The sequence below is a fragment of the Spinacia oleracea genome, chromosome 4 (assembly GCF_020520425.1).
Source record: "Spinacia oleracea cultivar Varoflay chromosome 4, BTI_SOV_V1, whole genome shotgun sequence".
NCBI lineage: Eukaryota > Viridiplantae > Streptophyta > Magnoliopsida > Caryophyllales > Amaranthaceae > Spinacia > Spinacia oleracea.
The window spans coordinates 104,333,658-104,405,746 of record NC_079490.1 but is presented as its reverse complement, the minus strand read 5'-3'; the positions used below and the strand labels follow the sequence as shown (position 1 = coordinate 104,405,746).

General features: G+C 35.4%; 2 protein-coding genes and 1 long non-coding RNA gene across 24 annotated transcripts; 1 reads left to right on the top strand and 2 right to left on the bottom strand.

Annotated features, from left to right (window-relative positions):
- Nucleotides 1-8,359: 8,359 nt before the first annotated feature.
- LOC130471762 (uncharacterized) lies at nucleotides 8,360-9,724 on the bottom strand. Its single transcript, XM_056842055.1, has one exon. The coding sequence runs from the start codon at nucleotides 9,722-9,724 to the stop codon at nucleotides 8,360-8,362; it is 1,365 nt and encodes a 454-aa protein (XP_056698033.1).
- Nucleotides 9,725-19,297: 9,573 nt separating this feature from the next.
- Nucleotides 19,298-58,757, bottom strand: LOC110791801 (sterol 3-beta-glucosyltransferase UGT80A2). 22 transcript variants are annotated; one of them, XM_056827622.1, is made up of 11 exons: nucleotides 58,717-58,757; nucleotides 58,213-58,270; nucleotides 57,921-58,098; nucleotides 56,857-56,987; nucleotides 56,502-56,604; nucleotides 28,489-28,619; nucleotides 28,134-28,236; nucleotides 27,688-27,818; nucleotides 19,889-19,933; nucleotides 19,683-19,756; nucleotides 19,298-19,550 (listed from the first exon to the last, which is right to left on the bottom strand). In XM_056827622.1, exons 1-10 carry the CDS (start codon nucleotides 58,725-58,727, stop codon nucleotides 19,727-19,729), a joined length of 921 nt encoding a protein of 306 aa, XP_056683600.1. In that variant the 5' UTR covers nucleotides 58,728-58,757; the 3' UTR covers nucleotides 19,298-19,550; nucleotides 19,683-19,726. The 22 variants fall into 22 exon arrangements, 1 of the variants encoding a protein (XP_056683600.1); XR_008919760.1 differs by lacking the exons at nucleotides 19,298-19,550; nucleotides 19,683-19,756; nucleotides 19,889-19,933; ... (5 more) ...; nucleotides 58,213-58,270; nucleotides 58,717-58,757 and adding exons at nucleotides 28,797-28,871; nucleotides 29,206-30,008; nucleotides 35,995-36,192; ... (2 more) ...; nucleotides 44,440-44,497; nucleotides 45,576-45,926 and having other exon boundaries at nucleotides 27,804-27,818; XR_008919770.1 differs by lacking the exons at nucleotides 19,298-19,550; nucleotides 19,683-19,756; nucleotides 19,889-19,933; ... (5 more) ...; nucleotides 58,213-58,270; nucleotides 58,717-58,757 and adding exons at nucleotides 28,797-28,871; nucleotides 29,916-30,008; nucleotides 35,995-36,192; ... (2 more) ...; nucleotides 44,440-44,497; nucleotides 45,576-45,926 and having other exon boundaries at nucleotides 27,804-27,818.
- LOC130459981 (uncharacterized) lies at nucleotides 35,066-42,824 on the top strand. The gene is made up of 3 exons (XR_008919772.1): nucleotides 35,066-35,417; nucleotides 40,541-40,658; nucleotides 42,689-42,824. It is a non-coding gene; the product is annotated as an uncharacterized lncRNA (long non-coding RNA).
- Nucleotides 58,758-72,089: the final 13,332 nt, after the last annotated feature.

Here is a 72,089-nt window from a genome sequence, read left to right as displayed (position 1 = left end):
TTGGTGGTTCAGGTTTGGAGTTATTGCAGGATTTTGTTAGCAGCTACTTGTTGTATGTGTGTTCTTGCAGTATTGGTTATTTTGTTGCTGTAGTTGTCAGTTTAAACATTAAAGTCAACTGACCAATGTTGACTTTTGGAGGGTGTTAGTGTTGCTTCACTTGCTTGTGTAATACTGTTATCTTATTTTGGTTGTTTTGATTTCAAATTGTAATGCATTATACTCAGTTTTTTTAGTGATTTAGAACTTCTATGTTTCTATACTAAATAACAAGTTCCGTCCATCCACCATTTGGTTTCCTTTAGTTCCTATTTCTATACTAAATAACAAGTTCCTGTTTCTATACTAAATAACAAGCTAGTTCCTGTTAGTTCTGCCAGAACGCGTACTACTCTGCTGCTGTAAACTAGCTGCTGTAAAATCAGTTTGAAAGTGTGTGGCCGCCCATTCTTCCCCCATTCTCTGTTCTTCTTCAGTTTCCTACGGTATTTGGATAGAAGTAAAGGGGAGGTAGCAGTATCAGAAGCCAAATCAGCCTAACATTTACACTCCCATAAACCTAACCAGCCTAACATTTAGACTCCCATAAGCCAAACTAGCCTAACCAGCCAAACCAGCCTAACATCTACTCCAGAATCAGCAGCAATCAGGTCTTTGTTACCAAATGCAGAAATATATTTCTTTAACTCACTCTTATTCCTGTATTCTGCACACTAAGCTTTCATGGTAAAAAAATCTACAGAAACTAACCATACATTGTTAAAGGCTTATAGCCTGTGTAATGTGTATTTCGTGTAGTGTGTAACCAATATCAGTTTCGTTTAGGTTCTGTTATGTGTCTTATTCTAGTATTTCAACAACATGAAAGAACTATATGTTGCTAAATTAGGGAAAATATCAGAAAATGCTTTGTGCAACAATTAACTTAGTACAGGGAGGCGGTTTAAGTTCACTGGTTTGAAAAGACGGATACACTGTCACAAATTTTCAGGCTATGGAACTTAGGCAAATGGAGGCACGAACCATAACTGTCACAAGTACATGTTTTAGGCTATGAAACTTAGGCAAATGGAGGCACGAACCATATCACTCATAAGCTAGATTAAACAAACCAATGTCATTGAACATGCAGAAAATCAAACATGACTGACAAAGAACTCAGATAAAATTATGGTGATCAAAATCCATTTGAGAGAAAACTGACCAATCATCACAAATCAAGCATGCAGCAGCAGAAGAAATACAACCAGCAGCTCAAAGACACAATCATGCAGCGGAAGAAATACCTTGTCAGGAATGATCATATGTCTCGACTCTATTGTCTCGATCATGCAGCGGCATACATAATATCCACTATCCTTGGAGCCTAGAGGTTGACGAGGGCACTATTACGCAAGAAAGATTAAATCAATTAAGCACCTAATAACACAAATTATTAACGAACTATGTATAGTGTTACAAAATTGTAAATACCTCTATTTGTTTCCACATAATGAAAGGATTCGTCTTTATTTTCGTGATGTCCTTTCGGTGTACCTTGCTAAATTTGATGATTGCCCTAAGTAATTGTAAAAGGTTTAGTTAAGTAAATAAAAATACGATAGGAAGAATATATGACAAAGTAAGTAATTTAGCACATACCTGTTGATTATTGTTTTAGAAAATCTAGGAGGTTCAGTTTGTGCTCCAGACGGATCTAGCCATTGCACCAATGCAACCCATGGACAAATAACAACTAACATCCAATGATGACTACACATATAAAACATAAGTAATTTCATATACTTTGGATTTTAGAGGTTGCTTTTGCACAATATTGATTTAAAAGTTAGTACAAGTATTTAAACAAATGACTTACTCTTCAATATAAGGCACGAAGAATATTTGTTTTATGTTTTTTCCATCATTGCACGCAAAGACCCTAGCCAAATAGTCACATCGATCATCCTCTTTTTCCACATCTGTTAGCTGGGATAGATAAGTGCAGTCACAGAATCCATATAGCCCGGAGATACCTTGTGTTTGAACCATCTCACTCAGATGCCTTGCAAATTAAAAAACAATTAACATCATTTTTCAAAAAGCAAAATATACATTTACTTGAAATGCTAAAGGGTACAACACACTTACATAATTAAAATAGAAAAATGAGATGATCTTATCTCTCTTTGGAAGCACCAATCAAGCATGTCTTCATAATCAAGGTTAATACTTTGCTCATTTTGAAACACTCTAGCCGGGATTGTGAACGATTTGACTTCTCCGCTCTTTTTCATTCTAATAGCCACATCCTTGAAAACTTTAACCAAACTAGACGTCAACTTTAACCTATCTTCAGGAGTGATCGTATACCTCCGACTGGATGATGATTGTGATGATGGCGAGTGTGGAGATGGTGACGTGAATTCCTTTGTGACTTTCTTATAAGCCTTGTTATACAATAACACAAAACATATATGAAAGAGTATGTAAAATTATGGGCCGAATAAAATAAATATATATAGATAATTGTAAGATAAAACTCATAAAGTTTCAGTGATATACCTTCGTTATCGGAAAAACCAAATGTGCAGGCCAAATTAAAAATCCATTCCGGCCTTGACAAACGTATTTTGTTACCCCTTCGGGACATGGAAAAGGTGCGCTTGAGTTGATATCTTCCTTAATACAAACTCGATAATGACCACTAGGCACGGGTTTAAAATGATTCATGACCACTTCCCCTTCCTTCCCAACATACACTGTTCCAATTGCAACTATTTCGACGCCTTGGCCATTCTCAATCGCCAAGGAACAAACACTGTCAACACCCTAGTCATGGAGGCGGTCAATATTAATCAACACTTTAGAAGGAAAATATATCTTGAATTAACGAGAATAAACCAGATAAAAGTATTAACGACAATAAACCAGAGAAAATCTTGAATTAGGGAGTTTCTGTCTACATAATCAAGATTGGAGTGGGGGCTGTCCATTTTGGTTCTAGTTCAGTTATATATGCCAGTATCTCTATGTGAATTACTTTTGGTTCTTTGTTTTCATATCCGGCCTTCTGCTTTTAGTGGTAAATGGAGATTCAATAGAACAGTGATAGTGTTGGGCCGACTAGGGAGTTACTGATATTTGCTTGTGGAGAATATTAGTTGGCATTCTTAGAAGTTGTATCAAGATCAACCTGCTTTGAATCTATTGAAGTATTGAAATAAGAAAAGTATATGTATAGTTTTACTGATCTGATTTTCTACTCTTTTCTCTAATACTTAATCATTTACTTCGTCTCTAATACTTAATCATTTACTTCTCAAACAAAAATTCACCCAGACTCCCCTGTCAACTGTAAGACTTTCTATTATGTTGGATTTGTTTCTGAGCTTGAAGTTCTCTAATATTATCACAGTAATAGTTCAGACTTGAAGAGGTTTGAGCATATGTTGAAGGGCCTAATCACCATCTATTTTCTGAAGTAAAGGATGTTATTATACAGATTACCAGATTGGACTTGGTTTCTGATTACCAAGAAAGTTAATGAGCAGACCAGAGAAAGTTAATGAGTAGACCAGAGAAAGCGAATGAGCAGGTTCTGGTCTGGTCTATTACTGACAAACAAAAAAAAAGGAAATACCTGGGGAAATGGTTGATCATGCTTGACTTGTTCATTACAAAATATATACTCATCTTCAGCCACATTTCCTTCCTCAGGTTCAGGCCAAGCAACATGGTACGGCTCAACTTGAATCTCTCGCTCTTGAACTTTTTTCTGTTTTGAGGCAAGCTGGAAGTGGGCACCTTGAATTCCTTGATCAGTTGTGTTTACTTGGTTGGGATCATGCACATATTCTTTCACAGGCTCATGGTACGTCTCAGTTTGAACTTCTAATTGTTGAGACTTATTTTGTTTCGAGGCAAGTTGGAAATGGGCACCTTGAAGTCCTTGTTCACTTGTACCTTCTTTATCAGAACGATGGCTAACTTGGTTGTGATTTGAAACACCAAATTGTTCCAATTGTTCTTGGTTGATCTGACCAACAGACATCAAGTAATTCAACAATAAAGTCTGAGTGTTTTTCAGAGTTACTACCTCTGATCTGACACCATTGAGTTCGGAACGCAATTGACTTGGTGGTGTTGGTTTGTTGTACCCAAAGTACTGCTTATTTGTAACACCCGATCCTACGCCCCTAACACTACCACCATGTTCAGGAGTCTTTAATGCTCTTGATAGGATATCATTTCGACCCGTGGCATCAATTTCTCCTTGGATTTGTTGAGCCTCTAATGCTTTCTGACATTAACAATAAGAAACCAAATAAAGTTAGCATTATTGTTATAAGAAAATGAGTTATTTAATTTAAATATAAACATATTCTCACAATTGCTTGAGCTATTTCCAAATCAATGGGATTGTCAAAGGTTGTCACACCATCTTCTTGTGTAGAGTGAGCTCTTATCCAAACCAAATGTCGAGGTATATCTTTGACTTGGACTCCTCGTTTATGAAGTTCATCAGCCTACCAATACATGATTATTAATGATAAAAATAAACATAATATAAGAGTCATTTATTGTTAGGTTATTTGTGATCGATCGTTCTAAACTTACAATCTCTTCTTCGAAGTACACGTATCCCTTTCGACCTCCTCGATAGGTTGTAATTATCTTTTTTGCTCTCTCTCGATTCAAGTCACTTAGTTCCTTTTAAAATGATGTACATAAAAGTTAGTACACAAAATTTTTCTGTTACGGTTGTTCAATAACTATGCTTAGTGATATGGATTATTAAAAGATTACCTTGAACTTAGGATCAGTGGATGTTGTAATGAATTTGTCCCAATCATTTTGTGTAATCCATCCATACAACAAAGGTGGACTCCTTATAATCACATTCTTAGAGTCATACAGAAAATCACTCCTTAATCTAGCCTTGAAACATCTCCACCGAATCGAAGCTCGCCTTAACACATAAGATCTACGTTCTTCGGGCACAATGAAACCCTTCTGCATGATTCAAGAAAATGTTATCAGCAGGACATATGTTATAAGCATGAATAGACAGAAAACAGACAGCAAAATAGACTGCAGGTTGGTTCACAGATCGGAAGCAGATACATGAACAAAAACCTGAACAACAACCTGTTTTTTCATTTTTTTTACTCAAGGGGAAGAAAAGAGATACATAATTTAGCCATAATACAGAATGATCATTAAGCATTAAAATGCAGATTCAAAATCCCTTGTGAACCTCAAGGGTACAGTAAAGTAGATAGTTATTACAGACCGGGGGGTTTGCAAAATACATACTCTGTAGTTAATTAGTTATATATAACAACAAGTCTGTTCACCAAAGAGGGCACAAACTGATGCAGAGTATTTAACAGGGACGAGGGGAGTAACTACTTTCATTCACCACAGGGACGAAGGTTATATGTCTCGTGATACAGACAAAACAAAGAACAGCAAATGCACATCTAAAAGCACCACAAAGAAGCACAAACGTCCAAATATATCACCCTAGAATTAAATTGAAATAAGAACAAATCAGATGAATTCCATTACAGTTTCTTCAATTGTTCATGGTTTTTATAAAGTTTACTAATGAACTTATGCAACTTCTTGATCATTCTGTTTAAATGCATATAAGGCATTTGAGTTTTCTAGAAATTAGTTGCTTGATTATTCTGTTTAATGCATATAAGGCAGATTAAACATTCATTAGGAAGGAGATTAAACATTCATTAGGCAGAATAAACACTTGAGCAGATTTACACCTGAATCACAAATACTCCTCTTATGCACAAATACCGGAACAGCAGCAATAGCCGGCCTGTCTATGGCTCTATCCTATGCCTTTGATAACAGACCATTGAGCCCAAAAGGCACTCATATGCGTTCTGCTAGCTGTGCACTATCCTAATTTCAAACCTGAAATCTCACATGACTACACAAGAACATGAAAAGAGAAAAAAAAAACAGGTATGTTCTTGCCAAGCAATCACAATATTTCAGATACAACGACCTTCCAGGTGATTTCCAGTTTGCAAAACCACCAAAAAAAAGATAACTAGAGGGCCTTCGGCAGGTTCCATGCATAAGTATGTGTATCTACAAACTGAAAGGAAATCTACATAAACAAGCTAAAAGAATAAAAATTAACTTCAATGCAGGCACACAAATTAACTTACTGTGATGTTCTCATAAACTTCATCAAGGACTTCTTTAGGAACTTCTTCCCAATCACTGTAATTGATATTCACCCGTTCACGAGCGACTACACCAATATAAGAGGAAAAATAGTCCTTGTTATCCCCAACAGGTATTTTATTGTGATTCCATTCTAAGGAGAGTTTTTCTCCCCTGCGAATTGCTTTTCCAACTATTCCAACTACTGTACGACCCCTTGCTTTCTTTGTGTTTCTTGCCATCAACCTACAAACATACAAATTTCATTAAACAACATAACTAAATCATTATATTAAGATAAATATAACCATTTTATACTAAAATTAGGTTTATTAAGTTAGTCAATTCAACCTCTACGACGACGCTTTTTAGGTCGATTTCCACCACTATTTTCATCCTCACACCAAATCTCTTCTTCGTGGTCACTACGTACATATGCCGATATATCATCGATACTATCATTCACATTTTGTATCTCAATGGGAGGAGACCTTTCCTCGGAAACAATATTGTCATCATGGTCATCAAAAAAATATCGAGGTTTCGATGTTAGAACAACTGACCTTGTTTTATCAAGTGGGTCAGTCATATAAAACACTTGTTTAGCTTGACTAGCCAAAATATAAGGATCTTCTTTGCTACCAAGTTTGTTAAGATTCATTGAAGTATGCCCTAAGCTATCAGATATAACGTTGTTGTTATTGTCAGCCCATTTACAACCAAATACAGGTATTGAAAACCCCAATTAATGCAACTCACAGATCTCATCAATTACTCCATAATATTGCATTTTACTATAGATAGGACGGTTGTCTTTAGCACTTGAAAAATGCATTGCTTCGGCTTCAAGAGATACCCCACTGTTTTGCATGGTACTTTTATCATCTTGGTCCCTTGTGTAGAATGTACAACCATTAATAACATATGCAGAATAATAAGAGACAGATAAATCTGGACCATAGCTTAAACTCTTAAGTCGATCAGAAACGGGTTGTAAAGAATTTTGGCGCTCTTTCATTACTTGATCTTTGAACCAAAAACGAAATGATTTACTATGCTCAATAGCTAATGCTTTTGGGTTAGACCTTCGATTTTGTGTCCTTAAGAAAGACATGTGCCGGTTTACATACGGTGCAACTTCATCTTCATTAAAAAGAACATATGTGTGGGCCATGTGCCACTTGTCAAGAGGCATGTCATGTTCTCTATGACCTATGGTTCCCATACCATCAAATCGGTCACTGTGTCGAGATGTAGGAAGCCCTATTGTCTTCACATTTTCTATATCTTCAAGACAATATTCCATAGCTAACTCATACAACATTCTCTCTGCAATACAAGCCTCGGGTCGAAAAGTATTCTTAACATATCCTTTATATGTTTTCATTTGCCTTTCAAAGGCCCATTGAGCTCTCATGTGCACGGGACCACAAAATCTGATCTATCTTACCAAGGGAATAGGCAAATGTATCATGATATCAAAAAAAGCTGGGGGAAAATACATCTCCAATTGGCACAAAATAACAGCAATTTCAATCTCCAAAGAATCCAAATCTTTAGGATTAATGACTTTACTGTGTATTGCCTTAAAGAAAAAACATAACCTAATAATGGCATATCGTACATTTTTAGGCAAAATTGAACGAATAGCAACAGGTAAGAAATCTTCCATCAGAACATGGCAATCATGAGACTTCAGCCTCAGGAGTTTCAAATTCTCCATTGAAACAAGAGAAGAAATGCTTGAAGAATAACCCTCGGGCACTTTAACTCCAGCTAAGGAAGAACAAAGATCGACTTTCTCCTTTTTGGACAATGTATAGGCAGCAGGGGGTAAATACTTTCGTTTTCCAGTCTCCTCAACAACATGTAGCTCTTTTCTAATATTCAATTCCTTTAAGTCAGCCCGAGCCTTAGGACCGTCTTTTGTCTTCTTAGGAATATTCAATAATGTGCTAATCAGACTATCAAATACATTCTTCTCGATATGCATCACATCTAAAGAATGCCTAACAAATAGAAATCTCCAATAAGGAAGATACCAAAAACCGGGACACTTCTTGTATCCCTGTGTAGAAAGGGAAACTTTATTTTTCTTCAACTTGCCAAATGTAATTTTAATGTCTTTTACTTTTTCAAACACTTCTTGGCTAGTAAAGACTTTTGGAGGACTTTCAAAATTTTATTCCCCATTAAAAGCTTTTTTCAGTTTGCGGTACGGATGATCATGAGGAAGAAATGGACGATGATCAAAGTAGATATGCTTTCCCGATGCTTTTACCCATCTTCCCTTCCAACCATCTTCACATATAGGACACGCACATTCTCCTTTCACGGTATAACCAGAAAGATTACCATATGCTGGATAATCTTGCATAGTGCAGAATAACATGGCTCTTAAATTGAACATTTCATTCCGACTGCCATCGAACACTTCAACCCCTTTTTCCCACAATAACTTTAAATCGTCAATAAGAGGTGCCAAGTACACATCAATGTCATTTCCTGGCTGTTTTGGCCCAGATATAAGCATTGACAGGATAATATACTTTCTTTTCATACATAAGGAATGAGGTAAGTTGTAAGTCACCAACATGACCGGCCAAGTACTATAGGTGCTACTAAGGGAACTATATGGATTCATACCATCAGTAGACAATCCAAGGCGTAGATTTCTTTCTTCTTTACCAAAATCATCGAACTTTCCATCAATAAATTTCCATTGCGGAGAATCAGCTGGATGTCTTAGTAACCCATCATTTTTTTTCTGACCAAATTTATGCCATGTCAACTTCTCTGCATCTCCTGCATCTGCATACATTCGTTTGAACCTTTGTATTATTGGAAAGTACCACAGAACCTTAGCCGGAACTCCTTCCTTTTTCTTGTACCTCGAGACATTGCACTCAGGGCATTTCTTTAAAGCTTCAAATTCATCTCGATACAGTATGCAATCGTTAGGACAAGCATGAATTTTTTCGTAATTCAAGTCCGTTGTGCACAACATATTTTTTGCCTTATAAGTGCGGCTAGGCAAAACATTTTCGGGTGGAAGTATGTCTTTAAACACCTTAAGGAACGCCGTAAAACACTGATCCGTCACATTATGACCCACCTTCACATTGTAAAGCTTAACTATAGCCGATAGTTTTGTGTACTTACTCTCTTTGTATAAGGGCAGTTCAGAATCAGTCAACAATTCCTCTATCACCTGAGGATCATTATCAACTATTTCATGAAGTTGATCCATCATTTCCTCCAAGGTACCACCTTCATCAGTATTATCGCCTTGATGGGCAGAAGTTTCTTCCCTTTTTTCACCATGACGATACCAATGAGTATATGTTATATCAAATTCCCATTTACTCAAATGGTTGAGTATTTCGTCAACTTTATGATGCATAAGATTGTGATACATATAACAAGGACAAGGCAACCTATCACGACCTTCACTATTATTATCCAAAGCAAATTTGAGAAATTCCATAACTCCAGCTTTGTATTTTGGGTCCCCCAATTTTGTTGTTGTTATCCAACTTCGATCCATTTCTACAAACTAGTAAGTTCCGAAAAAATAAAACACATAATTGTAAATACCATATAAAATGCAATTAAGGGCATTAGGTCCTCATCGAACATGAACCCCCTTTATAATAAGTCCAGACATACTCAAATGTTAAAAAAAAAGTTCAAATAGTTTAAGGTATGAATCAAGGTACGATAATTTAAGGTATGAATCAAGCCATAATTATACCAAATCTTTCAGAATTTGTTTAAATGCGTATAAGGCAGATTAAACATTCATTAGGAAGGAGATTAAACATTTATTAGGCAGATTAAACACTTGAGCAACATAATTTAGGAAGGAGATTAAACACTCATTAGGAAGGAGATTAAAATAAGAAAAAATAACTTAATGCCAGAACTCCAGCACTATCAGTCTGTCACCAACCCAGCATAATGACAGTAACAGAATTTGTTTCTTTTAATTTTTTCTTTCAACGTAATATCAATTTTTTATTATTTCTTTCAACGTAAAATTAATTTGTTTCTTTCAATTTTTTCTTTCAACGTAATAACATTTTTTTTCTTATTTCTTTCAACGTAATATCAATTTTTTTCTTCCCCCTCTTAGTTTCTCTAGCTAGGAATTTCAACTTAATTCATCTTAAATTCTATTTACCAAAAAAATCAGTTTAATTAGACTAAGTTCATTAGATTTTTCGCCAATAATTCTAATGTATTAACTGTAATTATATTTAATTACTACTCTCTTCTTTTTTATTCATCAAGTGGTAATTATTAGACCTAAAATTCATTGAAATTCTATTCTAATACGAATTACATCAAGAATTTCATAGTTAGGTATTACAATCTGATAATTAATAATATTGAAAGGAAAAATTGTAGAACAAGATGCTAACCTCGAAATTCAAAGGGGTAGAACGTTTCTTGCGGTTGGCGCACGATCTCGACGGCAGTGGTGGTGGCGCAGTTTGGGGTCGGCGCAGCTTGGGGTCGGCGGTGGTGGTGAATTAACGGTGATTGCAGTTTGTGAGTGATAAGACTAATTAATTAGGTTTTGCAAAGTTTTGCGCGAGACAGAGTTCTCAATTTTGAGTTTTTTGGATATGCCGCCAAACTTCCCAAATTTTGGTTAATTACTTTTTTTTTTAATTGGTATATATTACACACTAGCACGTGACTGCTTTATATGTTGTTACTTTATTTTTTATTTTTTCTTTTATTTTTTTTTAAATTGGTATATACTACACGGTAGCACGTGACTTCTCTATATGTTATTAGGTTTTTTTTATTTATTTTTAGGATAAAAATATATATAACAGTTAAGTCTCCTAGGCGCTCTATATTTTTTTTCACATGAAACTGTCAACACAAATAACCGCTCTATATAATCCTGTGAAACGCTTATCACACTTGACCGCTTTATATTCAACGTTTCTTATTCCTATTTTTGTACTAGTGATAATAAAACGTGTACATTAGTATTCTATGCTTAAGTATCCAATCTTATGAAATAACCCAAAATGCTATTAAGTCCAAAAACAAAACCCTCATCCTCTAGCTTCCTCCCCCTTCTCCAACGTGTATGTGTTGAAAAATGGTCAAAATTTACTTGTTTATTTGACTCCTCTTTACCCCTAATTCAGTCCAAGTTTATTTTCTTGACCCCCAAGTACCTCTCCTTCTTCCTTACTCTACTTCCATGGTAAGGTCATGGGTGATGTCGATTCAGTTTCAATTACTCTATAAGTAGAAGAGAATTATGCTCCCCGTTTCCACAACAATTAAGTGAAGTTATCCAACAAAAACCTCAAGTCCTCTACCTCTTTCTCTGTTTCGAGTAACAAACCACCAACGCCACCTCTCGTGGCCGCCATAAACACCACGACTCCGCTGTTGCTGCTACCTACTGCCACCACCGTAGTGGCCTTCTCTCACTCACAACACCCTGTACTCCCACTAAACTAAAACATCAAGTTCTCATCATAGCCCTTCTTTGTCGAAACACAAAACCCGAACTCACATTGTTCCTTCCACATTTGGCGGACCGCCACTATCAGCACCGTGGCACTGCCTCCAGTACCGAACCCCCACCTCACCTCCAAGTGTTGACCAGCAAATCTCCGACCGCCTAAACATCGCCTGACGCAAGACCCATCCTTCCTTTGCTCTTCGTGCGCCTCTGCTTCATCTTCTATCTATTGAAATACTGAAAGTCTGGTGTACAGTTCTAAATAAGTCAACTCCACTATCCAACGTAAAGTAATTTGAGTAAGAATATTTAAATAAATTTCATTCCTTTTTACTCCTTCCGTCCCTTAATACACGCACCGGTTTGACCGGTGCGGAGTTTAAAACACTTGAATTGACTTATTAATTTAATGGGTGTTAGTTGATATTGGGGTATTTTTGTAATATAGTTAGTGGGAAATGTGTAAGGGGTGGGGAGTGGTGAGTGGGGGATGTGGGTTTTTAAATGATTTTTTGTAGGGAGTAGGGATGTAAGTGGATTAGTAGGTAAGTGGGAGAAATAATATAATATTGGTAAAATTTTCCATTTATAGGAGCGGTTCAAGTATTAAGGGACGGCCCGAAAAGGAAAGCGGTGCGAGTATTAAGGGACGGAGGGAGTAATTGGTTTCATACGCATGCCTATTTTAAAATAGGTAGGAAATAATTTTATATGATATGTATTTTCTATCTTTACTAATTAATAAAATTTGCGTCCAAATGATAAGTATAAAAAGTACAAATAGTGCTTGGAGCTCGGGAAGAATGGTCCATTATACAGGAAGTGTAAATAACGATTGAGGTAACATCTATTACTAATACCCACAATCCCCTTATGAAATGTGTTTTATAAATGTTGTGAAATATGTTTATAATGGTATAATTTTTATTGGATAGTGGGATACGAAATGTGTTTATAAGTGTGTTTTATAATTAGTGACATTCAAACGTGTTTAAGAATGATTTTAGAAGAATGATGTTTTATGAGTAAACATCATTCTTCTAAACTAAACTTTACTTATTTTTTTATTATCTCTTACAATATTTCTTATATATATATATATATATATATATATATATATATATATATATATATATATATATATATATATATATTTATTTATTTATTTATTTTTCTCTTATCTTACTTTCATTAATTCCACCCTCTCTTCGGTGCTTTTTCTTTTTACTTCCTGCTCCTTTCTGGTTTTATTGGTGACAATGACGATCTCCTACGACGATTCATGTTAGCCGACCCCAAATCATTTTGGGACTAAGGCTTCGTTGTTGTTGTTGATGATGTTTTATGAGTAAGAGACAAAACATGATAAATAAAAGTGTTACAGCTCCTGACAGTTAGAGGGGTTACTATTTCTAGGTCGTGCACGTACCATCGTACCGCGGGACACCCAACAAGGGAAAGTGTTACCGCAAGCTAAAAATAAATAAATAAACTACATGGGTACAAGCGTATGTCCAATAAGGGAGGGTTCTCCTTGAGGACTATCGCAAGGTGGGAGACGTCCCACAAGGCTAACTCGTCATTTACCAAGTAAAATGAAAATTTTATGAAAGATAATGGCCTACATCATACATTCTTTTGAAGGAATCCAAACCCAAGTACCTAACATGATGTTTATATGATGGGTCCAAATTGTCAATGAACTTTTGAACTAGCTCAGCTTTAGGGGGCCTATTAATTAGCTGGGCTGCCTGGTCCCTCCATCTAGCAAAGTAGATTATGGAACCTCCGTTCTTCTTTTGAGAAAGATCTTCAAGTTCGTGCATGGTTACTTGGAAGTCCATGATAGACGAGTATTGATGGATGAAGATGTTAAAAAAATCTTCCCAGGTGAGGAAGTTTTGGGGTCCTGGTAATAAAACCACTGAAGTGGAGTTGGTCCCAAGGACATAGGGAAGGTGGGTAAGCATATTAATTTGATCAGACCTTTGAGGTTTATGGCATTCACAAAGCTCAAAAGGTGGTTACGAGGTTATCCGTCACCTTAAACTTAGCTAACTCCGATCAATTGAACTTTTCTGGTAGTTTTCCAGAAAAGGGTTTTTGATAGAGCGAGAAGTACTTGCTTCCCATGGTCTGTTGAAGAACCATTTTCTCAATCTTTTTTTTTAATCGCGCTCATTTTGGACTTGTTGGGCCGCTAAGGACTGGTTTTCCAAGCATAGATGTTCCATAGTGGCAGTCATTTTTTCCATTTGTGCTAGCATATCTTCAAGCGACATGATTCCAGTAGGTGTAGAGTCGAATTGAGGTTTGAAGATAAGAAACCTTGCAAAAGGAGAACGGTGAACTGAGATGAGTGTTATTGGCTCTTGCACTGGGTGTAAGATTCAAGATGCGTTAGTCGTTGATTTTCAGAATGATGCTAAGTAGCAGAACCGACCCTATGTATAAAACAAAATACATTTAGGATTTCAGATTTTATTTGGACGTAGCTTAGTCTAGACTCGGACTTATTTATTTTGGAAAATGGTTTTCGAATTTTTTTTCTTTGTGAACGTTAAAATTATTTTACAAGCATGAGCGGCATTAGGCCGACATTAGTGTCATTAGGAAGCTAGTAACGACTTACGAATAGATTTTAATGATTAATGTGTTTTAAGAAGTCTATTGCACAAAAGTAGCTTTGAGGCGTGATAATTTTCTGGCGCCAGGGGTGTGCGCTAGAATTTTTTGCGCAGGCATGTGGGCGTGAGTAAACTCTTGCGCCTACATACTCCTTTTTTTGCTTATCCGTGTAGTCTATTTGCTGGTCATTCCATGTTTTGGTAGTTCATTTTTACTGAATTAAACCCTTTGTTTGAGCGTGCGTGCCCTCAAATATTCAGTGTTTCGGCACATAAGTATAATTTATGCGCGTACTGGCCTTTGGGGTAATTTGTAAACACTACATGGATTAGTTTCATGACTTGTTCGATTAACATAATCCCATAAAAATACCTTCGGCGCAATTTTGAATTTGTACTTTTAAGGTGGGTATTATTAACTAGACCAACGTATCGTTTTAAGTACGAATTTGTTTTTTGTCGTTTGAATTATTTGCACAAACGTTAGTTTTTTTATGTACAATAATTTTCTGGAAAACTGTCAAATGGGAGTGAAATAATTCATGCGCACACATTGGTGCGCAAGATATATGTTGCGTCCGGTCCTGTGCGCGAGTGAATTCTCGCGCCAAGGGCCAATTCTCACTTGCATGCATATGCATGCGTGAAAGGTTTCTTGCGCTGGAAATCTTTCGCGCTAAAAGGCGTGTGTGACTTTGTTCTTGAGCACAACCTAGCTAGTTCGCAGAATACTCACAGTTTATTTTATTTGACACGCAGCTAATTAATTATTTTATAACGTCTTAGGCATTTTTATTAACTTTTATAATATCGTTGACTTTAAACTTAGCATTTGATTAGTTAATTTTGCACATAACACATAATCTCTACACGAAACTAACAATTAGCATGATTTTAAGCATAAATATGCACAGTTAGTTATGTAAGTCTTTATGGTATAATAAGCTTGGGTTCCAAAAGGTACCAAACGTATTGTCAATTCCCCAACAAGCCCCTATCGAAGTACCCGAGTTCGTGAACGAAATTTTCAAGGCCTATCCGGTAAACGATGGAGTGGCGCGTACCGAGAATGAACCTATGAGATAAGAAAATTGATTTGGGTGGATGTTCTTGATGGAAATATGTCCTTCACCCAAGGTGCATTAAGTCCAATACCAAGGTTCAGATTAATTGCGAACAATTAATTCAGTGATATCAAGTGATTGGAACAGCTAGCTGGAGCAATGCTTCCGATCAGTGAGTTCTAATGAATATTAAACTCATAGCTTACTCTTGACTGAACCTACAAGGACACACCAATGACACGTAACAGATCACCAGATTAAATGAATCGGAAATTCATTTAATAGCTTTTCGGGAATTAGTTGGAAAACGTATTATACGATACGACCTTGCATCGGAATCGTATATCGTATCGCGAATATTCGTAAGCTAGGCGAAACAAATAAATCGTATCGTACGACGGTAATTCGTCGTATACGAAACGTTAAATAATATCCGGAACGATATTAAGTCGCGACTACGAAGAGCGGCCCACGAGCCGAGTGCACGAGGCACTCAAGGCCCATGGGCGCGCTGGGCATGCAAGCAAAGCCGCAAAAACACGACAGCGCTGGCCCATGGCCGAGCGAGTTGCGCGTGTGTGCGCGCGGGCCGAAGCAGTGACACAGCAACAGCAGCGCGGCCCATGGCCCAGCTAGCCGTGCTCGTCTTGCGTGGGCTTGCTGGCCGGCCTTGCCCCTTGTGGCTTTGTCGGTTGGTAAGGTTATGTTAATAACCTTCTAACCCTTTTTCCAACACATTCATTTCAGTCATACTCAAACCCTAGAGTCACAGAGAACCCTAATTCTCTCTGTGCGTCCAAAGTGAGTTCTTCCCAAAAAGCAAAGTATCTGGATCGATTGTCTAAGCTACGATAATCAAGACGGATCTGATCGTGTCGGTGAACCAAGTAGAGGAACGATAAATGGAGTTCTAAGTTCGTGTTCGTTGAAAATTTGTGGAAAACACGCTTCAAACGTAAGTATGCTTAATATGTGCTTTATACATGCTTCCTGGCTTTGGGGATTGTTTCCGCACATGTTTTTATGTTTAAATGTATTCCCCTACAGTGGTATCATGAGCCTTATGTATTCAAAGCTTATTTTAGCATGATTTATTTGTTTTTGCATCTGTCGAAAATTTGGGATTTTTTGTTGAATTTTCGGAATTATTATGAATTATTGGATGAATTGCGTAATAAGCTGTTCCGAAATCAAAAAGATTCGTTTTTTCGATTTTTAAAACCCTAATCTAATTGAAAATGATTTTCTAAGATCAACTCATGGGAACGAAATTGCAAAAAAAGGCCTCGAAGTGTCGTGCGGGCTGCTCGGACCGTAATTCAATTAAAAGGTCGACCTAAACTACTCGGAATTGCTTGAAATTTTGATACAATGTTTCTGGTTATATTCTGGATTTATGGTAAAATGTTCAGATTTTTCCGATAAGTATAAGCCCTAATTTTTCCTTTCCCCAATTCGTAAAATTTAGAACCCTAATTTATTTTTAAATAATTTTGGTTTAATAATTCGGTTAATTGGGAAAGGGAATATAATTTCATGGGTCAGTGGAAAATTTTAAAAATTATTGGATTAAAATTTTGAATGATTTCGTCAATTTTAATCGCACTTAAACCTAATTATTAAAATCTGAAATTTAAATGTTAAAGAACGATTTAAAGTTTTGGATTTTATTATTTAAAAGTTCGAATTTTTCAAGTTGATTCGTTCGTTCTTAAAAATTTGAATAATGATAGCCTTGATTTAATAATTACACGAAATTGGATTGTCGTTAAAGTTTATTAAATCGTTAAAAGTCGTTGTTTTTCGAAAATAAAAATCGTAACCTTTTGAAAAATAATATTAATGCAAGTTCGTGAAATTAAATTTATTTTTAATTGAGTTGGTCCGTAGGCACGAACCAAAGGCATGAACACGATGTATGGTGGACGTATGGCTCGACGAGCCATGCGGGCTGCTGTACGAGAGCCGAGCCGCAGCGACACGGGCAACAGCAAGCGAGCTGCGTGCCTCGTGCGCGCTGGGCGAGGAAAGGGCAAGCAATGCTTGCGGGTGCTGCGACGAAGAAAGGCGCAAGGCCTGCGACGTCCAGGGCAGCGATGGCACAACGACGAGCGCGCAGGGCAGCGACGAGCTGTGGGCACGCGCGCGCTAGGCTGTGGGGTGTGCGAGCTTGCTCGTGCGCCTCGTAGGCCACACGCAAGGGCAATGGGTTGGGCGCAAGCCTAGCCCAACTATGCACTTGGACTTTTTTCGTTGAAAAGTGTTTATTTCGTTGGGCTTCGAATATTTGCATTAATTTGGGCTAACGGGATTTTTAATTTAATATTTTATTTGCTTGGGCCGGGCCGCGAGTTTTAATTTATTATTTCATAATTAATTATCCGGAATAATTATTGGTTTGAGTGGGAGCCACTAAATGAAATTAAAATGAAATAATTATTTTTTAATTATTTTCTTAGGTCGCATTATTTTAATTCAATTCAATTTTAATTAGAATAAAGTCAAAGGATTAATAATTGGGAAATTGATTAATCTTTTAGGACGCGTTTATGTGAACGTGAATTTTAATTAATTCACGTAAATACTTGCACATTTACATGGGCCATTCGTTTTAGCACACGAATGGGTGAATGCATAAAATATGTATATTTTATGTAATGCAGGTACTCCAAGTGACTAGTATGGCCATTTAGGATAGTTAAATACGGTATGCGTACCGTTCTATCTTTGAATGTAAAGGTTTAAATATGGTCTGCGTACCATGGAAATTTTGATGTAATTTATTATTTTCAAGTATTTCTAAGTTTAGAACTTTAAGTTAGCATTTGAACGAAGATTCAAGACGATGCCAACCTAACAAGGAGGTGATGAAGATTAGATGCTTCAAGACAAGATGTTTTGGGCCATACTAGATCACCATTTATTTATGCACTTTGATATATATATTATGCTTGAATGTATGAATGTATGTATGCTTTGCATGAATAGGTTGTTTCGCGTGACTCGAGTAGATTAAGTTCACTAAATAATCGAACCAAAATAGAAACAACTAGGTCAAAAGTAATATTGAGTTTAAAGATTGCCTTCCAAATCAAGCACTTACAAAAGTCTAAGGATCTAAAATAGTAGGTTTACGCCAAAGCGAGGTGCTATTTTAGTTGGCTTAGGTGGTAAGGCGCCCCAAAGGAGCACGTTGATTGTGGTTTCAACTCAAACAACAATGGGATTATGTTGTGGCAATGGGATAAATTATGGTATTAATTTATTAACCAAGAGTAACTTGGAGGTTACTAGAAATAGGTTTTGCTTACCTAGAATCTTAAAATACTTAAGACATGCCCAAGCTGCTTAAGGATTTATGACTTTTAGGGTGTTGGAATCGTTTCATTCATTTTTGGACCATGTTTTATTTTTTGCATGAATGAAATGTTTAATAGCTTTGATGATTGCGTGAATGCTTTTATTTCAAGTTACACTACTACATTTCTTATCAGATGCAACGCCTAAGTTGCATTAGGCATCAAAATCCGTCGCATTAGACCTAATGCGACGAAAAATGACCCTTGCATTAGGCCTAATGCGACGATCTGTGACCTAATGCAACGGGAAATTAATACCGTCGCATTAGATAAACATCTAATGCGACGGTCCTTAGATGGGGTGTCGCATTAGATCTTTAGCTAATGCGACGGTTATTTAAGCTAATGCGACGGTTATTTTAGCTAATGCGATGGTTATTTTAGCTAATGCGGCGGATATCTATGTTGGCTTAAAGAAATAATGCAACGCGTTTTAGCCTAATGCAACGGTAATTTATTATCAAAATAAATCTGTTGAGCACCTAATGCAACGGGTTCATTTATTCATAATAATAATAAAAAATAATAATTAAAATTAAAATTAAAATTAGTTTTCTAAATTAAGAAAGGATGTCAATAATAAAAGATTTTCATTGACTTAAAGAGTAATACTACAATATTAGTGCCCATAGGACACATGCATTACAAAACAGTCGTTCACTAATTAATTTAGTGTTTTTAATAACAAAAATGCATAAAATTAAAAGCCACATAAACAAATTCAACATTACTAGAAATCACAAAATCACTCAAAAACAAACAAGAGCCTCCACCGTGTCATTGCTAGATCTACATTAATTTCTTCTCCATTTAGCTCACCATGCTTCTGCAAGTTTATATCACGAATGGGCACAAGTTAGAGATGATGCACTAGCTAAAACACGATAAATTAAATAATTTTATAAACTACATGTTTATTCAAATAAAGCATGAAATTTCACAAAAAAGTAAGCAATACCTAGATACAACTATGTGGTTGATCTGCCTTTCCTTTTATTCAATTCATCCTGCAAAATTTAAGCCTGCCACTAACTAGTACCAAACAAGTTATTAAATCGTTAGTAATCTTTGATAACAATATGATAAGAGATCATTAGATTGAACCAAAAACTCAAAAATTATGAAACCAAACACAAAAGAAATTAGCTAACAATCAAAACCTACCTTTAACTTGCTCCAAAAAACATGTGGTTGGCATATCAATGGATTCTAATTAACATAGCAGAAGAATCAAAGTAAAACACTAGTAGAAAAATATTGATTTGCTGCCATGACTTAGCGGCGTTAATTTGAGAACGCCTCTAACTAAATGACAAAATAGATGAATTAGGTGAAAAATTCTTCCTTTGCGGCGTTATCTTGAATTATGACGCCTCAAACCATTTTAATTTGCGGCGTCATCACGTTTAACGCCGCAAAGTGTTGTCGTACAGAAATATATTCACCCGCGTTTAGGTTCTTTCTTTTGCTTCTCGTCCTTTCACATACCCACATTCTTCTTCCTTCAACCTCATCTCCACCATCGCCGTCTGTCCTTCGCCTCATCTCCACCACCGAATTCACCGGGAAAGTGAAGCTTCAGATTCATCTCCACCGTCACTGTTTGTCCTTCTACCTCATCTCCACTACTTTCGTTCTTACTTAAGGTAAATTGTGCTTCCACTGACTCCTCCTCATCCTTGCCGTTTTTCGGTTCAATTCCCCTTGTTTCAGTCTCTCAATTAACATGAATTGTGTATGAGTCATCGAATCTCTCTTGCTCTCTCCTCTCCTCTCCTCTCTCCACCGAAAATATAAACCCTAATTATCAAATTCAAATTTTGGCTTAGAAGAACCTTAAAATAGCTTCGAAGTTGAGGTAAGGTAATTTCGTATGTCTAATTTCTTTTGCAAATTTTATATTTAGGTGAGGTGCTTCGAAGAAAGAATATCACAAATTTGAGAAAAACACAAGTTTTATTCTAGTAAGACATATTTTTTCTTGCTAAAATTCTACTTAATTTTGTGAGTTTTACTTTAATTGTTGAATTGTTTATTTATATTTTCTGGGTTTGATTTGAAATGAGTGCAGAAATGATGGAGGATGTTGCAACCTCAAGATCTAGAAGATAATTCAGAAGGTGAATTTTTTAATTAAATTTATTGATTTGTTGTGGCCTGAAAAAACATGGAGGTTGTTGCAACCTCATATTCTTTCTGTTTGATATGTTCTTCTATCTTTAGTCCCATTTTCAGAAACAATATTGCTTCTAAAATTCCAACAACAAAACAAATACTCTGCCTATTACTCTATATAAACTACCATTAAGCAATAAAAGACTGAAAGAATCATGTTAGAATAAATTGAAGAGTATCCGGTGCAGCTGGTCTTTCCAACTAATTAATGGATTGGTGAAAATCGTATATGTATAATCCAGACATACCAATTTTTTACCTATATCTCATTGTACAGCAAAATATCACAGTTCTGTACTGTTCTAAATTTATCACAGTATTTGCGTCGTCTTGATGTGTATGAGTAGATGGCTGATGCTGCTGCCCTTCTCAGAGTTATCTGTTGAGCTAGTTTTTCTGATTTATTTTCAACATGGATGTCGTTGGAGAAGGCTATTCGAGGTTTCGTTTATTTTTCTTCTCCAATCGCTTAATTTAGGAGATTGGTAACACCTCTATGGAACAGACAAATCTTTTATACACTTATTAGGTAACCCGAAATTAGCTACTGGTTAACTTTTATCCGGCTTTGGTTTCTGATGCAGTGTTTCAATATAGGCTAAACATTGTCTTTTAAAGGGATTGTTTTGATGTTTTCTATTTTCGGATGGTGAAAGTGGTTTTAGTGGCGGTGATGCTACTGCAGGAGGTGGAGCAGGGGAAGGGAGGAGTGTTTGAGTTTGAGTTTCCAATATGGGAGGAGAGAGAAAGAAAAGATAAAAATGCTCTTCCAACGATGTTAAGCGACAACTTCTCGAATAATCAGTCTTAATTTTTATCATTCCTATGCTCTCTGCGAATGATTGCTTCATTTAGACCCATTAGTTTCTGAAATGGAAACTATTTTTTGTTATGATCATCTTTTTTTTGATAAACTTGTTATGATCATCTATAGGGTTTTTGTGTTGTTACTTTGGCATTCAAAAGACTAGGGAATCAATTTAAGTAAGTAAAAATTAGTTTTAGTCAGTAAAAATAATTTCATTTTAGGTGAAGAGAACAGTGACTTAATACTCATACAACACGAGAAAACTAAGGGTCTGAGTTCTATGACTCGGTGACCATGTTTGAGCTACTCTTATTTCATTATGTCCGTGTTTTATACTTTTTAACTCATCATGTGTATGTGTGTTCTTATTTTCTACCTAAACAATCTAATATCTGAGAATGAACACGAATATTTGCAGTTGAGAACTAAGGTAAATAAGGTACTGGAATTTGCACGAACTGAGAAGTTAATTGGGCCGAGCTTAGAAGCAAAGGTTTATATTCACACCCCAGATGCAAGCCTTTCCAACAGATTACATGAGATGTGTGAAACAGAGATCGATGCTGATTCACTTCATCATCTCTTTATTACCTCTCAGGTAATTTTCACATCTTTATAGGGTAGATATTCTTTTCTCTTGTTTTGTTGTGTAATTTAAAGTTTCAAATTTATTTACCCAGTTATTAATTGGATTATATGTACAGGCCAAGATTATTTCGTGTATAGAGGACATTCCTAGTGGGATACCATATACCGGGGAGTATGTTGTTCAAGGAAGTGATAAAAAGGTTTGGATTGGTGTGTCAAGAGCACAAGGCTCAAAATGTGAGAGATGCTGGAATTACTCAACACAAGTTGGTTCCTTCACCGAGCATCCGACTCTTTGTCCTCGCTGCTATAACGTTGTTGGCATTCAGCCGATTCCTGAACTAGCTGCTGCCACTTGAAATTTTGAAGAGGATTGCTTCGTTTATTTCTTGAGTAGCCATTGTTTCTTGGGTACGTTTTGCCTCAAATAGATTTTTTGTAGTTGCAAAGTATTTAATAGTTGGTAAAAAAAATATTTTTACTTACCGGAGAATCTCAAATGTTAAAGATAAGAAGGAATGATGTTCCTGGGAGGATATTCATATCGGCGCAGTTGAAAGAAACAAAACACAAGCTTTGTTCGGATCAGACTTTCAGTTCTGACCAGTTTCAGACTTTCAGTTCTGATCAGTTCAAGCTTTGTTCTGATCAGACTTTCAGTTCTGATCAGTTTCAGACTTTCAGTTCTGATCAGTTCAAGCTTTTTTCTGATTAGACTTTCAGTTCATATCAGTTTTAGACTTTTAGGTTTGATCAGATGCAAGCTTCTGTTTTTTTTTCCAGCTATTTGTACGTTTATCTGACACAGCACAGCAGAACACACACACATCACACACACACACCTGAAATACACACAACACACTCAAACACACAACACAGGTAACACTGACAGCAGAACACACACACAACAGAACACACGCATCTATTCTATTACATGTTAGTTCTAGTCAAAGTTGACCAGGATTGACTTTTTTGAGATTTTGGTCAAAGTTGACCAGCGTTGCAGTGTGGAGGTAACTTCCACGTAAATAAGATTTGATATTTATAGTTTGTATATATTTATTTTTTACTTAATCTAAATTCTAATTTTTTATTTCTAGTGCGCTCAACAAAAGGGAGGCCTTGAGCGTGGATTTTACGTAATGTGGTACATGTTTGATTTAGTCTCCGGCTGCAATGATGTTTCAGATTTAGAGAAGGTAAGGGTGTTATCCTTGTTATTTGTTTAATTTATTTTTGGAATTTAATTTAGTTATGTTTTGGTTCTGTCTTGTTCTGTTTGCTTCTGTTCTGTTTTGGTTTTGGTTACTTTGCTTCTGGTTCTGTTTTGGTTTGGTTGCAATGTTCATTTAAAGAGCATACAATAGCGAAAACAATCATTATAGTCAAAATATATCATGTAACGAACAAACGAACCTTAAATGTGCATAACTTGACAAAAAAATATGAGAATGAGTCTTAGAAACCTAATACTAAGTAATTAAACATGTAGATGACGAAAGTAGAGGAGAATGAGTCTAATTAACCTAATATTAAGTATATTAAACATTTAAAGGGTTTAGAATACCAATCTAAGTTCACGGGTAAGAGTTGGGAGCAAAAACGACTATAACAGTCAAAATATGACCTATAATGATCATTAAAGCCTTAAACCCGCATAACTTGACCAAAGTAGATGAGAATGATTCTAAGTAACCTAATAATAAGAATATTAAACATTTAAAGCGTTTAGAATACCAATCTAAGTTCACAGGTTAGAGTTGGGAGCAAAAACGACTATAACAGTCAAAATATGACCTATAATGATCAATAAAGCCTTAAACGCGCATAACTTGACCAAAGTAGATGAGAATGAGTCTAAGTAACCTAATAATAAGTATATTAAACATTTAAAGGGTTTATAATACCAATCTAAGTTCACGGGTTAGAGTTGGGAGCAAAAAGGACTATAATAGTCAAAATATGACCTATAATAATGATCAATAAAGCCTTAAACGCGCATAACTTGACCAAAGTAGATGAGAATGAGTCTAAGTAACCTAATACTAAGTATAATAAACATTTAAAGGGTTTAGAATACTAATCTAAGTTCACAGGTTAGAGTTGGAAGCAAAAACGACTATAACAGTCAAAATATGACCTATAATGATCAATAAAGCCTTAAACGCGCATAACTTGACCAAAGTAGATGAGAATGAGTCTAAGTAACCTAATACTAATTATATTTAAAATTTAAAGCGCTTAGAATACCAATCTAAGTTCAATGGGTATGACCTTTATTGTCATGAATATGACTATAACAGTCAAAATATGACCTTTATTGTTTCAGTGGACTAAGTTTTATTGATGGAAAGACACACAATTTTTGGTTCCTTTATTGTCATGAATAATGTTGTTGTCATGTTGTCAAGGTTCTTGATTCTAAGGGCTTCGCCCTTCTATGCTTAGCCATGGTTCGAGGACCTAGGAGGCAACAACTTTTTAGATCATCTAACCGAAGATAACTAATTTTATGATATATATATTATTTTGTTAGGTTTGCACACCAATGAGTGGAGATCCTTTCACCGATGAGCAAATTGATGAAATACGAGACAAATGGGCATCATACTTCACCGAACATTGTGTGTAATTAACGCTTCATCGATCTCTTTTTGTGGATGTTTCATGCTATTAAAATCATATATAATTGCCTTATTATATTTTTGGTGCAATTTTGTAACGTATGAAGTGTAAAAGATATAGTTATTATAGACTTGAAACTATTTAGGTGGTTTATTTTTGTAAACATATGATGGTTAACTTATATGTAAAAATCAAAGTTTCTTGGAAGTTATTGGTGGTTGATGACACTTTTGAACGTTGTATAAATGTGGCGTGAGTACAGGTTCTATATTTTTGCGATTGTTTAATTCACAAAAAATATATTATTTATTATAAAAAAATTACAAATTATTCGCGGCGTATAAACTCCCGCAATTTTACAAAAATTTGAGGCGTTCAGGTAGAAACGCCGCCATACAATTCATATAATTTGAGGCGTTTTTGCTTAATAACGCCGCAAATGAATGATTGATTTGAGGCGTTTTTTAACGCCGTAAATCAATACCATTCATTTGCTGCCACTCTATTTGCTGCTACGCCTAAAACGCCGCAAATCAATATAAAAGTGACGCCTCAAATCAATATTTTTCTACTAGTGAAAGTTAATGATCATGCAATGTACAATACAACAAGCTGGAGAAAGACAAAGGTTGCCAACATGCTATTAAGAGAGATAAGGTTCCATAAAGGTTAAGGCCATACCAAAAAAAAAACCCACAAAATAAGCAAACATTTTGCCCAACTGTCGAATCTAAAACTCACTCCTACAAATTCAACATTAGCCATATCCTAGACTACCACCTTCAAAAATCAATGACAATCACTATAATTTTTATCAGACAACAGATAGGAGAATCCAATAAAAGAAAGAAGAAAAGTTAATCAGTGAATAATAAATCTACTTCAACCAGCTTATAGATAATATCGAAACACAATAGTTGACCATGTTAGTTACCACCACATGGCCACATAGTCACATACCGTAGTAATGTCCTAGTCCTAGCGTGCTTAGCCTCACACTGACTCTTGGAACAGACAAAGTAATTGAGACTCTCAAAGACCATAAGCTTTCGAACAAAAAACAAAACTAACCTATTACGGATCCCAGTATCCCACCAAGGAAAAAAAACACAAGTTACCCTAACCTTAGCTAGTGGAAGCCAAAATACCGATATTGTTATATTCACTTTCTCAAGATTCTCATCAATCACATTGAAATGCAAAATTCAATATCTCAACTTTCTAACCAACAGTAGTGGAATGCACTATTCATCCTTCAATTATTCCATAACTATTCTTTATCAAATCTAATAAGATCGGTGTCCAAAATATGTTTCTAATTTGTGTCATGTTGATTCAGTGATTAAGGAGCATGACCCATTCACCTAATAAGCAGAGTATGAGCTGGTCAGTATCAGATAGGCATCTCAAATAGCGTTCCAAATGCATACCAGATAGCACTTCCTACATTACACTGACTATAATGTAGTTCCTAGTTTTAATTTGCCACCAATTGAAACCAATTCAGTCAACACCAAAGAGAACTTAATAACAAATTGAAGTATAGAAACTGAACAGATTCATCAGCTATTTTTTAAAGCACACAACTGACAAGGTAAAATTCTAAATCACTGATTAGGTTGCAAGAAATAAATAAGGATCATGTATGTTATAACTTTATCGTTTGATTCTAAATTTTAATAAATATAAAGGACACATGGTAATAGAACTAAGAAATCCTCCCAACACATTGATGCAAAGAGAAGATGAGACATATAGTCATAAAATGTAACTAAAATAAATGATCGACAACGCCAACCAAACATAGAAATGAAAGTAGTTCAATGAATTCCCTATCAAAATTTTCCAATATGTAATCTGCAAACTTTTCTGCCACTCACAAAATACCATGTCTATAAATCTATTTATTTCCTTAAGGTAAGGTCCATAATGCAGGAACTTGGAAAGTTAATCTATGAAGTACGAACATGTTGCAGACAGACACAAAGAAGATATCTGATGTGTCTATATTTTTTGAGACAATGCCATACAGATTGGATAAAAGCTCTTGTCATATTGATTATGATTAGGTAGTTCAATCTTTCCTCTGTTAGACTCCTCTGAGGTTCCCAACGCCTTAACCTTCTGAAGAATTGAAACTTTTTCTTCTGAGCTATAATTAGTTAATACTTATTTTCTGGAAAATTGCTTGAAATTGAGCATCTTAAAAACTCGTGGTCTCGTCCCGAACCCGTCGGCTGTCGGCGGACTGCCTATTAAGGGAAACTCTAAGTCTCTAACCACTAGAGAAAGGTATCATGGTATCTCATAATCTAATCTTTGATATTGGATTAAAAACGAGGGGGGAATAAGAAAAAAGGACAAGCCATACTTCAAAAAAGACTGAAAAACACAAACATCTTAGTATCTTACAATTGCCAAGACCACCCCATCCTTTATTGATGATTCCTCTTTGCCCAGTGAGTTCCAGAGCTTGTACAATTATCTTGGTCATCTTCTCAGGTTCTTGGACAGGGTGGTAAGGAAAACTACAAGGATTAGTTTGGGAGAATGGAAATAGAAATGGACAGATAATATGAGTGCCGTTAAAAGTGAAAAATTAAAGAAAATAAACAAGTGTACATAATTAATCATGTTGAAACCTTGATTACATCTTTAGAGGGTTCAAAGAAACATAGTGGTTCAAAAGGATGTATGTAAAAAGAAATTTTAAAATACCCAGCATCTTGTCTTGAATAAATGTACAAAAAAGCTACTTAGTACTTACCAGGCTGCCAAATCCAATATATATTGGCTTTTGACCCTTTCCAAGCCATTCCACGAGATCTTTGGGAGGTTCATAAGTTGAAGCCAGATCAAGGAAACAGAAACCAACTACGTCAATTTCGGGAACCCAATCTGCAAGGAAATAAATCATAAACATTACAAATAATATAAAGGTACAAGAAAACTCTCCTAGCATAATAATGCCTAGTACCACTAAGAAGGCTCCTTCCCACATAAGACAGGAGTCCCAGGGGAGAAGAAGTCTACAATAGAACCCTATAGAAAAAAGTGAAGATACACAAACCTAAAAGATACAGACCCCCACATTCTTAGATTAATGTCCAAGTCAAAATTCAAGTGTATAATGTAAGTATAGAAACTGAACAGATTCATCAGTTATTTTTTAAAGCACACAACTGAAAAAACACAAACATCTTAGTATCTTACAATTGCCAAGACCACCCCATCCTTTATTGATGATTCCTCTTTGCCCAGTGAGTTCCAGAGCTTGTACAATTATCTTGGTCATCTTCTCAGGTTCTTGGACAGGCTGGTAAGGAAAACTACAAGGATTAGTTTGGGAGAATGGAAATAGATATGGACAGATAATATGAGTGCCGTTAAAAGTGAAAAATTAAAGAAAATAAACAAGTGTACATAATTAAGCATGTTGAAACCTTGATTACATCTTTAGAGGGTTCAAAGAAACATAGTGGTTCAAAAGGATCTATGTAAAAAGAAATTTTGATATACCCAACATCTTGTCTTGAATAAATGTACAAAAAAGTTACTTAGTACTTACCAGGCTGCCAAATCCAATATATATTGGCTTTTGACCCTTTCCAAGCCATTCCACGAGATCTTTGGGAGGTTCATAAGTTGAAGCCAGGTCAAGGAAACAGAAACCAACTACGTCAATTTTGGGTCCCCAATCTGCAAGGAAATAAAGCATAAACATTACAAATAATATAAAGGTACGAGAAAACACAGCTCTCCTAGCATAATAATGCCTAGTACCACTAAGAAGGCTCCCTCCCACATAAGACAGGAGTCCCAGGGGAGAAGAAGTCTACAATAGAACCCTATAGAAAAAAGTGAAGATACACAAACCTAAAAGATACAGACCCCCACATTCTTAGATTAATGTCCAAGTCAAAATTCAAGTGTATAATGTACGTCATTCTCCTGTAGGTACAGATTTTGCCAGAAATTACCAACCAGGTAGCAAAAAATACAATTGTCTACTTATGGAAGTAAAAGTGCCCATGAGAATGGAAACATCATGTTTTCAACTAAAAGAAACAGACTAGAGAAAAGGCCATTAGAATTAAATTCTGCTAGCTGAAGAAGAAGTTTGTTTTAGGTTTATGGTTGTAGGGGAAAAGAAAAACTGAAACCCACAACCAAGAACTAGGGGAAGGATCATCTCGCCACTAGATTAGTATATATGATAAAATGAAGAGCATATCAATAAGAAACAAAACGTATAATACTTTGTCCCTTGATTTTCTCCACTTACCTGAGTTGGCTAAAAAATTCTTCACTTCTATGACTCTATCTTACTTTTATTTCTCCGCCATATCATCCCTTTTTGTCTGCATCCAATACTTTCTTTTACCATTTCTTTTTCTCACTACCAGCTTCCAAAAAAAAATCTACTTTCCAAAAATACAAAAAAAAAAAACTGCTTTCATTACTACACTTGATTTCCATACCAAACCCAAACGTTAAAAAAGTAAAGGGATGGAGAGTATTGAACAAGATATATTTGTAAGAGACACCTATAAACCATTTTCTTTTCTAATTTTAAATGATTAAGGAGTAGATACACTACTAGAAAAATCGGATACAGGGGCAAGTCATAATTGCCCCTAAAAATGGGGATTTAGCCTCTAATGGGTTTTTGAAGCAAAAAAGTGGATGCCTCTAATAAGTCCGTCACTAATTAGTGGTTGCCTCTAAAGGCCCCTTTTTGAGGCAACACAATGTGTTGCCTCTAAAAGTCCATACATTTAGCGACAACCATATATCCCTGCCTCAAAATATAATCAGCAGCATAACCAACAACAAATCAGAAGCAACAACAAACATTATTAGTGTCAATACAACAACAACTCTTATCATGAAGGTCATATAGAGAGTACTATTTAGGCAAACTATTTAGAATGAGATATGTCAGATACCCTGAGATAAGCCATATCTTAATAGTTAAAAACAAGGTAAAACAACCATGGTGAGTCTTAAAGTGGCAAGCGTTGTATCAGCATCGAGGAAGAAGTCTTTGAACAATCTGCTGCAGTAAGTGGAAAGCACAAGCATGACCTGAAATTAAGATTTTGTAAGTGCCACCAAAATAAGTTCATCAATATGCTAAACTTGAAAGCTTGTGTTGCTGCTAAATTGCTATGTTTCAGCAACCAATACCTACTATGGAGCATTGAGCATCAAACTACCTTGTGTTGAGTTAAAACTAACAGCATGAGGCTATATCAGGGCATATGAAATTACGCACTACTCTTATCTCTTATATTATTAGACTTCCAAACTACCTAATTAGTTGTTTTCGTCATAGATTTATATTACATACACTGAGTATAGTTTTTATCTGATTAGAGAATAGTATATATATATATATAGGGGAGGGATCCGGTAAGAACACTCCCTTAGGTAAGAACACTTCTATCAATAAGAACACCTTCTAATCCGTTGGATTAGATTAGATCCAACGATCGGCTACAATAGTGGCAAAATGGTAAAAAACTCAAACTTCCTAAGAACATTAAAGAAACCTAGAACGTGATTTTCTCTCTCATCAAACCAAAATTTCCCCAATTATTTCTCCCTCTCTTAAAACCTCCATGTTTCTCTCTCCAAAATCCCCAAATTTTGCTGAATTTAATCGATAACCTTCCAATTTGTTGTTACATTCTTCGAAAGTTGTCCATATATTGCTTAGAATCATCAACGAATTGAACAAGTTTGAAAGGAAAACCCTAGAAATATCAAAACTCAATTTTCGAATGGATCGAAGTGACAAACTAGCAAAATCTCCAGAAATAGCTTAACAAACAACGAAGGTTAGTAATAATCTATTGATTTCGCACTATAATATCCGTTTTTAATTGTTGATTTTGACTAGTTTTTGAAATTTTCCATAGATCCATGGATTTGCAATGTGTTGAAGCAAATCTACAAAAATATAAGGTGAGTAATAATCTTTGAATTTCGGTCAATTTAAGTGTTTTTTTATTAGTTTTTGTTAATTATTTTTTTCGAATTTTCTGGAAGTTCGTCTATATGTATTGCGATGATGAGAAATTTCCTAGAGCAGATACTAGTCCTCAAGATCTTCTTATACAAATTAATTCGTAAGTAATCTACAATTTTTTTGAGTTTTAAGTACTAATTTAAATTCTATTTGATGTTCTGTATAATGTGATGTTCAATTATTTAAAATTCATGTTCAATTTATTATTTTATTAGTATGCATCTGATTGATAAATTCATGTGGAGATTCGAAATAACTATAATTGATTTCTATTTTTTTGAGGATTAATGCAATGAAATTATAATTTGTTGTGGTTCAAAATAAATGTCCTAACGTTTTTAGAACATAGTTGTTTAGCTTTTAGAACATAATTGTAAGACATGTGAAGTGGGTTTCATACCAGAGTTGTTGCACATAATTATTGTTGTTAGCCTCTAAATGTTTGCATCATTAGTCTGAAGTTGTTTGCCATTTAGGCAGTGTAATATAAAATTTTGACTTCTCTTTTGTTGCACAAACAATGAAAACTTATAATGTGTACGAAAATGGCCTAACTTTTATAGAACATAATTGTTTGTTGTTAGAACATAAGAGAACAATATTTAGAACATAAGGAACAATATTTAGAACAATATTAGACTTTTCTCTTTTAGACCTTAAGGTGTTATTGATGTCGTGTGTTAGTAATGCTTGTAGATTCTTTGGTCATTATGAATGCAAGTTGAAATTAAATTATTTTTTTTTCGTAATTGATCCAACTACAATGTAATGAGATCCCACTGTACTAGGCCTGGTTAAAGGAATAGATGAGGTGGTTTAACAAAGATCTAGACAGGGCTTACTCCTTTATTTTATTAATTATTCTTTCAGCTCTACTGTGACATTAGCTTCAGGCTCCAGCTTGAGTAGGCTCCTGAGTCTATCTGATGATCTATTTTGGAAGACAGGATGAATCCATACTGTGAGGGGGGTCGAAAAAGCGCGAGGCTAATGCGTGACCTTGTCCCTCGTGGGTGTGACGATTCTTTTTATTCAATCAAGTGTAATTGGATTTCCTGTGAGTATACACCCAATTGACTAGTAATATAGGAGTCGCCATTCAGTTTTTAACAACAATGAGAAAAACTGACAAAACCCGGTTATCGTGACATAAAGGGAGTGCAATTATGTTTGACCACGACGGCCGTAGGTTCCCTTGTGATCCCTGGTGTGGGGATCTCTCAATATACACCCGCAAGGTAGAGATTGAGGGTTCGGGGGACTGTAACTACCGAGAGGAGTAATTCCCTCGTCGATAACTCCAGAGGCAGGATATCCTTACTAGCTCAGCATAAATAATTGAAGGGACATGCGTTAACTATTAAACTAATCTGAGTTGATTTTAGCAATATGCAACATATAATACTAATTCGATCGTGATTATCTGATTTAAATAACATTAAGGGACCTAGCATGATAATCCGATTTCCCAAAATATTATATTTGTTAGGCGTGATAGAACAATCATATTAGGTTAGTTTAACTGTTTATAAAAAGGGCGAGGAAAGCAGTTAAATCATCGAAAAGGGACACGTTACGACGCATCCTTGAGAGGTGCGTCACGGTTCTCAGAAAACTAACCACTTTGACTTTGCTATTTCTCCTTTTTATTTAACGAATCTCAATTATGGGATAGGATACGTTCTGTTCGATTTATGGATCGATTGCGACAGAACGCGTGAACAGTTTCGCAGCGAGAGGCTTAGGCTAAGGGGTTTAGAGTCAATACTCAGAATATATTATGTGTTGTTGTGTGTTGTTTCACGTCGAAACTAGGGGCCTATTTATAGGGAAGAGTTTGTGGAAAGATAGAATTGCAGAGTTCTAATCCGCAAAGAATTAGGAAAAGAGACGTACCCAGGTACTTTCAGCGCCCAGGCCTGGGCGCCGAAGATTTCGGCGCCCAGAGCCAGGCGTTGAAAATAGGATCTGGGCAGTTTTGTTTAGTCAGATTCGGATTCCTAAAATCCGTAGAGTTTAAGATTAATTCGAGTTTTTTAGCACGTATCAATTTCATGACGGAATGCGTCTGGGCTCGTTACGAACTCTAGGCTCGTTAGGATTTTGATTAATACGTAACTCTTATTTCCGAATCCTATTAGGAATAGGATTCTCGCGGTTTTCTATCTCATTTAGGATTTATGTTGGAGTGCAACACCTAATTCTGACAGGTTTCTATCTTTTATGATTTACCACTTTTGGAAGCTACCTTTTACGGCAGTTACTATTTTTAGCAGGTTTCCATAAATAGCAGGTTTCGGGTGAAATGAAATGGGGAATCGAGATTCGTTTATTTTATAGGAGATGCGTTGTCAAGTGGAGTTTTTATGCTTTCATCATCGAACCTTTCCCTTGCGGGAACGGGGACAAAAGTAGGTGTCTACACATACCAGAGTGGCAGAGTGCAACAACGTGGTGCGTTTATTTGTGATGGTTGGTTTTCATACCCCTTACTTTATTTTTATGTACGAAAGATCATACATTAATATTTCACCAGATTGACTACTTAGAATATTATGATTTTAATTTTAGGACATGTAGTTGTCAATAGTGATATGATGAAAAAGGTGATGTTAGTGGTCTAACATTCTCTTGAAATCTTAGAAAATATGTGCAAATAGGTCCTTACGATTATTGATAGCATCAAGTTAAATTTAGATGCTAAGATTAAAGTGATAGAACAATAAGCGCTCTTTGGTTTTTGTTTGAGTTAAGTATATTTGTTGTTATTTTAGAACACATGACTTAATTTTTAGAACATAAGGCATACGTTTTAGAACACATGATTTAAGTATTAAAGAAAACTAAAGCCTTAAGTTTTTCAACGTTTACAATGATTTATAGAACATGAGCCCGTTAATTTATCTAAGAATTGAGTTTATAATATAGCTAAGCCATGAGCTATTCCCTAATTTCGATAATCGTAAGTGAAACTTAGATTTTGGTTGGCTCTATTATGCTTACTAACTTTATTAGCGTGTAATAGTTGGCTATATCCTTAAAGCTTACACGAATATTTACCCTTTCTTTAGAGTTAATGTATTTCCATGATTTAGTTTGATTGTTAGGTGTTTGGTATCATGTACCTTGCTACTAAGTTTGATACTTTGATTTGTCTGTTAAGACTCCTACGTCAGGCCGCTCTTGGTTTAAAACTAACTAATGTATGTGTTTCAGGTCAAATATTGAATGTATTAATTCTGATGTGGGAGAGTATTGTTGCAGGTGCCTTAAAGTGTACAAGGGTCGTCCTTGTATCATGCCTGATGCTGAGGTTAGTTGTCGTTACTACTACTTTTTAAGTTGATTGATTTGTTAGTTTGAAAGAACACTATTCTTTCATCTAGGTGTCAATGAGTAATAAGTTGGTTTTTCTTTTTATCCATGTTCCTTAGCCTCGGAGTCGATCAAAATATATTTATCCTAGTAGCCTAATGGGAGTTATGAAAATAGATTAAAATCACAAACTTGATTGCTGCCATGCTTTTCTTACCTTCCATGTCAGAAAACTGAGGCAATAGAACTTGTTGGTGCCAAAAGATTATCAAACCATAAAGGGTGAGTGCTACTGGAATCTGATGTATTAAATTTGTAACAGTTCTTGAATTTTTAAATACATGTTGATAGTGCTCTGTATATTATGTTAACATTTTCTTCAAGGAGATTGTTATATAGTAAGAACATATGAGGGTTAAACTTAATGTATACAAAATATGTTCTATTCTAGTAGTAGACATCAAATTTGATAAATTATGTGGAGTTTTGTATTGAACATCTGGATATTTCAAGTTTATTCTAGGGGGGCCGGATTTCTCCTTAGTTCAAATTTTGGTTAAGTTGTACTTCCCATTTTTGAATTGATTTAAAATATCTTGCTTGCTTGCCAAAAATAAAAGTTCATGGATATTTTATGTTCTAAACATTATAACAAGATGTTCTAAAACTTAAAGGGTATGTTCTAACTAATGGTAGTCACTTTGATCACATGAGAGATGGTTTCATTATAGTTGATCCCCTTTTTTCAGTATTTCCTGTAGTCACCTACCTAACATTCCATCTTCCTATCGCACCATTGTTTTGGGTCTTATTCACATTGAGAGCTCTACACTTCACCTTACAAACCACTCGTTGATTATTTGCTTTCTTCCTGGTAGTAATTTACCAAATCCCAGGTATTATTATCAAAGCCTCAACTTCCTCATTCCTTGCATTGTGCCACTCGGGACAAAAGACCACCTTTTCCTAACTGGATATTTAAGAAATAGAGATTCCCAAGTAGAAAAAGACATACTGTATGGTTTCTTTGATATGATTGATGACTTGGTGTAACGTTTCTTCTCTCATTTGCCTGCTGGAACAGACAGATACATTTTATATAACAAAATCTTTTCCCTGGCAGATATTATTATCACTCCGACAATTGGGTATGTTTTTTTTGCTATTGTCTCCCTCTCTCATTAATGTTTTGGAGCTTGGCCAAAGATTTGTCTAATGTCAATAACAATGCACATTTGCATTGCGCATCACTTGTTTCCATATGTGAATATTAATGTCTACTACCTTTAGAACTAAATATGATTGTTGTTATGTTAGGACTCACTGGTTAATTTTTAGATAATAGGGCTTATTATTTAGAACATGCGTAATATGTCATAAGTTTTAGAGCATCTAGTATATATTTAGAACATATACGACTTTTATGTTTTAAGTCTTAGTTACTGAATTATTGCATGACAAATTAAAACTAGAGGTTTATGTGTTGAAGTCTTTGTAATTAATTGTTGGAGTAATTACTGTTTAAAACTATGTAAAAAGTGACATCATAAATTTAGAACATAAGGATTATGATTCAGAACATATGCCATGTGTTTTAGAACATAAGCCAGTATATAACTTACATCATACGTTTTAGAACATATGCCATATATTTTTTAAAACAAGAATTCCATTTTCTTAGGTAAGAAAATCACAAAAAGAAATAAGTGGGGTTTGAGATTATACCCATAAGAGAAATAGGAAGGCAGAGAAGCAGCAACAACAACCATAAGACAGATAACACAACAACATCAACGGAATAGCACCAGCAGCTCTGGCAGAGCCACGAGGAGGTGGCGCTCCGTGAGTCTAGCGGAGGAGAGGAAAGGTAGAGGAGTGAAGCAGGGGAGAGGAACAAGAACACAACGATCAACACCGATCAACCTCCAACAACATATAACAGCGGCGATGGAACACCGTCGCACCGACAACCCAAAAGGGGTGGCGCACCCACAACAGGAGAGAGAAATTTAATTAGTTAGGGTTTAAAATTTTAAATCACAATCTAATTCAATTAATTAATGGAAGGATTTAGATGGTTTACCAATTGAAGATGAGGTCTAGATGAGGGTGGTTTAGCCGCCACCATGGGCGGCGGCATCACGAAGCTTGGACGAGAGGAAGGAGATACGAGGGGAGCAGCAGCAGAATCAACACAACAACAACGAACATCCTCAGCAGCAGAATCAGCGTCGCCGGCGAGAGGGAAACGACTGGCGGCACAAGGAGCAGGAAGGAAGGAGAGGATTCGTGGTGAAGGGAGAGAGAGGAGAGGTGATGTGTGACTGCGTGAATGTGTGCGAGTGAGGGAAGGGATGAAAGGAGGGAAGGGAAGGAATTCCAAAATAATATGAATAATTCATTTAATATTTAAAATAACTCTTTTATATGGAATAATGTATTAGTAATTTAATTTAATAAATAAAATAATTTCACTGGTTCAATTGATAAAATATGAATCACAATTTACATTCACGTTCAAATAAAACAATAAAAATTTAGAATTATAAAAATCTTTATTCTTTAGTCGAGTAGATGTCTAAAATTCCAACTCGTTGTAATAAGTCGATAATTAATCTTTAAGCTGATTAATAGATAATACTAACTTAATCCAATCATTAATAAAATCTTAAATTACTATACTCATATTTGTTTCAAAACAATTTTAAGAGTGAGATTCAAAAAAATAATTATACTTAAAAGAAGATTGAGAGTTGCTTAAGAGTGTGATTAAAAACAATAATTATACTTAAAAGAAGGTTGAGAGCTGCTTAAAATATGAGTTATTACATTAATAGCTAGTTGTCGCTACATTTCTAACCAGAGGAAGGCTTTAACTCTTTAAGCACTCAAGTACTTAGAGATTCCATTGATCGAGAAACCAAAGAATGCATACCTAGTCTGCTCCGATTCAAAAATACATCAATTTCAAGCCCTCGAGTTGCACCAATCAAGGTCATTATTGGATAAATATAAATATGCCACTTGAGTACCCAAGTGTTATTTTCTAATTCTAAGCATCTTCTGCAGTCCACTTAGCAAGAAATATACTCGATTCCTACAGTGTAACAGAGTAAACATTTGTATTGGTCATAGACGACAAATAAATAAATAGCTGAATTTGGTATGTGTGCTTCTCAATTCCCTTAAAAAATAATTGCATAGGTAGATAATAAACTCGCTCAAAGATTTCGAAAAGGTTTGCATGCATAAAACTAGTAGAGCAAATTAAAGAAAATGGACGCTTAAATGCCTCGATATTTTGTCATCTACCAAAATTTGTAGCATAATAGCAAACGAGTATCTTTGAAACCTCTATTATTTTCAACATATTTAAAACAGAAACATAATCAATATATCAAGCATACATAACCAATTTCCAAAAGAAATTCAATCAGTCGACTTAGTAGAGACAAAAAAAATTACCGTACTCAAATAAAGAATGAAATGAAATAAGTTTAAGCACAAATTACAGATAATACTGACAAACTGGGAAATCCTTGTCAATTTTCACAAAATTAAACAACCATGACCAAGTTAGTGTTTCATAAACATAGAAACCAGAAAATCAAAATTAACCAAAATCAATTTAATCGGAATAACAAAAGAAAACCCTATTTTAAAAAAAATCATAGTTATTGAAGTTCAATACAAGAAAATTTGAAAAATAAACAAAATTGATGAGAAAAGTTACCTACTATTGTTGAGAATGACTTTGATCAAGTTATGACGATGAGTTTGTAATCGATGATATGAATTAATCATAGAGTTTGAGATATTTTATTTGTATTTTCTGAATTTTCTGGATGAGAGAATACATCAACAAAAATAAGCAGCGAAGGAGAAGAGATTAAATCTGGACGCGCCACAACCAGCAAGGGAGATGGGAGATGCCGGTAAGAAATTTAGGCGATATCAGTAGAAAATTGGCATTTTGAGGAGCATCAATGGAGTGGACATCACCGTGATAGAATACGAGCTAATTGATTTTCCGTTTAGATTTATTGGTTGATCTTGAAACAAGTTGTTAGAATTACGTATTTAGGCATAGTCCACAATATATTTAGTGTGGAACATAAACATGTAAAGAACTGATGCTAATTTGGACATGATCACTTTTGATAAGGACAACTTGGTTATGTGAATTGAAATACTTTGTTAATGTTTTTATTTATTTATTATTATGGCTTAAACAACACTCGCATCACAATTACACCACCACTACTAAGCTAACAGCAACACCAACAACAACAACAATAATAATAATAATAACAATTGTTATCTGATACGAAATACATACTCCCTCCATCCCTAAAAGATTACCTCATTTGACTCTTTACTATCTTTAAGAAACGGCTTAAAATGTAAATATCTCTAATTTACACGCGGACAAGTTATAAAAAAAAACTGATATTCCAAAATTAAATATTAAAACGAATCTAACAAGATTTTGCATAACTATACTATTTAATATTTTTCATAAGATAATAAAAATTCATGATTTAAGTTTTTTAAGTTTGACCAAAAAAATTACTAACGGAATAATTTTCTAAAAAGCATCTTGTACACCATCAGTCCATCACTCGTTTTTAGACACCTCGTAAATCAAACTAAAAAAAGAGGGAAACCAAAATTAAAACGGAGATTTTGAGCGGTATTTTTTCACACTGTATTGCGCCATAACAAACTGGTTAGGCGGGATAATTTGGTTGGGAGCGCCAACATCACCTCTTTGACTCTTTCATCTTCGACATGTTTCTTTTTGCCATTAATAACCATAAAAACTTTTTTCTTTCTTTTTTTTCATCAACTTTTTCCTTCATTTTTTTTTCTCATCATACTCCTAATTACCAATTCATTCAAATCAAATTACCAATTCTTCAAATTTTCCCCAAATGTTTTGCTTCAATTTTTCTCAAATTCACTCGAATTCGATTAATTAGGGATTCAATTTTCCAAATTAATTTTTTTTTCTCAATTTCGGAACGAATTCGATTAATTAGGGATTCAATTTTCCCAATTTTTATAATTTTTTTCTCAAATTGGGCTCGAGTTCGATTAATTAGGGAATCAATTTTCCCAATTATCTTCTCATTTTACTCACAAATCTTCTTTCAAACCTTGAATCAAATTATTTTTGATTCTTGAGTTTTTCCCAAATTCTAGGGTTTCTTGATGATTTTCAAGCAATTTCATGTTTGCAAGAATCTGAAAATTGGCGATAGGTTTTTGATGTTTTTTTGCGTTCTTCCTCTCTACCATTAGCGATGGCGGACCACAAAGCCCACAATTTGGGAAAATTTTCTTGATCTTGTTGTTTTCTTGATCATTACCCGCTCAAATTGATAGTTTCGGGTTGTTTTCTTGATCTTGTTGATTAATTCATTTGATTACAATTTGCTGCTTAATGATTGTTGGTGAATTTCTGGACGATTTTTCTTTTGGTTGAACATGTTATGCTTCTCTGGTTTTCTCTCAACTGAATTTAGCAAACTGGAAATGATTCTTGATGAACCTTCTCTACCGGCTAGCCTGTGTTTTTTAGCCAACTCCCTGCAGAGATAATATCTGATCCGAACAAAAAAAATAGAGTCTTGCTGCATCTTCCTACCAACAAGTAACTACACCTCATTTATTTGCTCCAATTTGGGGTTTTATATCATTTAGTTTGTTACAATCAATCAATTTCAAGTGCAATTGAATTCAAAAGTAACCAGCTTGTATTTTTCAGTCAAATTGAAATTCAGATTTTGGTCTGTTTCTCAAAATGGTTACTGCACTTAAAATTAATGGATGGCTTTGTACCTTATTATTGTTCTATTTACAATCGAAAACTCGTATATGTTTTAGATGTTACCTATATTACAGAATATTGTTAAACTCGATTTATTTGGTTGCTTCTTTGAGTTTCGTGAAATTTGTTACTGCCACTTAGTCGATTGAGTGATTGGTGAATATCTAGTGGTAATTGGGGGGGGGGGGTTACTTATCTAATTGAATGAATTATTAGTTGTTCTTTTATCCATCTTACACCTGCATCGAGTTAGAACCTATCAGGTGCCCGTTTGGGTGATAAACAAAGTTGAATTGGATTAAAAAACTTGACAGAAAATTGTTGCTTTGTTTTTGAATTGCATCTTACCTAGACATCTCTGGGATTATTTTCATATCTTTTTATATGGTCTGAACTCTGAAGTGACTTTAAAGTTCTAGCGTTTCGTTTATGAATCAGGAAAAGGCTTCCATAGGGACTGAAATAGTCTGTCATTCTTAAGAAGGCACTATAAGAAATATGCCTAGTGAAGAAACAAGTGTACAGATGAAACTTCCAACAATGTGGTACCAAGCAGGTAGTTTGATCATAGATGTCTTTTGTTTCTGTTTTTGCTTTGGTAAAAAATTGAAATAAACTGGCGTTTTTTCTTCCATAGTCAAGTACAATCTGATAGCCAACAAAAACTGTCTGGAGACCAGCAGAAGATTGTTGTTACTTTAGAATCCTTTTGAAGCAGATTATGCTTAAATTTCTAGCTTTTAGGCGTTGCATTTGTTCTGGTGGTAGGTGTAAAATGGATGTATTCACCTGGATATGATTACTGTTTACTTGTACACCTTTGATCTGAGTAGGGAAACTTGGATATTTTTGTCAAACTCTAAATCAAAGTAGGTTATATCGACTTCCACTCTGAACTTCTTCATTTGTATTGGCGTAATGCAACTCTGTGCGAATTAATATTTTTATTCGTGAATGTTGCTACTATATCGGGGATACTGGATGTGCCCTTAATGTTCTGAGCATTGAATGAAATACACTTCCCTGATTACTTCTCGCTTGAATGTCGGGTTATGATGGTCTCTGTACTGATTTAGGTTATAAGTTGGATATTATTGCTTGCATCTTTAGTCTTATTTCTTGCTCAATTATAGTCTTTATAGTTTCGTTGCAAAATTTATTTACACCATGTCAATCTGTTATTACAAAATTTACGACCTCTTTGCTAATGTTTAGCTTTCTTTGCCACAACTGTGTGTTCCTTTAAATGATAATAGTGTGTAGATTGTGTCTTTTTGTAAGTTGCTTTTGAGCAGTAAAACCCTCCTTGCTACTCTATCTTGCTTTGACCTGCTTGCACTGGTTGTATCTCTTCAAACATTTCAAATGGCTGATACAGAGTATAGGTTTCATAATTTTTTATCTATTGAGTGATGAGTTTGCTGGTCAAGTTTTCTTTTGCTTTTTTCAGAAGAGTGCTTTTGCTTGATGAGTTTGCCCACGATCATCATAGGTAGAACTACACATGTTTTCTTTTGCTTTTTTTAGAAGAGTGCTTTTGCCTTGGCATATCAGTGAGAGACAAACTGTAGTTATTAGCAGCTCCTACTCCAAAAACAAAAAAAAGGAACAATTTACAACACCTGCGCCTTTTCTTTTTATCGTATTTGGTTCTCCTTAAACATTTAGCCAATTAGGAGATACTTCGTATGCAACACTGGAAGATAACAAGACATTTCTACGAATCCAACAACAAACACTAAGAGCTATTGACAAATTCATATAGATTTTGTCATTTGAAAAATCAAAATAAATTATACCCTAGAAGATTGAGTCATATTTGGTTGTATATGTTGGACTTGCAGAACCCTGCACAAGCTCTTAGTTTGCTAAGGGGGAAGTAAATTGGTCCTACAACCACCCGTGCTTTATAGATGAATGCATGGTATATTAAACTGACCTGCTGCTATTTTTTCAGAGGTCTTGCCTTGTGGCATAATGAGTTGTTCTTTTAGCTGTTGTTATGCTGATGTTCCTGGTCTACTCAGTGCTATATGCTTCTCTAGTTCTGTTTGTTCAGTAATACCTGTTTATAACCTGAAATGTTGACTTGTGTGTTCTGTTCCAATGTTGATCATGCTGGCTGTCAACTGCTGGTTTTTTATCTGTTGTTTTTTTAAGTTGTTTAGATTTGTAGTTTTGATCAGGTCTGACCAGGTATAATCAATATATGAGGTTAGTAATTCATGAACATAACAAAGTGACAACATCTTTTCCATATTATCTTTTTGGCCATCTTTTCCATGTAATAGTTAGTTGTTATTTGTGGTTTAGAACTAACCCTGACAAACTATTCTTTTTCGCCAGCTTAACATGCAGTTAGATACACAGTAAGGTTTAAGCCCAATATTTGTTATCTCCTCGTCATGCCTAGTTGCACGACTGATTCCTATCTCATTTTTTGGCAACTAGTTCTGTTATAAAGTTAGTTTGTCAAACATATTTTATTCCATTGCTGGAGCTGATAGCAAATCATTTGAATTTGAACGTTTTAGTTGATGTTGTTAGTGTTGGAACATGAAACTTATGTTTCCTTTTTATTCTCAGAAATTCTCAATTGGTCATAATTGGAAACATAGTTGACAACTTTGAAGTCAAGTTTACCAGCCTTGCAGGATCCAAGTTACGGGGTTTTTTGTGCAATCAATTTGGCCGGTGTTCACTGTGCAAGCATCATAGAGAGGAATTTTAGTCTCCTGATTGGAATGTGTGTGTTTACGAAGGAGGAATAACACATAACATAATCACAACAGAGGAACTTATACTGATATTTGAAGATTATTTAGAACTTAAACATACAAATTTTCATTTATGATGAATGGATGTGATTTTATGGTTTCGTCTAAATGATGTCATATATTTTTTCAGGAATGAAATTACCTTTTGTTTTCATTGATTAATTTTTTTTTATAATTTTATATAATAATACTAGCATTGAAATTTTTGGCTATTAAGGTTGTTGTATGCCTCTAAAAACTAACAATGAACATGACGACGAAAATTTTCCGTCTTTAAAAACCCTTAACGATGGAATATTTCTTCGTTATAGACATTTTTTCTAGTAGTGATGGTAATATATATTTTACTAGTGCTAAAAAAAACTTTTAGGGCACTCTAAATTTCAATAATTGTTGAAAAGACTTTTATAGCTACCTAAACTTCACTAATGCAAAAAATTAACATTTTGGGGAAATCTAAATTTCTATGATTGTAAAACAATCTTTTAGAAGCAAATATAATATTACTAATGCTAACAATTAAATTTTAGGGACAACATCAATTTTAGCAATGCTAAAATGAACCTTAGAGGTAATTATAATTCATCGATACTAAAAAGAAATGTTTAGGGGCAACACAAATTTACTAATGCTAAAAAGAAGCTTTTAGAGGCAACCATTATTTCAGTAATGCTAACATGTACTTTTTAGGGACAACTATAATTTAACTGATGCTAAAATAAATGTTTTAGAGGCAACCATTATTTCATTAATGCTAAAAAGTACTTATTAGGGGCAACTAAAATTTAACTGATGCTAAAAAAATGTTTTAGAGGCAACCATGATTTCATTAATGTTAAAAAGTACTTTTTAGGGGCAACTAAAATTTAACTGATGCTAAAAAAATTGTTTTAGAGGCAACCATGAGTTCATTAATGCTAAAAGTTACTTTTTAGGGACAACTTAAATTTCATTGACGCTAAAAAATAGTTTTAGAGGCAACTATTATTTCGTTAATGCTAAAAGATACTTTTTAGGGGCAACTTAATTTTTTTTGATGCTAAAGAAACTTTTTAGGGGCAACCATTATTTTGTTAATGCTAAAAAGTACTTTTAGGGGCAGGCTAAATTTCACCGACCCTGAAAATAACTTTTAGAGGCTACCATATTTAACTAATGCTAAAAAGCACTTTTAGAGGCCATAAAAAGTGAATTGCCTCAAGGTGTTGCCTCTGTATCTAAATTTTCTTGTAGTGATAGTAGACTATCAACCCAAAATAGATCACTGACCTTTAGGTTTGGCAACAAGGTGAGGACTCCAAATATATCCATAAGGGGTATCAGGGGGAGCACCATATGAAGGTTTCATGTAGGATACAGGTCTCAACTTCAACGTTTTCTTCGTGAATTCATTAATCAGGTCTCGTATTCCAAGCCAAATCAGTGCGTCACACAACTTGGTAGGAGAGCCGAAAGCATAGGTTAACATTAATTATATAGCCTAGCAGGATACCAAATGTGCGAAGTATATACAGTAGATAGTACTGACATAGCGGAATGTAGAGAAAAAAAATAACTTACTCTTTATGCAACTGGTTGCTTAACCCGTGACAGAGGATGCGGAAATTCACTAGTGGGCCTGCAAAGAATAAGCAATTACTAAGCACTCTTAGTTTGAAGCTGGAGTTTTGACACAGGAACCCAACTCATGCGTCAAAATTCGGGACATAAAAGGGCTATAAGCCTATAAAACATCTATCATTGCAAAGATGTCTGATCCAAGTTTAAAAAACTAGAGTCAAAACAACAATTGTACTCAGGAACCCTATAAAATTGAAGATCTAACATCATGTCATGAAGGTCACAGCTACAGCAAACAAACATAGCGGACTGTAAAATCTTTTAATCGAGATAGTGGCAAACACTTAGAATAATTCTCGTTCCAAAATTCAAATGTTCATTCTCGGGTAAAGGGCGCCATAAAACCAAGATCCGTGAACTTAAGAAAATAGTGGAGAAACTAACAAGTTACTAGCTTCGGCATGTAAGAATCCAGCATTAGATTTATATCATAAGCTTACTTACGTCCAAGGCATTATAAAGAATATGTGAATCGGTACTTGAAGAGCCTCGACAACATTCTAAGCAAGAGAAAATAGACTGCATATCTAAGACTTTAGCAAAATAACGGGTACCTGAACTTCCATCATCTACTTAGACATGTATGAGTCCTACGGAATGCGATCCAACAACAAAACAATTCACTTTAATGATGGAATACAGAGTAATAAATTGATTTCCCGGAGATCTCAAGAAAAAAATTCTAAAAAGAACTACCCAAAAATTCCAGAATTCAAATCATAATAATAATAATGATACAAGTATACAACCCAATATGCTTCACGAACACCTACCAAACACAAAACACTTCAAAATGCTCTTATCACTTTTCCTATAAGGGTAGCAGTTTTCCAGTATTACTAAGCTACTTGAGTAAAAAAACAAAATGCTTAGGAAAAACAATATACAGAATCAGAGAACGCTTAAGCACAAAGGGATGCGAAAATCAAATTCATCTTTGAAATAAAGTAATCCCATTGAAATTCTAAAGAGCTGACTTCTTAAACCCCATCATTGCAAATCATCAAAATCCTAAATAGGAAAACCTTAAATATAATTCAAGAAATTGGGCCAGAAACTTAATCGAAATAGCAAACCTTGTGAGAGTTTATCTGCTTTACGGGTTACAGCTTGAATGGGATGGGCCTCTCCTTCCTTCGTCGTCCTCTTCCTTCTCTGTGGTGGTGTTACGGACCCTCTAAACCCTTGAACTATGCATTACAGACCCTCTAAACCCTCACTTGCGAACAAACCCTCTAAACCCTAAAACTGCGAATTGCGAATTGGTGTTTGCGATTTGCGAATTGATGCGAAATTGATGAATTTCAATTAGTCTCTCTCCTCTCTTGTGTTTTTAATTTCTGTTGTCATCTCTTTTTTTTTGGGAACAATTGAGCAGCTAGGGCTTGAAATTTTTGGGGAAAGGATGAGGTTTGAAATTTTGGGAAATAATGGGAGGGTAATGAGTAAAAAAGGTCACCCGCGTATATTTTATTTTCACCACCTTACATTAGCCTAGCAAGGCGTTGCATTAGACAATCTAATGCGACGGTTTATCACTACCTTTACATTAGCCCAACTTTCAGGTGTGTTATACAGGAAACCGTTGCATTAGCCCTATCTAATGCAACGGTTCTATGTGAGGTGTCGCATTAGGCTTTTCTAAACCGTCGTATTTGATTAGAAATGTAGTAGTGTTATTAAAGTATGATAAATATTTTCTTTGCTAGTTCATTTTGTAGAATCGTAAATCTTCAACTTTACTGCGTTCGGACGATAGAACTGCGATATTTCCTCGGTCGATTGGTAACTATTTTGAGAGCGATTCTCAAAGAAAAGGAGAGTGAGAGCGTATCTTGAATGCTATTTTCTTATAGTGAACTTCATGGTTGTTTTCAAACTAAAATTTGAATGGTAGACCAATTGGACCTCATATATTCAGAATACTAGGTAGTTTTGAAATAATGAAGTATTGAGTTAAAGACTCATGTATAACCAATGGTTAACAACCAATTTTCTTTTGATTTGATAATGAACTAGACTCATTGGATGCGGTCATTCTAAGTGAATAAAAGAAAGGGACTTTGTACGCATAACAAAGTAAGAAGATCAAGCAAAGAGTAAAATCTTTAGGACTATAAGAAAACGTGCTAGAAAGGATAGGAAAGGGGAACAAAAGAAATGAATTCAATATTCAATTTCTACCTAAAAGTTTGTATTAAAGAGAAACGACTTAGAAAATAAACTCCTATGGTATTAGATTACCGCTTGAGGTTCTAAACTCTTGTTAAGAACTCAAATTCCGGGAGCTAAGTCTGGTAATTGACCTACAAGTGGGTAATGAGGCAAAGTTGTGCTACATTAATTGTAGGGTCATCATGTTTGTTTTAATGTCCTTCTAAAGGCTGGAACTTAATGGTATTATGTTCCATTAATCATCATAATCAATTTCTGTTTGGACAATGGAAAGACTCACATTCAAAGTAAACAAAAACATTCGTTGAGTGTTATTTGAATGAAATGGTCATTTAAGGGTTGAGTCATATGATTGATTAATAAACAAACAAATCTCTTCACACTCAAACTTCAGAAGGTTCAAATCAAACATTTTGATTTGTGTTCCACATATCTTTGGCCATGTCATAAGACCATATCAACAAGTCAACATTCTAAGATTCCATGGCATGGATTTCTGAAAGTTGGTTAATTTAAGACACTTGTTGAACATGACATCGAAATGGACTATTGTTAGAAGAGTCTAGACAACTATGTTCATGGGCCAAAGATAGAATTTAAGACTTACCTATTTCACAAGAATTTGAGAAAATATGGCTATATTTACTCAACGTGAAATATGTGAAATGCTTCAATGCAATTCATAAAAGGGTATAAAATCAACTTGGCAAGAATTTTGGAACATCTAGGCTGGGTCAAGGTGATGTTTGCATGAGACAAGAAAGATTATCTAGTTTGTTTATATGGCATTATAACAATCGAAACTCCATAAGAATATGGTATGACCAAATGGAGAAATCGAAATCTATTTCGATTAACGATAATCACGACTATTTTCCTATATAGTTTCTAAATGATACTCTCAAGTGACTATCACACTAAACAAGGTTGTCAAAAGCTAAGGATAAGATGTCATAAGGATTGAACTTCGGTTCAGTACATCTTTTCAGTACATATATATCTAGGGTTGTCAAACCCAGTGGGAGTTAGTGTTTACATCAAACAAACTCAAGAATAGATATATGTTTCTTTATGAGCGACTCATAGAAACAAAAGGTATTGATTCTACCACAAATCTGAGAACATATGGTTGTTGCTTAAGATAATTTCTTTTAGGAAACCATCATATTTCCAAAAAGGCAAGTGGGAGAAAAATGACCTCGAATGGACTTCGAGTCAAGCAACAAACAAATATAGGATACTTTGGAGTCTTTGGAAAAGCTCCGTACTTAGAAGCCTTTGGAAGAGCTTCAGGAAAACTTTAGAAGTGCTTCAAGAGAATCCTAATACTCAAAGGACTTGAGTAATGTGTTTATAGACACTAACGTTTGATGTTCAATACCTAGGTAAATCGTATAAGGAATAGAATTCAACTAAGATAGATACATAGATATCTTGAGGAATGAAAACTATGAAGACTTTGGAAAGTGCTTCAAGAACATACGACTTACAAGTTAGCTACGACGAATTAAAAATTCCCAAGTATGGTTTGAAGCCATCAGAAACATAAGTATGGTTCGAGGCCATACAAAATGATTTGAGGCCATTTTATCCGAAATATCTTCATCTTAAAGAATCAAATCTATGATTTGGTTGATTTTCATAAAGGGTTCACTCCTATTAGTTGCAAACATGTTTTCTAAACATACAACGTCGTTTTGCATAAAGGGTTTACTCCCATTGGTTGCAAACATGTTTTCAAAACATACAAATATGATATTGTATACACATACAAAAGAGAAGCTAGATTGGTGGTTAAAGATTGTTAACAACTTCACGACGTTGATAATGTTGAAATCTTTTTCACCAAGTCGGAATGCTTGAACTATTTTGGATAAATCTAGCAATAATTGCATATGGCAATATGGCAATTGAAAACGAAACACCTTATTCAATTGGACTTGTAGAAAGGAATTGTGTACATCACACAATGTAAAAGTTGTGGATGCTAGATAAAAGAGCAAGCTTAAGAAATCTATTCGTAGATTAAAGAATGCAAGTGGGAATTTGACCATATTTGTCTAAAAGGCTATTGAGCAATCATAGCTTTATGAAAATATGGATCATCTTATAGATGAGGAGATTAGTGGGAGCTAGGTAAAGTTTATTGGTTCTATATATGAGATACATATCTCTCTAGCTATTGAAAATGACATTCAAATTCTAAATGGTTAGATTTGACAGTATTTGTCAATATTAGAACCATGGCGAAACTTAGAACATACTGGGTTAAAGATCTATTGGATAGGATCTAAAGCGTTGTTTGGATTCTGTAAAAGTAATTACTAAATCAAACACAATGGAGAGACTCAAAAGAGACTCTCAACCCATATGAGTAAGTCTAAGTTATGAATGCCTTAACTAAGTATAAAGCTAGGCTGTTATCACTAGAGTTAAGCATGAAGAACCTTGAAGAGGTGCCTTCACCTTATATCACATGACAATGCCAAGATTTTAGCAAGATTCAGTTTCTCTTGAAACAAAATGAAGCTAAAAGTTACATGGATGGATTTTAAAATGCGAATGGTTTTTGCATTAAAATCAATCATGTATAATGTGATATATAGATCGCCAAGATAACTCGTGAACATTGGATCGTGACACGTTTATACCAATCTCTATTGATCTGGATCAAAGATCATTGGAACAGTATCAAGAACATCCAATACATTTGGATATGTAGGATGAGCACTTGATAAGAGGAAGTGAAGATAACTAAAGTTTTGATGCTACATGCATTTGCCTAAGCAAAAGTTGAATCTTATTGTTAGGAAAACCACAAACATACACGGGCAATTAGGCGTCGTGATTAAAAGGTGGTAACATAGGTTCTAAACCATATGAGATGCATGGGAAAAAGAATCAATGAATAGTTTCCAAGTTCTCAGTTGAAAGATGTATCTCCCACATCTATGTGAACTGGTTGGCGCATTCCAAAAGGAAGCATCATTTGAAATTCTACATAATTGAAATGAATTTATTGTTGCCTAAGAAGCAATGAAAGGGAATTGTTTTTAGTGGGAGTTCTTCAATGAACTCAGGTTGATCACAAGTCTGCTACCTGGATGATTTTCTATTTTAGATATGATTATCATTCTAATTACAGCAACAAAAGACTAGATCATTCTAGAAACATATTCAAAGATCTTTTCATCTTACATCGAAAGGCTTTCGATAGAAAAGATGCTAAGGATAGCAAAGTATGATAAACTAAACCTCTTCATTGAATGATACACAACATTCATATGCAGATATGGAATCAAGTTTAAGTTTCATGAATGTTTTATGTATTGGGTGAAAGGCCTATATCTGTAAAACATTGAATGCTTGATTTTGGGTTAGAGTCCCACAAATTGGTAAGCATTTGGTTTAAACATTATCATTTATGAAATTATATTTCATAGTTCATTTAATGTTGGTTTAGTATTAAATGATAAGTCCATGTGATTCAAATCATTCAAATGGGATGTCAAGATGGATTCTTCGACAAAGAAACACCCATAAGTGAACTTGAATATTGAAGTCACAAAGGATCCCTAATCCAGGTCATTGAAAGGTGGACGACTAATGAATAATGAAGATTAGATTACAAGTAGATCACTTAGTTCTGTTTCTTGAACTAGAGTGACTGGATGTCAGAATCTTTTGCATAGATACTTATTGGATCTTGTATCGGATTGACCATGAGAACACTTTAAGAGATTAAAGTCATGTCATAGGTAGTTCTTATTAATGGTTATTAGAAACCGTTCCTCAGAACATGAGCGATTATGTCTGCTCGTTTGAGAATTAGTTTTCTTTGATTCTCGCTAAACGTCGCACCGTAAAAGGAGGCTATAAAAGCAGTTATTGGGCGTACTATGAATCAAAGTGAGTGTTCATAGATTGCAAGAATGGATTAAACTCCTATCCTTGATAGGATATGGTGTTGTTGTGTAACAAGGCCTCTCGGAGAGTTAGATACTGTAAAATGCATGGCCGTGCTCAGAATGGTTAAGGCTTAACCTTCTGCAAAAGTTTAACAGTTGAGCTCTGTAATCCGAGAAACACTTCAGGACCTAATAAGGATGGCCTTGATCTTACCTTATGTTCAGTAAGTAACACTAAGTGACAAAGGAATGTGAATGCACACTTGTCTGAATGACAAGTGGGAGACTGAAGGAAATATGTCCTTCACCCAAGGTGCATTAAGTCTAATACCAAGGTTCAGATTAATTGCGAACAATTAATTCAGTGAGATCAATTGATCGGAACAGCTAGCTGGAGCAATGCTTCCGATCAGTAGTTCTAATGAATATTAAACTCACAGCTTACTCTTGACTGAACCTACAAGGTCACACCAATGACACGTAATAGATCACCAGATTAAATGAATCGGAAATTCATTTAATAGATTTTCGGGAATTAGTTGGAAAACGTATTATACGATACGACCTTGCATCGAAATCTTATATCGTATCGCGAATATTCGTAAGCTAGGTGAAACGAATAAATCGTATCGTATGACGGTGATTCGTCGTATACGAAACGATAAATAATATTCGGAACGATATTAAGTCGAGACTACGAAGAGCGGCCCACGAGCCGAGTGCAAGAGGCACTCAAGGCCCATGGGCGCGCTTGGCGTGCAAGCAAAGCCTCAACAACACGGCAGCGCTTGCCCATGGCCGAGCGAGCTGTGCGTGTGTGCGCGCGGGCCGAAGCAGCGACACAGCAACAGCAGCGCGGCCCATGGCCCAGCTGGCTGTGCTCGTCTTGCGTGGGCTTGCTGGCCGGCCTTGCCCCTTGTGGCTTTGTCGGTTATTAAGGTTATGTTAATAGCCTTCTAACCCTTTTTCCAACACATTCATTTCATTCATACTCAAACCCTAGAGTCACAGAGAACCCTAATGCTCTCTGTGCATCCAAAGTGAGTTCTTCCCAAAAAGCAAAGTATCTTGATCGATTGTCTAAGCTACGATAATCAAGACGAATATGATCGTGTCGGTAAACCAAGTAGAGGAACGACAAGTGGAGTTCTAAGTTCGTGTTCGTTGACAATTTGTGGAAAACACGCTCCAAACGTAAATATGCTTAATATGTGCTTTATACATGCTTCCTGGCTTTGGGGGTTGTTTCCGCACATGTTATTATGTTTAACTGTATTTCCCTACAGTGGTATCATGAGCCTTATGTATTCAAAGCGTATTTTAGCATGATTTATTTTTTTTTGCATCTGTCGAAAATTTGGGATTTTTTGTTGAATTTTCGGAATTATTATGAATTATTGGATGAATTGCGTAATAAGCTGTTCCGAAATCAAAAAGATTCGTTTTTTCGGTTTTTAAAACCCTAATCTGATTGAAAACGATTTTCTAAGATCAAATCATGGGAACGGAATTGCAAAAACAGGCCTCGAAGTGTCGTGTTTTGGGCGTTTTTATTAATTTTTTAATAAAAATTAAAAGTGTCGGACAGTAATTCAATTAAAAGGTCAACCTAAACTACTCGGAATTGTTTGAAATTTTGATACAATGTTTCTGGGTATATTCTTGATCTATGGTAAAATTTTCAGATTTTTCCGATAAGTATAAGCCCTAATTTTTCCTTTCCCCTATTCGTAAAATTTAGAACCCTAATTGATTTTTAAATAATTTTGGTTTAATAATTCGGTTAATTGGGAAAGGCAATATAATTTCATGGGTCAGTGGAAAATTTTAAAAATAATTGGATTAAATTTTTGAATGATTTCGTTAATTTTAATCGCACTTAAACCTAATTATTAAAATCTGAAATTTAAATGTTAAAGAACGATTTAAAGTTTTGGATTTTATTATTTAAAAGTTCAAAATTTTCAAGTTGATTCGTTCGTTCTTATTAATTTGAATAATGTTAGCCTTGATTTAATAATTACACGAAATTGGATTGTCGTTAAAGTTTATTAAATCGTTAAAAATCGTTGTTTTTCGAAAATAAAAATTGTAACCTTTTGAAAAATAATATTAATGCAAGTTCGTGAAATTAAATTTATTTTTAATTGAGTTGGTCCGTAGGCACGAACCAAAGGCATGAACACGATGTGTGGTGGACGTATGGCTCGACGAGCCATGCGGGCTGTTGTACGAGAGCCGAGCCGCAGCGACACGGGCAGCAGCAAGCGAGCTGCGTGGCTCGTGCGCGCTGGGCGAGGAAAGGGCAAGCAATGCTTGCGGGTGCTGCGACTAAGCAAGGCGCAAGGCCTGCGACGTCCAGCGGATCGATGGCACGACGACGAGCGCGCAGGGCAGCGACGAGCTGAAGGCACGTGCGCGCGCCAGGCTGCGGGGTGTGCGAGCTTGCTCGTGCGCCTCGTAGGCCACACGCAAGGGCAATGGGCTGGGCGCAAGCCTAGCCCAACTATGCACTTGGACTTTTTTCGTTGAAAATTATTTATTTCGTTGGGCTTCGCATATTTGCATTAATTTGGGCTAACGGGATATTTAATATAATATTTTATTTGCATGGGCCGGGCCGCGAGTTTTAATTTATTATTTCATAATTAATTATCCGGAATAATTATTGGTTTGAGTGGGAGCCACTAAATGAAATTAAAATGAAATAATTATTTTTTAATTATTTTCGTAGGTCGCATTATTTTAATTAAATTCAATTTTAATTAGAATAAAGTGTAAGGATTAATGATTTGGAAATTGATTAATCTTTTAGGACGCGTTTATGTGAACGTGAATTTTAATTAATTCACGTAAATACTTGCACATTTACATGGGCCATTCTTTTTCGCACACGAATGGGTGAATGCATAGAATATGTATATTTTATGTAATGCAGGTACTCTAAGTGACTAGTATGGCCATTTAGGATAGTTAAATACGGTCTGCGTACCGTTCTATCTTTGAATGTAAAGTTTTAAATATGGTCTGCGTACCATGGAAATTTTGATGTAATTTATTATTTTCAAGTATTTCTAAGTTTAGAACTTTAAGTTAGCATTTGAACGAAGATTCAAGACGATGCCAAGCTAACAAGGAGGTGATGAAGATTGGATGCTTCAAGACAAGATGTTTTGGGCCATACTAGATCACCATTTATTTATGCACTTTGATATATATATATATTATGCTTGAATGTATGAATGTATGTATTCTTTGCATGAATAGGTTGTTTCCTATGACTCGAGTAGATTAAGTTCACTAAATAATCGAACCAAAATAGAAACAACTAGGTCAAAAGTAATATTGAGTTTAAAGATTGCCTTCCAAATCAAGCACTTACAAAAATCTAAGGATCTAAGATAGTAGGTTTGCGCCAAAGCGAGGTGCTATTTTAGTTGACTTAGGTGGTAAGGCGTCCCAAAGGAGCACGTTGATTGTGGTTTCAACTCAAACAACAATGGTATTATGTTGTGGCAATGGGATAAATTATGGTATTAATTTATTAACCAAGAGTAACTTGGAGATTACTAGAAATAGGTATTGCTTACCTAGAATCTTAAAATACTTAAGACATGCCAAAGCTGCTTAAGGATTTAGGACTTTTAGGGTCTTGGAATCGATTCATTCATTTTTGGACCATGTTTTATTTTTTGCTTGAATGAAATGTTTAATAGCTTTGATGATTGCGTGAATGCTTTTATTTCAAGTTACACTACTACATTTCTTATCAGATGCAAAGCCTAAGTTGCATTAGGCATCAAAATCCGTCGCATTAGACCTAATGCGACGACAAATGACCATTGCATCCGGTGGCGTTGCATTAGGCCTAATGCGACGATTTGTGACCTAATGCAACGGGAAATTAATACCGTCGCATTAGATAAACATCTAATGCGACGGTCCTTAGATGGGGTGTCGCATTAGATCTTTAGCTAATGCGACGGTTATTTAAGCTAATGCGACGGTTATTTTAGCTAATGCGACGGTTATTTTAGCTAATGCGACGGATATCTATGTTGGCTTAAAGAAATAATGCAACGCGTTTTAGCCTAATGCAACTGTAATTTATTATCAAAATAAATCTGTTGAGCACCTAATGCAACGGGTTCATTTATTCATAATAATAAATAATAATAATAATTAAAATTAAAATTAGTTTTCTATATTAAGAAAGGATGTCAATAATAAAAGATTTTCATTGACTTAAAGAGTAATATTACAATATTAGTGCCCATAGGACACATGCATTACAAAACAGTTGTTCACTAATTAATTTAGTGTTTTTAATGACAAAAATGCATAAAATTAAAAGCCACATAAACAAATTCAAAATTACTAGAAATCACAAAATGACTCAAAAACAAAAAAGAGCCTCCACCGTGTCATTGCTAGATCTACATTAATTTCTTCTCCATTTAGCTCACCATGCTCCTGCAAGTTTAAATCACGAATGGGCACAAGTTAGAGATGATGCACTAGCTAAAACACGATACATTAAATAATTTTATAAACTTCATGTTTATTCAAATAAAGCATGAAATTTCACAAAAAAGTAAGCAATACCTAGATACAACTATGTGGTTGATCTTCCTTTCCTTTTATTCAATTCATCTTGTAAAATTTAAGCCTGCCACTAACTAGTACCAAACAAGTTATTAAATCGTTAGTAATCTTTGATAACAATATGATAAGAGATCATTAGATTGAACCAAAAACTAAAAAATTATGAAACTAAACACAAAAGAAATTAGCTAACAATCAAAACCTACCTTTAACTCGCTCCAAAAAACATGTGGTTAACATATCAGTGGATTCTAATTAACATAGCAGAAGAATCAAAGTAAAAGTTAATGATCATGCAATGTAAATACAACAAGCTGGAGAAAGACAAAGGTTGCCAACATGCTATTAAGAGATAAGGTTCCATAAAGGTTAAGGCCATACCAAAAAAAAAACCAACAAAATAAGCAAACATTTTGCCCAACTGTAGAATCTAAAACTCACTCCTACAAATTCGACATTAGCCATATCCTAGACTACCACCTTCAAAAATCAATGACTATCACTATAATTTTTATCAGACAACAGATAGGAGAATCTAATAAAAGAAAGAAGAAAAGTTAATCAGTGAATAATAAATCTACTTCAGCCAGCTTATAGATAAGAAACACAATAGTTGACCATGTTAGTTACCACCGTATGGCCACATAGTCACATACCGTAGTAATGTCCTAGTCCTGGCGAGCTTAGCCTCACACTGACTCTTGGAACAGACAAAGTAATCGAGACTCTCAAAGACCATAAGCTTTCGAACAAAAAACAAAACTAACCTATTACGGATCCCAGTATCCCACCAAGGAAAAAAAAACACAAGTTACCCTAACCTTAGCTAGTGGAAGCCAATATACCGATATTGTTATATTCACTTTCTCAAGATTCTCATCAATCACATTGAAATGCAAAATTCAATATCTCAACTATCTAACCAACAGTAGTGGAATGCACTATTCATCCTTCAATTATTCCATAACTATTCTTAATCAAATCTAATCAGATCGGTGTCCAAAATATGTTTCTAATTTGTGTCATGTTCATTCAGTGATTAAGGAGCATGACCCATTCACCTAATGAGCAGAGTATGAGCTGGTCAGTATTAGATAGGCATCTCAAATATCGTTCCATATGCATACCAGATAGCACTTCCTACATTACACTGACTATGATGTAGTTCCTAGTTTTAATTTGCCACCAATTGAAACCAATTCAGTCGACACCAAAGAGAACATAATAACCAATTGAAGTATAGAAACTGAACAGATTCATCAGTTATTTTTTAAAGCACACAACTGAAAAAACACAAACATCTTAGTATCTTACAATTGCCAAGACCACCCCATCCTTTATTGATGATTCCTCTTTGCCCAGTGAGTTCCAGAGCTTGTACAATTATCTTGGTCATCTTCTCAGGTTCTTGGACAGGCTGGTAAGGAAAACTACAAGGATTAGTTTGGGAGAATGGAAATAGAAATGGACAGATAATATGAGTGCCGTTAAAAGTGAAAAATTAAAGAAAATAAACAAGTGTACATAATTAAGCATGTTGAAACCTTGATTACATCTTTAGAGGGTTCAAAGAAACATAGTGGTTCAAAAGGATCTATGTAAAAAGAAATTTTGATATACCCAACATCTTGTCTTGAATAAATGTACAAAAAAGTTACTTAGTACTTACCAGGCTGCCAAATCCAATATATATTGGCTTTTGACCCTTTCCAAGCCATTCCACGAGATCTTTGGGAGGTTCATAAGTTGAAGCCAGGTCAAGGAAACAGAAACCAACTACGTCAATTTTGGGTCCCCAATCTGCAAGGAAATAAAGCATAAACATTACAAATAATATAAAGGTACGAGAAAACACAGCTCTCCTAGCATAATAATGCCTAGTACCACTAAGAAGGCTCCCTCCCACATAAGACAGGAGTCCCAGGGGAGAAGAAGTCTACAATAGAACCCTATAGAAAAAAGTGATGATACACAAACCTAAAAGATACAGACCCCCACATTCTTAGATTAATGTCCAAGTCAAAATTCAAGTGTATAATGTAAGTCATTCTCCTGTAGGTACAGATTTTGCCAGAAATTACCAACCAGGTAGCAAAAATTACAATTGTCTACTTATGGAAGTAAAAGTGTCCATGAGACTGGAAAAATCATGTTTTCAACTAAAAGAAACAGACTAGAGAAAAGGCCATTAAAATTAAATTCTGCTAGCTGAAGAAGAAGTTTGTTTTAGGTTTATGGTTGTAGGGGAAAAGAAAAACTGAAACCCACAACCAAGAACTAGGGGAAGGATCATCTCGCCACTAGATTAGTATATATGATAAAATGAAGAGCATATCAATAAGAACCAAAACGTATAATACTTTGTCCCTTGATTTTCTCCATTTACCTGAGTTGGCTCAAAAATTCTTCACTTCTATGACTCTATCTTACTTTTATTTCTCCGCCATATCATACCTTTTTGTCTGCATACAATACTTTCTTTTTCCATTTCTTTTTCTCTCTACCAGCTTCCAAAAATAATCTACTTTCCAAAAATAAAAATAAAAATAAAAATAAATCTACTTTCATTACTACACTTGATTTCCATACCAAACCCAAACGTTAAAAAAGTAAATGGATGGAGAGTATTGAACAACATATATTTGTAAGAGACACCTATAAACCATTTTCTTTTCTATTTTTAAATGATTAAGGAGTAGATAGTAGACTATCAACCCAAAACAGATCACTGACCTTTAGGTTTGGCAACAAGGTGAGAACTCCAAATATATCCATAAGGGGTATCAGGGGGAGCACCATATGAAGGTTTTAAGTAGGTTACAGGTCTCAACTTCAACGTTTTCTTCCTGAATTCATTAATCAGGTCCCGTATTCCAAGCCAAATCAGTGTGTCAACAACTTGGTAGGAGAGCTGAAAGCATAGGTTAACATTAATTATATAGCCTAGCAGGATACCAAATGTGCGAAGTATATACAGTAGATAGTACTGACATAGCGGAATGTCGAGCAAAAAAAAATAACTTACTCTGTATGCAACTGGTTGCTTAACCCGTGACAGAGGATGCGGAAATTCACTAGTGGGCCTGCAAAGAATAAGCAATTACTAAGTACTCTTAGTTTGAAGCTGGAGTTTTAACACAGGAACCCAACTCATGCGTCAAAATTCAGGACATAAAAGGGCTATAAGCCTATAAAACATCTATCATTGCAAAGATGTCTGATCCAAGTTTAAAAAACTAGAGTCAAAACAACAATTGTACTCAGGAACCCTATAAAATTGAAGATCTAACATCATATCATGAAGGTCACAGATACAGCAAACAAACATAGCGGACTGTAAAATCTTTTAATCGAGATAGTGGCAAACACTTAGAATAATTCTCGTTCCAAAATTCAAATGTTCATTCTCGGGCAAAGGGCACCATAAAACCAAGATCCATGAACTTAAGAAAATAGTGGAGAAACTAACAAGTTACTAGCTTCGGCATGTAAGAATCCAGCATTAGATTTATATCATAAGCTTACTTACGTCCAAGGCATTGTAAAGAATATGTGAATCGGTACTTGAAGAGCCTCGGCAACATTCTAAGCAAGAGAAAATAGACTGCATATCTAAGACTTTAGCAAAATAACGGGTACCTGAACTTCCATCATCTACTTAGACAGGTATGAGTCCTACGGAATGCGATCCAACAACAAAACAATTCACTTTAATGATGGAATACAGAGTAATAAATTGATTTCCCGGAGATGTCAAGAAAAAAAAAATCTAAAAAGAACTACCCAAAAATTCCAGAATTCAAATCATAATAATAATAATGATACAAGTATACAACCCAATATGCTTTACAAACACCTACATAACACAAAACACTTCAAAATTCTCTTATCACTTTTCCTAAAAGGGTAGCAGTTTTCCAGTATTACTAAGCTACTTGAGTAAAAAAACTCAATGCTCAGGAAAAACAATATACAGAATCAGAGAACGCTTAAGCACAAAGGGATGCGAAAATAAAATTCATCTTTGAAATAAAGTAATCCCATTGAAATTGTAAAGAGCTGACTTGTTAAACCCCATCATTGCAAATCATCAAAATCCTAAATAGGAAAACCTTAAATATAATTCATGAAATTGGGCCAGAAACTTAATCGAAACAGCAAACTTTGTGAGAGTTTATGAATCTGCTTTACGGGATTACAGCTTGAATGGATGGGCCTCTCCTTCCTTTGTCGTCCTCTTCCTTTTCCGTGGTGGTGTTGCGGACCCTCTAAACCCACGAACTATGCATTGCAGACCCTCTAAACCCTCACTTGCGAACAAACCCTCTAAACCCTAAGACTGCGAATTGCAAATTGGTGTTTGCGATTTGCGAATTGATGCGAAATTCATGAATTTCACTTAGTCTCTCTCCTCTCTTGTGTTTTTAATTTCTGTTGTCATCTCTTTATTATTTTTTGGTAACAATTGAGCAGCTAGGGCTTGAAAATTTTGGGGAAAGGATGAGGTTTGAAATTTTGGGAAATAATGGGAGGGAAATGAGTAAAAAAGGTCACCCGCGTATATTTTATTTTCACCACCGTTACATTAGCTTAGCAAGGCGTTGCATTAGACAATCTAATGCGACGGTTTATCACTACCGTTACATTAGCTTAACTTTCAGGTGTGTTATACAGGAAACCGTTGCATTAGCCCTATCTAATGCAACGGTTCTATGTGAGGTGTCGCATTAGGCTTTTCTAAACCGTCGCAGTTGATTAGAAATGTAGTAGTGTTATTAGAGTATGATTTTGCTAGTTCATTTTGTAGAATCGTAAATCTTCAACTTTCCTGCGTTCGGACGATAGAACTGCGATATTTTCTCGGTCGATTGGTAACTATTTTGAGAGAGATTCTCAAAGAAAAGGAGAGTGAGAGCGTATCTTGAATGCTATTTTCTTATAGTGATCTTCATGGGTGTTTTCAAACTAAAATTTGAATGGTAGACCAATTGGACCTCATATATTCAGAATACTTGGTAGTTTTGAAATAATGAAGTATTGAGTTAAAGACTCATGTATAACCAATGGTTAACAACCAATTTTCTTTGGATTCGATAATGAACTAGACTCATTGGATGCGGTCATTCAAAGTGAATAAAAGAAAGGGACTTTTTACGCATAACAAAGCAAGAAGATCAAGCAAAGAGTAAAATCTTTAGAACTATAAGAAAACGTGCTAGAAAGGATAGAAAAGGGGAACAAAAGAAATGAATTCAATATTCAATTTCTACCTAAAAGTTTGTGTTAAAGAGAAACGACTTAGCAAATAAACTCCTATGGTATTAGATTACCGCTTGAGGTTCTAAACTCTTGTTAAGAACTCAAATTCTGGGAGCTAAGTCTGGTAATTGACCTACAAGTGGGTAATGAGGCAAAGTTGTGCTACATTAAATGTAGGGTCATCATGTTTGTTTTAAAGTCCTTCTAAAGGCTGGAACTTAATGGTATTATGTTCCATTAATCATCATAATCAATTTCTGTTTGGAAAACGGAAAGACTCACATTCAAAGTAAACAAAAACATTCGTTCAGTGTTTATTTGAATGAAATGGTCATTTAAGGGATTGAGTCATATGATTGATTAATAAACAAACAAATCTCTTCACACTCAAACTTCAGAAGGTTCAAATCAAACATTTTGATTTGTGTTCCACATATCTTTGGCCATGTCATACGACCATATCAACAAGTCAACATTCTAAGATTCCATGGCATGGATTTCTGAAAGTTGGTTAATTTAAGACACGTGGGTCTTGGTTGTTGAACATGACATCGAAATGGACTATTGTTAGAAGAGTCTAGACAACTATGTTCATGGGCCAAAGATGTATTTTATGACTTACCTATTTCACAAGAATTTGAGAAAATATGGCTATATTTACTCAACGTGAAATATGTGAAATGCTTCAATGCAATTCACAAAAGGGTATAAAATCAACTTGGCAAGAATTTTGGAACATCTAGGCTGGGTCAAGGTGATGTTTTCATGAGCCAAGAAAGATTATCTAGATTGTTTATATGGCATTATAACAATCGAAGCTCCATAAGAATATGGTATTACCAAATGGAGAAATCGAAATCTATTTCGATTAACGATAATCACGACTATTTTCCTATATAGTTTCTAAATGATACTCTCAAGCGACTATCACACTAAACAAAGTTGTCAAAAGCTAAGCATAAGATGTCATTAGGATTAAACTTCGGTTCAGTACATCTTTTCAGTACATATATATCTAGGGTTGTCAAACCTAGTGGGAGTTAGTGTTTACATCAAACAAACTCAAGAATAGATATATATTTCTTTACGAGCGACTCATAGAAACAAAAGGTATTGATTCTACCACAAATCTGAGAACATATGGTTGTTGCTTAAGATAATTTCTTTTTGGAAACCATCATATTTCCAAAAAGGCAAGTGGGAGAAAAATGACCTCGAATGGACTTTGAGTCAAGCAACAAACAAATATAGGATACTTAGGAGTCTTTGGAAAAGCTCCGTACTTAGAAGCCTTTGGAAGAGCTTCAGGAAAACTTTAGAAGTGCTTCAAGAGAATCCTAATACTCAAAGGACTTGAGTAATGTCTTTATAGACACTAACGTTTGATGTTCAATACCTAGGTAAATCGTATAAGAAATAGAATTCAACGAAGATGGATACATACATATCTCGAGGAATGAAAACTATGAAGACTTTGGAAAGTGCTTCAAGAACATACGACTTACAGGTTAGCTACGACGAATTAAAAATTCCCAAGTATGGTTTGAGGCCATCAGAAACATAAGTATGGTTCGTGGCCATACAAAATGGTTTGAGGTCATTTTATCCGAAATATCTTCATCTTAAAGAATCAAATCTATGATTTGGTTGATTTGCAAAATGGGTTCACTCCCATTAGTTGCAAACATGTTTTCTAAACATACAACGTCGATTTGCATAAAGGGTTTACTCCCATTGGTTGCAAACATGTTTTCAAAACATACAAAGATGATATTGTATAAACATACAAAAGAGAAGCTAGATTGGTGGTTAAAGATTGTAAACAACTTCAGGACGTTGACAATGTTGAAATCTTTTTCACCAAGTCGGAATGCTTGAACTATTTTGGATAAATCTAGCAATCATTGCATATGGTAATATGGCAATTGAAAACGAAACACCTTACTCAATTGGACTTGTAGAAAGGAATTGTGTACATCACACAATGTAAAAGTTTTCGATGCTAGATAAAAGAGCAAGATTAAGAAATCTATTCGTAGATTAAAGCATGCAAGTGGGAATTTGACCATATTTGTCTAAAAGGCTATTGAGAAATCATAGCTTTATGAAAATATGGATCATCTTATAGATGAGGAGTTTAGTGGGAGCTAGGTCAAGTTTATTGGTTCTATATATGAGATACATATCTCTCTAGCTATTGAAAATGACATTCAAATTCTAAATGGTTAGATTTGACAGTATTTGTCAATATTAGAACCATGGCGAAACTTAGAACATACTGGGTTAAAGATCTATTGGATAGGATCTAAAGCATTGTTTGGATTCTGTAAAAGTAATTACTAAATCAAACACAATGGAGTGACTCAAAAGAGACTCTCAACCCATATGAGTAAGTCTAAGTTATGAATGCCTTAACTAAGTATAAAGCTAGGCTGTTATCACTAGAGTTAAGCATGAAGAACCTTGAAGAGGTGCCTTCACCTTATATCACATGGAAATGCCAAGATTTTAGCAAGATTCAGTGTCTCTTGAAACAAAATGAAGCTAAAAGTTACATGAATGGATTTTAAAATGCGAATGGTTTTTGCATTAAAATCAATCATGTATAATGTGATATATAGATCGCCAAGATAACTCGTGAACATTGGATCGTGACGAGTTTATACCAATCTCAATTGATCTGGATCAAAGATCATTGGAACAGTATCAAGAACATCCAATACATTTGGATATGTAGGATGAGCACTTGATAAGAGGAAGTGAAGATAACTAAAGTTTTGATGCTACATGCATTTGCCTAAGAAAAAGTTGAATCTTGTTGTTAGGAAAACCACAAACATACACGGGTAATTAGGCATCGTGATTAAAAGGTAGTAACATAGGTTCTAAACCATATGTGATACATGGGAAACTGAATCAATGATTAGTATCCAAGTTCTTAGTTGAAAGATGTATCTCCCACATCTATGTGAACTGGTTGGAGCATTCCAAAAGGAAGCATCATTTGAAATTCTACATAATTGAAATGAATTCATTGTTGCCTAAGAAGCAATGAAAGGGAATTGTTTTTAGTGGGAGTTCTTCAATGAACTCGGGTTGATCACAAGTCTGCTACCTGGATGATTTTCTATTTTAGATATGATTATCATTCTAAACAGCAACGAAAGACTAGATCATTCTAGAAACATATTCAAAGATCTTTTCATCTTACATTGAAAGGCTTTCGATAGAAAAGATGTTAAGGATAGAAAAGTATGATAAACTAAACCTCTTCATTGAATGATACACAACATTCATATGCAGATATGGAATCAAGTTTGAGTTTCATTAATGTTTTATGTATTGGATGAAAGGCCTATATCTGTAAAACATTGAATGCTTGATTTTGGGTTAGAGGCCCACAAATTGGTAAGCATTTGGTTTAAACATTTATCATTTATGAAATTATATTTCATAGTTCATTTAATCTTGGTTTAGTATTAAATGATAAGTCCATGTGATTCAAATCATTCAAATGGGATGTCAAGATGGATTCTTCGACAAAGAAACACCCATAAGTGAACTTGAATATTGAAGTCACAAAGGATCCCTGATCCAGGTCATTGAAATGTGGACGACTTATGAATAATGAAGATTAGATTGCAAGTAGATTACTTAGTTCTGTTTCTTGAACTAGAGTGATTGGATGTCAGAATCTTTTGCATAGATACTTATTGGATCTTGTATCGGATTGACCATGAGAACACTTTAAGAGATTAAAGTCATGTCATAGGTAGTTCTCATTAATGGTGATTAGAAACCGTTCCTCAAAACATGAGCGATTATGTCTGCTCGTTTGAGAATTAGTTCGCTTTGATTCTCGCTAAACGTCGCACCGTAAAAGGAGGCTATAAAAGCAGGTATTGGGCGTACTATGAATCAAAGTGAGTGTTCATAGATTGCAAGAATGGATTGTCCTCCTATCTTTGATAGGATATGGTGTTGTTGTGTAACAAGGCCTCTCGGAGAGTTAGATACTGTAAAATGCATGGTCGTGCTCAGAATGGTTAAGGCTTAACCTTCTGCAAAAGTTTAACAGTTGAGCTCTGTAATCCGAGAAACACTTCAGGACCTAATAAGGATGGCTTGGATCTTACTTTATGTTCAGTAAGTAACACTAAGTGACAAAGGAATGTGAATGCACACTTGTCTAAATGACAAGTGGGAGACTGAAGGAAATATGTCCTTCATCCAAGGTGCATTAAGTCTAATACCAAGGTTCAGATTAATTGCTAACAATTAATTCAGTGAGATCAAGTGATCAGACCAGCTAGCTGGAGCAATGCTTCCGATCAGTGAGTTCTAATGAATATTAAACTCACAGCTTACTCTTGACTGAACCTACAAGATCACACCAATGACACGTAACAGATCACCGGATTAAATGAATCGGAAATTCATTTAATAGCTTTTCGGGAATTAGTTGGAAAACGTATTATACGAAACGACCTTGCATCGGAATCTTATATCGTATCGCGAATATTTGTAAGCTAGGCGAAACGAATAAATCGTATCGTACGACGGTGATTCGTCGTATACGAAACGATAAATAATATCCGGAACGATATTAAGTCACGACTACGAAGAGCGGCCCACGAGCCGAGTGCACGAGGCACTCAAGGCCCATGGGCGCGCTGGGCATGCAAGAAAAGCCACAACAACACGGCAGTGCTGACCCATGGCCGAGCGAGCTGCGCGTGTGTGCGCGCGGGCCGAAGCAAAGATACAGCAACAGCAGCGCGGCCCATGGCCCAGCTGGCTGTGCTAGTCTTACGCGGGCTTGTTGGCCAGCCTTTAAAGGAAATAATGCCCTTGGTCCAAGTATGCATTCTATGTTAAGTCTAATAAGTGCGGTTCAGTATTAATTAACAAGTTAATAGTTCAGTGAGATCAAGTGAGCTGAATGCCTAGCTAGAGGCCGCTTCAGTTCAAGTGGAATTAATGATATTAATCCACAGCTTACTCTTGACTGAACCCGTAGGGTCACACAAATAGTACGTAAACGGATCAAGTATTTAATGGCATTAAATACTTTATCTATGGATATTCGGAATCGACGGATCTTGGTTTCAGTGGGAGCTGAGATCGTCACAAGCAAGAAATGAATACTCCGGAAACGATGATATTGCGGGAAACGGAAATATGGATCGTATCGGAAATATAAATATTATCCAAGTCGTAGATGTTGCTGGAAACGGAAACATGGTACGTATCGGAAAATATTATCGGAAATGGAAATATTGCCGGAATCGGAAATATTGCCGGAAACGGAAATATTGTCAGAATCGGAAATATTATCGGAATCGGAAAATAATTCTGGAAACAGAAATATTAAATATTTGTTCGAAACGGAAACTGATTCCGGAATCGGAAATATTAAATATTGTTCGTATCGGAAATGAATTCCGGAACCGGGAATTTAATCGGAAGCGTATCGTACGAATAAGCATCGGACGAGGCCTGCCGGACGAGGGCCCAGCACGAAGCCAGGCCATCGCCCAGCAAGCCAAGCGCGTCACACGAGCAGCCAAGGCCAAGCCAGGCCCAGCGCAAGGCCAGGCCCAGCAGGCCATGGCAGCGCGCGCAGCGCGCGCAGCGATGGGCTGCGAGGTGTGCTGCTGCTCGCGTGGGCTTGCGGCTCGCGTGGGCCGAGCGGCCGTGTGGGCTGTGCGCGGGCATGGCCTGCACGCTCGTGGGTCATGCTCGTGTAGAGTTTGTGTTCACATACGAAACCTAAATTGTATAGGATTTGTTTGATGATTAAATTCCTAATCCTAAAAGGATAAAATAAATTAGTTAGAGTCCTACTAGGATTCTAGTTTAACTAATTAGTATCCTAATAGGATTCCAGTTCCTTTTCCATACCTCTATAAATAAGGGCCTAGAGTCATTATTTGCAGAGACGATTGAAGTATTCAAAGGGTAAGTTTTTGAAAGAAAATTCAGCCATACACTTGCACAACAATAGCCGAAAATTCCTAGCACCTTAAGGGCGATTCTAGTTGGTCAATCTTGAGGCGGATCCGGACGTACTGTGGACTATCTACGGAGGGACGACACTTGGAGTCCTAAAGACTTGTTCTTGTTCGGTTCAGGCGCAGCTAGGGAAGGCACGCTACAAAGTGTATGCATCTATACTATGCTAAATGATTATGTGTAAATAATATGATTTCCTGGCTTTATGGTTTTTCTGCATGATTTATGTATTGTCATATGTATCATAACCTAACAGCCTTGCCCCTTGTGGCTTGGTCAGTTAGTAAGGTTATGTTAATAACCTGCTAACCCTTTTTCCAACACATTCATTTCAGTCATACTCAAACCCTAGAGTCACAGAGAACCCTAATTCTCTCTGTGCCTCCAAAGTGAGTTCTTCCCAAAAAGCAAAGTATCTTGATCGATTGTCTAAGCTACGATAATCAAGACGGATCTGATCGTGTCGGTAAACCAAGTAGAGGAACGACAAGTGGAGTTCTAAGTTCGTGTTTGTTGACAATTTGTGGAAAACATGCTTCAAACGTAAGTATGCTTAATCTGTGCTTTTTACATGCTTCCTGGCTTTGGGGATTGTTTCCGCACATTTTGTTATGTTTAACTGTATTCCCCTACAGTTCTACGATGCGAATAGGTTCAGAGGACCAAATCCAACGCGCGTGCACCCCCTGGGTTAATAAGTGTCCTTATTCCCAACTTCCGAGATGAAACATGCCAAGGAAGCCAGAACTAAGTGCGGTTTTGTCCTGTCAAAAGATTACATTGAATTTTCAGGTCGTTCCAACTTAATAAGGAAAGAAAAGTGACGTAGCGTTAGATTTTTCCCTTGGGTTGGGTCCCCTTACTACTTGCGCGATGATTTCAATATACTCCCCAGTGAAGTCGCCACTGGGAGGGGGTGGAAAATATAAGGGTTTAGGACCTCTTTCGTTCTCTTCCCTCGTGGATGTTAGGCAAGCAATATTATTTAAAACGGGACTAACAATGGGCGTTAGCCTCTTTAAAATAGTCTTAGGATTCGTCATTCAGTTTTCAACGACAATAAGGAAAACCGACAAAAGCCAGTTATTGTGATACATAAGTAAAAGCTGAAAGCCCAGGCTCACGTATTTTACCACAACGACCGTAGGTTCCCTTGTGACCCCAGGTGTGTGGAAATCACTCAATATTTCTCCAACGGAATAGAGATTGAGGGTTCGGGGGACATTTACTAATATAGGGAGTGCCCAATATTAGCCCATGAAGAGGTCCTTACTAGTTTAATGTAACAAAGACTGGACATGCGTTATACTACATTACTAATCTGAATTTCTTTTAATGCAAAAATATTAACTAACAAACGTCAAGAGGATGATTTAAATTGATAAAACAGATTATGGCACGCTATAATGTAGTTTTTGGCTATATTGCAGTTCTCAGAAAAATAATCAATTGACTTTACTCGTTTTCCTTTTATGTAACGTACTTTCCTGGACTTGACTAGACTCTTGGGCGGGATTCTGACTTAGTTTAAATGCTTAGATGGGAAGAGTACCGCTTAACAAGAGCTAATACGGTGGAACTACGGAATATATGGAAGGCTTAGGCTTAACTTGTGTATAGTATGAGAATGATATTTGGTGCCATTACTCGGCTGATTAAGGCCCTATTTATAGGAAATAAGTGTAGGGGAAGATAGAAATATTCAACATTTGATAAAAACTGAAAAGCATTGGTGCACGAGAAAATTCTCGCGCACAGGACGGTTCCGTGAAACTTTTCTCGGGCACAGATCCGTGCACATGATTTGTTTCGGATTTAGTTTTTGAGGTGGATTGTAGCGGGTACGTGAGATAACTTTTGCGCCTGGAGGTTGGCGCGAGTGATTAGCTGTGTTGGGCCCTATGCGCAGGAAATTTTTTGCGCACGATTTTTTTCCACCCGTTTTATCTTGCTTAATTTAGTTTAATCCGATTTTATCCCGGATTATAACTCTTTTTACCCTTTTAATCCTTATTTCAGGATATTTCTAACTAAAACTCTTTTTCCCTCTATTTATCTATTTTAGGAACTTAGGAATTTAATTTGAATGCATATAATATTCTTTATGCTTTTCAATCTCCTTTAGGGATTTAATTGGAGTGCAACTAAACTTCCCTTAATGCAATTCTATCTTAGACGGTTTACTATTTTTAGTAGATACTTAGGACGACAACTAGTATGAACATCAGATAGAATGAAAAGAAACATGGGTTTGGGTAGTGAGTCAGTCACTCTTAGAACGTTCATTTCTTTAATTATTAGGAATACGTTTTTCAAGTGGATGTTTTGTTTCATCATCAAACTTTTCGCTTCTAGCCGGAGGCCATATGTGGGCGTTTACACACGTATTTGTGCGCCAAATTAACTCAGAGTTTGTATGTTGGTTGAACTAAAACAGCGGCGTGAGATAAATCGTGCGCTTCGAAGTTGGTTCGAGAATATAGTCGCGCTGGTCCATGTGCGCAAGAAAATTCTTGCGCACTTTTATTTTCCATGCGTTTTTATTAGATTAGTCTAGTTTTATTTCCGGATTAAAATTCATTTTTAAGCTTTTCATCCTTATTTCGAATTCTTCTCAACTAAACCTCTGTTTTTTCAATATTTTTTAGGAATTTAATTGGAATGCAACTAAAATTCTCCCTTTTTAATATCTTTTACGGGTTGAGTTGTAGTGTAACTCTGCCCGTAAATCTATCTTGGACAGTTTGCGATTTTTAGCAGATACCTAGAATGGAAGTTACTATAAATAGCGGTCACTATAATTGAAAATATTGGTTTGGGAAAAGAGTCGGTCAGTCTTAGAACATTCGTTGCTTGATTAGGAATACATTTGACAAGTGAATTTTTTGTTTCATCACTGAACTTATCATTTCTAGCATGAGGCCAAATATAGGCATCTACAGTTAGCCCCCACTTTGGTTGAGTCTGATAAAGACGAAGATCAAAGTATTTGTAGATGGAGTGCGTCTTACGAATCTAATTTTGGGAAAATGATTCGGGTGCGAGGATCTCATAAGCCCCCTAGTGATAACATTTGACTTAAGGGCCATCACTTGGGATTTCATCATTTTTCCTCATGAGTCATTGGAAATTTGTTGGTTGAACTTACACCTCCTCACGATGTCATTGGAGGTATTCAAGTAGGGACAGAGTTTTTGAAAAAAGATATGTTTGAACTTGCTTAGATTTAGATGGATTGAAAACATGACGGTTCTACTTTTTGAGAAAGAAAGCGGAAAACTTTACTGGATTGTCCTGTTTTTTCAAAGAAAGCGAAAAACTTGCAATATTTTTTTTTAGAGAAAATGGAAAAACTCAATTTAACTCTCGCTTTTTAGAAGCGGAAAACATAACTCTCGCCTTTAGAAGCGGAAATTTTGGTTTGACTTTCGTTTTTAGAAACGGAAACTTGAATCTCGCTTTTTAGAAGCGAAAAACTTGACTCTTGCTTTTTAGAAGCGGAAAACTTGACTCTCGCTTTTAGAAGCGGAAATTTGACTCTGGGTTTTAGAAGCTGAAATTTGAAATTTTTGAAGGAAATAATGCCCTTGGTCCAAGTCTACATTTAATGCATTTAATGCTAAGTCTAATAAATGCGATTCAGCATTAATTAAGCAAGTTAATTATTCATGGAGATCAAGTTATCTGAATGCCTAGCTAGAGGCCGCTTTAGTTCAAGTGGAATTAATGTTATTAATGCCACAACTTACTCTTGACTGAACCTGTAGGGTCACACAAATAGTCCGTGAACGAATCAAGTATTTAGGTGAATATTTTATTCAATAAGTACTCTAATTATGGATATTCGGAAATGACAGATGTTGGTTTCAGTGGGAGCTAAACAAACGGTCAAAATCCAAAGAAAGGAATATTAGCGGAAATGAAGATATTGCCGTAAACGGAAATATGGTTCATAAACAGAAATATAAATATTACTGGAAATGAAGATATTGCTTGAAACGAAAATATAGTTCGTATGGAAATATAAATATTATCGAAGTCGTAAATGTTTTCGGAAGCGGAAACATGGTTCATATCGGAAATATTAATCGGAAATAGAAATTTTGTAGCAATCGGAAATATTGCCGGAAACGGAAATATTATCGGAATCAAAAATATTATCGGAAACGTAAATATTGTTCGAATCGGAAATAAATTCGGAATCAGAAAAACGAATGGGAAGCAGGATATGAGCGACGGACCATTGCACGAAGCAATGGCCCATCGCTCATGGGCCAAGGCACAAGGCCAACGCTACTGACCAGCGCGCATGGGCCAGCATTGCTGTGCCTTGTACGCGGGCCAACACTGCTGACTTGTGCTTGGCCAGCACTGTTGGGCCGTGTGCACAAAGTTGTGCACGCAAAGCCTTGGCTGGTCGGTTGGCTTGCCTTGCAAGCTGACGCCCAACCCTAGTATTATAGGAAAATTGGCTTTTGGTATATTTCCAAGACTTTCCTAAAACCGTTCTAGGGTTTTGGCTCCTAGGATTTTTCCTATTTCCAATAAATACATGGCCTATGTTCATGAAGAAACACATCAATTGAAACAAAATTCAATACACTTTGCTTATCACCTAAAAGTGAGATCCCGAAATCATAAACCTTATATTATATCCTAGTTGGTACGATCTAAGGCGGTTCCTAACGTGCTGTGGACTTTCTAAGGAGGGACGATGTTTGGCGTTCTAACTTGTTCTTGTTCGGTTCGAGAGCTTCTAGGGAAGGCACGCATCACAAAGCGTTTTCACTAAATTATGCTAAATGATTATGTGCATTTAATTTGGATTCTGACATTTATGGTTTTTCCGCATGACATTGGATTGTTCATAACCTAACAATGGTATCACGATCCTCTAATTAATTGCATAATTATTTAAATAAATATGAATTGATCTTATAAATTTGCAAAGAATTAAAGGGGTGAATTAATTTGGTATAATTAATTGCAAATTCATGCGATTATTAATTAATATGTTTGCAGGATTTTCGGCAGTTTTGTCAATAATGATCGGAATCTTATGATTTTATAGTGAGTTCCGCATGTAAATGGAGTTTTAAAATTTGACAAAAAACCTTTTTCTCTGCCGAACCCAGAATTCCGAAATTCGAAGCCTAACTATGACTTTTCGGAGGTTTTAGTTTTTCGAATGCATAATTATAATTTTAATGATATTAAAAAGTAATATTTGCGAATCTTGTTTAATAATCTTGAGTTAATAAAAGACCTACTGCATAGGATTGACAATTTTAAGTTTTAAATTCGTTAATTATGCTACCTAATTTGTAATTATAATTAATTTGTTGAAATTCAAATAATTCGGAATTTGTTTTGATTTTCATAATTAATTAGTAATTTAATTAGGATCTTTTGACTAAAACACCACCTAAAATTTGTTAAAGTTTGAACCTTTAAAATTTTTGAAACCTAATTTTAATCCCTAAAGTATATCAGAAATAATTTTAATTAATGAATTTTCGATTAATCACCCAAAATTTTATAATATTAATACGATTATTAATTTGTCATAAATTTTGAAATATATTAAATATTGGTTTTATGAATTTTCACTAAATTTCACGCACGAAG

Coding starts and splice junctions, on each gene's coding strand:
- LOC110791801 (XM_056827622.1), bottom strand. Junction 58,099..58,212: donor AGCAACCAGTTGCATACAGA/GTAAGTTATTTT, acceptor CTATGCTTTCAG/CTCTCCTACCAAGTTGTTGA. Junction 56,605..56,856: donor ATATTGGATTTGGCAGCCTG/GTAAGTACTAAG, acceptor TTTCCTTACCAG/CCTGTCCAAGAACCTGAGAA.
- LOC130471762 (XM_056842055.1), bottom strand. CDS start 9,724: ATGGATCGAAGTTGGATAACAACAACAAAATTGGGGGACCCAAAATAC.